Here is a 51,060-nt window from a genome sequence, read left to right on the forward strand (position 1 = left end):
TGTGATCTTGGTCAGTTGGGACAGTGGGCCTAGAAGTGGCAGATGGAGTTTTATTTGGATGAATGGGAGGTGTTGCATTTTGGTCGGATGATCAAGGGCAAGATTTGCACAATTAATGTTGGGGCTCTGGGTAGTGTTGTCAGTCAGAAAGCTAGGAGTTCAGATACATAGTTCTTTTGAAAGTTTTGCAAGAGGCAGAGAGGGTAGTGAAGGCATTTAGCACACTTGCCTTCATTGCTCAGACAACTATGTAAAGGAGTTGGGATGTCATGAGGTTGTACAGGACAGAGGGTCCCTTCTGCAATACTGTGTACAGTTCTGATTACCCTGCTGAAGGATCTTATTCAATTGGAGAAGGTTAAGAAGATTTACCAGGATACTGCCAGCCCTAGAGTTTGAGTTAAGGGCAGAGGGTGGGATTTCTCTCAATGGAACACTAGTTTGAGCAGTAACCTTAGGTTTATAAAAGCATGAAGGGCATAGATAAGGTGAGCAGGGAAAGATTTAAAAAGGGACTGGGGGGGGTGACTTTTTCCACACAGCATGGTACATTGCAAGAGGAAGTGGTAGCTACAGGTACAATTAAAACATTTAAAAGACATTTGGACAGGTACATGAATAGGAAAGGTTGAGGGATACAAACCAAATGCTGGTAAATGGAACTAGTTTGTTTGGGAAACTTGGTTGGCACAGACAAGTTGGACTAATAGTCTATTTCTGTTCTTATAATGACTGTTTGACTATGACTGCAAGTTCTCTCATTAATACTATGATGCATGAACCAAAATCAACTGGATTCCAACACTCTAGGATTCAGCATCTCAGGAACAGTAACATACACTGGGGCAGCACTGTAAATAGAGCAACACTAAAACAGTTGATGCAAGATGGGAGTTCAATTCAAAGGTAACATGGTCTGAGTTAAACAAAAGACATTCCAACTCCAGAAATCTCAAACATTTCTCCAATTGTAAAACATGGCCACGAAGATGACTGTTTAGCCCTAGTGGTGACATCTTGTTGTCCACCCTACACAGGCAAATGGAGAGAAGGGTTAACTCACCATTTTCTCACATGAACTGTCCAAACATTTCTTGGTGACTTAAGACCACCTGAACACAGGATCACAAGAGTGAAATGCTTCATTTTATTTACAAGATAAAGTAGAGGATCAAGACAGGTAAAGTTAATGGATCACAAACATGGCCTTGAATAAATAGATTCATTGTAAATATTTCACAAATAGCAGCCTGATACAGAGGGATAAACATTTTATTTTTTTCTTATCCAGGGATTATTTGTGAATGGAATGATATGCCCTTCACTCAGATCTAGCTGTTTGTTTCTTCCTGGAAACTGTCAAAAGATTCTGATGCTCCATGGATCCTGTCCAGGAGTGAAAATCAGTGCCTTAGTCTCTCAGCCAACAAACATAATTACACCATGAGTTATGCATTTGATTCTAAGTCTAATTTAGAGCAGCCTTCATACCCCACTGATGCTTTATACCCAACTCTCCACTCAAATTGGGAACGTGATATCACAATTCAAATGTATAACAGACTTCCAATGACATGAATCTTTGGAGAGAGATTTGTCTTACTCCAATGCAAGTTCTCACTCTTGAGGCAGTCATGTGGATAGACTGGAGAAATTGAGAATTCTCTTTGGAGAAGTTGTAATTGAGACAAATTGGGGGTGTTAAGATGAAAAATGTTTTGCAGGAAACAAAGACAAACATATCCCAATGGTTAAAGGGTGAATATCCAAAGAACAGTTTTATGGAGACTTGTGAAAGTCATATGACATAAGGAAACTTTTTTAAAAAGTTAGGATTTGCCATTTACTACATCAGAGACAGACTTAATAATAACCTTCAAAAGGCTATACAAGAATTTGAAAGATTTCCAAGGATCAGGAGAATAAAGTCGATAAAAGGACCCAACTGAATTACTCAATGGAAGGTCTCTAGACTCCTGCTATATGTCTAGTATATAATTCCTTTAAAAGTTTGTTCTAAACCAAAATAAAAATTAACTGGTAAACATTGCTGAAACCATTCCTTAATTGAAAACAAGTGTTAAACTGGTATTAGAACATTAAAATATACTCCCAAAAATAAGCACAAAGCCCCAAAAGTAAGTCAGTCAACAAGGCATATGGAATGGGAATAAAGTTCCAACAAATCATATGGGACAGCTCAGGAAAGGGAGGCCAGGAAGAAAAGAATTTACCGTAAGGATGAAAAAGGTATTTTCTCCCCATCAATACATCAGGAAGGAGTCTGGCCTTGCCACTAATTCACATATCCTGGGACCAAATTAAAGGCCAGTAGATGGAAATATACCCACTGAACTAAGAGTTAGTCCTCCAACCTGAGTCAAAATATAAACCCACCCTTGAACTGAAGGCCAGAGCAGACTCAGTGGGCTGAATGGCCAACTTCTGCTCCCACATCTTGTGTTCTTATGGTCCAACGAACTCTGTCCAGTGCTTTTACCAATGCCAACACATTCTGCAACAGAGTTAACACCAGATTTTCTTTTCAGTTCAAAAATTTGCCTGTCCTTTATCCTCCCAGTCACTAGCAGCCATCCTTATTCACGTGTTAGTGCAGACAAGTGCCAGTGGGGTAAGTGGCAGCAGGGAGCTCTGCAGAAACCCACACTTCTCTTAACTGGCATTTCCTACACATCAGGCCACTACCTAGTGATCAGAAGCAGAAGCTGTGGCCGATTTTCACTGTTCACATGCACTAAGGGAAAAGTTCAATTCAATCTACCCTGATTTAGATCAGCAGAGCCCCCAGGCCTTTCACTAAAGATCATCCTAGCTTGTTAGCACAACAAACTACCAGCAGTCTAAACAATATTCATTAATCTCAACACTTGATTGGACTTTGAATTATGTCAGTCTGTGGCTGAGAGTCAAAACATAGATACATGTGAAGTGGTCACGCAGCAATACTGAATGACTGTAAACGCATAGTATTTTTTAAAAAAGAAAAAACATTTAAAAATCAAGTACATGGTTTGAGAGTGATTCCCATCTGCAGCAAGTTAAGCGAATATTCTTTTCTGTTCAAAGTAGGCTTCCAGTCGGTATAGGGCATAATCCTGGAAACACAAAGATTTCATTTCAACACTTCACATTAAGAGTGTACAAACAGAATGACAGCAGTGGTGAGCTGTACTTACAGGTGGTCCACTAAAAATGTTGCCTTTGTTGTACTAAACTATATCATATGGCAATAATTGCCCTTCATTCAGAGAGAGAGAGAGAGAGAGAGAGAGAGAGAGAGAGAGAGAGAGAGAGAGAGAGGTATGCTCTCCATTATAGCACGAGAATATTACAGCTTTAATCTTCAGTCTGATCAGAGATAGGTATCTCAGTTGGGTTAAAAATATTGGTCATAACTGGCTTCAGTCATCCATGAGAAGGCAAACATTTGGGCAGAATAGATAGATCTGCGAGGACTTTTGCTTAAGATACAGCAAACCCTGCTCAAAATTATTTATCACATGCATGTACAGTAAAGGAGGAAGAAGAATATTCATTTGGTGTCAAAGACCTGTGCACACTTACCAGGAGAGCAGGAAACTGGAGAAATACTTCCCAATTCATTTAAAACTCAAGTTCTACAATTAGCTGACTACACTCCTCAAGGAATTAACTGTGAGGGTAGAACATACCGAGGTGGATTTGACTGTGGGGTCACTACAGGGGGCAAAATGTGTTCTTGGTAACTACTAATCTTGTGGCATGCTAAGAACTTAGTAGGCCGTTCAGCCCTTCAAGCCTGCTCACTGGGTAACACAGTCAGAAAATCAGGACAGTTTCAACACATCTCCCAGTGCCCAGAGCCCACTGCCATTTTAGGGCCAAGCAAAACATTCATTTGTCAGCAAACATCTGAAACAATCAAACATGAAGCATTGTGCTTGGTTCCAGACATGGCAACAGCACATTCAGTCTAACTGACTCAGCAAAGTCATCCTCACTGCCATGAGGATTTGTGCCAAATTTAGAACAGTTGTCCTACATACCAGGTAGTGAGCCAACAATAAGACATAACTATTCTCATAAAATCAACCTTTCAGACAATTATCCAGATGGTCCGTCACTGAGAATGTCTCAATACATTGGCAAACTGGACTCAAAACTTAGCGGTACAAAACCAGTCAGGAGAGAACAAGCACGCCCCTAGACAAGGTGTTTCAGTACAGCTACTGGAGGCATCTACCAAAGTTGAAAATTACCAAGCAAAGCCCCATCAACTGAAAGCAGGGCAAATCCATTCCAGCCAATCATTTCATCATTCTGCTCAATCAGCAAAGTGTTGAATGGTGTCGTCATTAGTGCTATCAAACAGCACTTAATATTCAGCTTAGCTTCTTCCAGAACCACTCCCAATCTCAGCACCAAACCTCACTCCAGTCAGGAATTGAAGTCCACAGGTGGGCCAACAGTAACAGCCCTTAACTGCAAGGCCACATTTGCCAATGAGGCATCATGGAACCTTTGCAAAATTTAAAGCAGTGGGGATTGAGCAAACACTGGTTGGCATCACACCTAGAACAAAAAAAAAGACTGTGGTTATTGCAGACCAGTCACCTTGGCACAGGGCCAATTATCTACAATTCCTTCAATGACCATCAGGCCAAAAGCCAAGATATTCACCGATGACTGCACAATCTTCAGTCCTGTCTGCAGCACCTCAGGTAATGCATGTTACATGGAACAAAAAAAAGCTTCTAACTGAAGAGTAACATTTATTCCACTTAAGTGGCAGGAAATGATCAACCACCACCTGTTAGCACTCACTGCCATTACCAGCACCAAACTGCCCACTATCACTAGAAACTTAAATGGACTAGCCACAGATTCTGCAGCTATAAAGCCTGATCAGAAGCTGGCAATCCTGCACATTAACTTCCCTCCCGACTCAGCCTTTCCATGTGCATTGGGCTTAAAGGTCTGACAAAACTCCATGTTTAGAAAAGTGCAGTTCCAAAAACAAATTGGACATCGGACAGGACTTCATTGATACCTCAATTTTCCAAAAGCATAGTGGCTAACATGCATGCTATATAGAAAACACACTGCAGCGATTAGTGAAGGTTTCTTCTACAGCCCTCTTTCAACCTACAGCCTCTACAACCTAAAAGAACAAAAGTCAGAGGTATATGGGAGCAGTCATTTGCTAATTTTGTTCTAATCCACACAAAAATACATCACTGTTGTTTCATATGCACTGGATCAAAATCTGGAACTCCCTACTCAAATATTTTGCATGTATGCATACTACAGATGGCAGCAGGTCAAGAATTCTTATCAGCATCTTGGCATGGGCAATAGAGATGGGAAATAAATGCTTGCTTTGATAGCAAAGTCTACACATTTTAAAAAAACAACAAATCTAGTACCAAGTTAGTGTGAAGCTAGAGGAACACAGCAAGCCAGGCAGCATTTGAACAGGGAAGTCAACATTTCAGGTCAGGACCCTTCATTAGGACTGGAATGAAGGGTTCTGACCAAAAATGCTGACTGTGCTACTCCTCTGATGCTGTCTGACCTGCTGTGTTCCTCAAACTCCGCACTGTGTTGAGACTGACTCTAGCATCTGCAGTTCTTGCTATCTTCTAGTCTGGTACCAAGCACAAAGTCAGGGGAGTGATATATACCAAAGTAAAGGCAACTCACCAAATAACCAAACTCAATAGTGGAAATCTTCGCCTGTAAAATGGCCCAGAGTGCCCACAGGTAGTGAGATGCCAGGGCATACCTTAGTAAAGTAAAGTCTAAGTTAGTCTCTATTTGAATAAAGCTGGGATGGAAGCAAAAACTCAGATGGTGGAATGAGAGTGAAGAGGGTGAGCTCAGAAACACGTAGTAAAATGAATGTGGAAAGAGACAAGAGGAGGAAGAGTGACAAAAGAAAAAAAATAGGAAACAAAAACAATTTCTTATTTCAGTTCAGTGAAATTAATATGGAAATTTCTTGCAGGCAGTACCTGGCCCATGAGTATCTCCAAGTAGTGTCTGAACATTGTTGCACCTTACTGGAGTACCCTATTCGAAGTAAAGCCCTATCATTCCCAGATTTGAGTACATAAGTTATGCTTTCTAAAAATCTTTAGTACACCATCTTTCAGACCCAGGTTAACAAAACATGGGCCAGGGGTTTCTGTATGTCACAAAAATGGCTATCACAAATAAGTAGATACTAACTACAGATGAATAACTATGAGCCACACACAAAACTCTACCAATTAAAACTAATTCCCTTACAAAACCCATCTACAACATGGAAGTAGACAAAAAGAAAAACGTGATGGACAGAGAGAAAGACTGGAGGCAATGATCTAGACGGTCCATCAGTGAGAATGTCTCAACACAGTGGCAAACTGGACCAAGTGGTCCCTGTCCTCAGGATTTGCCAAGGCGATCTTTTAACTGATCAGAATGCTGCTTCTTGATATTCCTTCTCCAGATACTCTGACCTGTTTGCAGGAGGCACAGAGTGACTGGTTACCACTTCTAAGTCTTTAACTTAGTCCTGTTTGTTATCTGTGGAAGGGCAAATGAATTGGCTTTCTTCTGCAGAGCAATAGCTCCTTCTCCACAGAACTGGCATGATTTCTGCCAGAAATGTTCACTCCTCAATGCTGCTCAGCTAGCTCAAAGTCAGTGGTTGCCAGGCATAGGCCTTCATCAATAACTGGTTTCTAGTCAACAGATCAGCTATTTGCTGCCAACCAAAGCTCCATTTATGCACACCCCTTGACTAGAGCTTGTCTGCAAACCAGGCTTCTATTACTGATTAAACAAGCAGATGTGTAAACAGAACTTACAATGACTGTCAGGTTACTTGCTTTTAAGTAGTGCAGCAAACTTTGAACAATCCTCACTTATCTCTCACTTATGGTTCGGACAACATTTCAGGAATCATAAGCATTAATTACAGTAAATTCACTATTTCATACTCAAAGTGTCTTCATCCAAACAGATCATGCCTGAACTTCCCCAATGTGCAAACTTTCCACCAGCATATAACCATTCGTTGGGCTATAAATGCCATTTTGGAGCCAGTTATATATATTTGTGCTAATGGATTGATGCCCTCTAGTAGAGTGCAACCTGTCCAGGCTCAGACTTTTCCAGACAGCGTATTCAGACTCCGAGTTACATTTGTACCTACGTAGAGCTAAATGTCCAATGTCCAAACTATCTTGTGTCCAACCTTCAGGTTTCTAGCAGATAAACTTTGCTTATTGCTCATTTTCTTTTACTCCTAACTCATCTTTCTAGTTAGACGACAGAAACATACCTGTTAATCTCAATGATCATCTCCTCTTCAATCTTTGATTGGTCCTCATGAATAGAATCTCCCTTATTGCCAGTATATTCAGACAGGTAGTGTCGGATAAAGTGTAGCTGTGGAGAAACAGTGCATAGTGAAAACTTTCTAGAATCTCTTGTTAAGATTACTTCTCTCAGTATCTGAGCCACTGATCCCTCAAACAAAAGCATTACGTAAAAAAGTGATCCAGCTTTTATCAGATTTAACTTTGCATTTGTGCTGTCTGTAAAGCACAAGACATCCTGAGGTTATGTTTAGGTCTCAATAAAAACAAGATTTTTCTGTGCTCTAGATGATCAGAGTGAAGAGCAACAATGAGGAATCACAGATCTGACTGGATCACAATATTTGCCCACAGAGACAAGTCATTTATAGTAGGAATCTACTGAATTCCAATCTCCAAACGGTATTCAGTTCAATCGCTGCAAGGTAATGGGCCCTCTGGGGAGCACAAAAAGATCTAAGTTGAGACCCTATGGTGTTGCTATGTGGGCAGAAATGAGGAAGATCAGAAAAACAGTAGCAAAAACAGATTCACTATTTCTGCAGCAAGTGTGTTTCAAGTTGCTTCCATGTTGCCAAAGTAAAGGCTGTTGCTGAGGGCACAATATTCTAAGTGAAGGAGTTAGTATTCAGAGATAGTGATCCATGCTGGTACCAATGAGAGGCCAAAATGGTGAAGTCTTGCAGATTTTCAGGAGCTAGGAAAGAAATTAACCTTTGAGGTCCTGTTGATCTCTAAATTAGACCCAGTGCCATACATTAGTAAGCATAGAAATAAAAAGGATGGATAGATGAAAACGATGGTTGAGGCGATCAAGCAGCAGTGGGGTGGAGTGTCTTAGCTTCTCAGGGGACGTGGATGTGTACAACTTGAATAAATCCAGAACCAATAATATCATGGAAAGGGTATCAGAGATAATGGGAACTGCAGATGCTGGAGATTCCAAGATAATAAAATGTGAGGCTGGATGAACACAGCAGGCCAAGCAGCATCTCAGGAGCACAAAAGCTGACGTTTCGGGCCTAGACCCTTCATCAGAGAGGGGGATGGGGGGAGGGAACTGGAATAAATAGGGAGAGAGGGGGAGGCGGACCGAAGATGGAGAGTAAAGAAGATAGGTGGAGAGAGTGTAGGTGGGGAGGTAGGGAGGGGATAGGTCAGTCCAGGGAAGACGGACAGGTCAAGGAGGTGGGATGAGGTTAGTAGGTAGCGGGGGGTGCGGCTTGGGGTGGGAGGAAGGGATGGGTGAGAGGAAGAACCGGTTAGGGAGGCAGAGACAGGTTGGACTGGTTTTGGGATGCAGTGGGTGGGGGGGAAGAGCTGGGCTGGTTGTGTGGTGCAGTGGGGGGAGGGGACGAACTGGGCTGGTTGAGGGATGCATTAGGGGAAGGGGAGATTTTGAAACTGGTGAAGTCCACATTGATACCATATGGCTGCAGGGTTCCCAGGCGGAATATGAGTTGCTGTTCCTGCAACCTTCGGGTGGCATCATTGTGGCACTGCAGGAGGCCCATGATGGACATGTCATCAAGAGAATGGGAGGGGGAGTGGAAATGGTTTGCGACTGGGAGGTGCAGTTATTTTTTGCGAACTGAGCGGAGGTGTTCTGCAAAGCGGTCCCCAAGCCTCCGCTTGGTTTCCCCAATGTAGAGGAAGCCGCACCGGGTACAGTGGATGCAGTATACCACATTGGCAGATGTGCAGGTGAACCTCTGCTTGATGTGGAATGTCATCTTGGGGCCTGGGATGGGGGAAACGCCCTTGACCGCGTCTCCCGCATTTCCCGTGACACATCCCTCACACCCCGCCCCCGCCACAACCGCCCCAAGAGGATCCCCCTCGTTCTCACACACCACCCTACCAACCTCCGGATACAACGCATTATCCTCCGACACTTCCGCCATTTACAATCCGACCCCACCACCCAAGACATTTTTCCATCCCCTCCCCTGTCTGCTTTCCGGAGAGACCACTCTCTCCGTGACTCCCTTGTTCGCTCCACACTGCCCTCCAACCCCACCACACCCGGCACCTTCCCCTGCAACCGCAGGAAATGCTACACTTGTCCCCACACCTCCTCCCTCACCCCCATCCCAGGCCAAGATGACATTCCACATCAAGCAGAGGTTCACCTGCACATCTGCCAATGTGGTATACTGCATCCACTGTACCCGGTGCGGCTTCCTCTACATTGGGGAAACCAAGCGGAGGCTTGGGGACCGCTTTGCAGAACACCTCCGCTCAGTTCGCAAAAAACAACTGCACCTCCCAGTCGCAAACCATTTCCACTCCCCCTCCCATTCTCTTGATGACATGTCCATCATGGGCCTCCTGCAGTGCCACAATGATGCCACCCGAAGGTTGCAGGAACAGCAACTCATATTCCGCCTGGGAACCCTGCAGCCATATGGTATCAATGTGGACTTCACCAGTTTCAAAATCTCCCCTTCCCCTAATGCATCCCTCAACCAGCCCAGTTCGTCCCCTCCCCCCACTGCACCACACAACCAGCACAGCTCTTCCCCCCCCACCCACTGCATCCCAAAACCAGTCCAACCTGTCTCTGCCTCCCTAACCGGTTCTTCCTCTCACCCATCCCTTCCTCCCACCCCAAGCCGCACCCCCCGCTACCTACTAACCTCATCCCACCTCCTTGACCTGTCCGTCTTCCCTGGACTGACCTATCCCCTCCCTACCTCCCCACCTACACTCTCTCCACCTATCTTCTTTACTCTCCATCTTCGGTCCGCCTCCCCCTCTCTCCCTATTTATTCCAGTTCCCTCCCCCCATCCCCCTCTCTGATGAAGGGTCTAGGCCCGAAACGTCAGCTTTTGTGCTCCTGAGATGCTGCTTGGCCTGCTGTGTTCATCCAGCCTCACATTTTAATATCATGGAAAGGGTTGCACGTCTTGCTGAAGATTTAAATTAGCAACAGGAGAGGAAGCCTGCACGTATGTAAGATGGCACAGAGGAATTGGGAAGAAAAAGGGTGGAGGGAGAGTTTAAAAAATGTTCAATCCATTTTTGTAGCGGTCATTTGTGTGTTCTGGGCTCATAGCTGTGGGCAGGAAAGTGGCCAGAGAATTGGAATATTTGGGAACAATCCCTTCAATGATTGAAGCATTCAATCCTGCTTAGGAACAAATACAGTGCTGTTTCAAGGTTTCAATTGGGCACTCAATAGAAGGGCTAATGAACAGCCAGTTTTGGCCAGTCAAGGTGGCAGAGTAGATGGTTGCTTCGGGCTTCTTGTCAGTTATGTGGGAGCAGGCGACAAGCAGCTCAATTTCTGAGAGCTATTAGTGCAGCTACATTTTGGTGTTAGGGCTCAACAAAAAACCCAAGAGCGGAAAGAATTTTGAAAGTACCTGTGGCCCATTAGTAGATAATTACAGCTGAATTGGGAAGTAAGGAAATCCACAAGCAGTAAATGCCTGCTCCAACTGATAAAGCCTGGCACACAAAAAACCCGAGGCATTGTTAACAGCGAAGCTACCTGGCAGTGGAACAGCTGAAACTATGCCTGTGAGAAGGTGGTAAGATTGCAGTTAAAATTCCATAGTGGCATAGCTCCAGGAAAGCACAATGAACTGCTAGAACATGTGCATTTATTCAGGCAATCCACAATGGAGCAGTTGAGGGGGATCCAAAGCTAGGTCTGAACTGAAATCTCTTCCAATGTACTAATGAGATTTGATGACATCAGTAAAACTCAGAATGCTGACAAGTAAAAGCATGGGATCTACTTTGCCCACATGTGCAAATTAATGTGTCTCGTGGTGCTCAGCCAATGATCTGCATTTCATGCACTCTGGGCAAAGTATCATAATATACACAAATATATTACTGTCTTCAATTTGTGTAGCAAAGTTAGTTTTGTTTGTTCCAAGTTGTGAAATTGATTAATCTGAGTAAATACCTCCTTCCTTGTGGTGGTGGTCAGGGCTGCAGGAATACTGTAAAGACTACTTATGCCAACAACATTGCAACAATAGTGCTGCTGACACGTCCAGAGTCAGCCACATTTCAATTTACGAGGAGTCTGCAAACAATTTTTTGAGGGTGGTAGGACAGGTCAGAAATCTGCAAGTCATTGCAAGCTGAGAATTTCTAAAGCTATTGAAACAATGTGTGAGACATATCCAAGGTTTAGTCATACCAGTCTTTACAACTTGGAGAGTCCATTCCTATAATTGGTACATACAGCTGCCCTCACACATCTGATCACAAATATTGAAACAATTCAAAACTAAGAAGAACAATGAACTACGAGTTCTTTATTACTGGAGAAACTCAGCAGGTCTGGCAGCATCCGAGGAGAGAAAGCAGTGTCAACATTTCGGGTCTGGTGCTGAAGAGGGTAAGTGGACTCAATACTGGAGTTTCTCCAGTAGTTTCTGTTTTTATTTCAAAGTTAGAAGATCCTGATGGCAGCACACACACAGTACAAATAGTGAGGGGGGAAAAATTAAGCGGTTTTGTGTATTTGAAATTAGATAAACCACCAAGCCATGGATCAAATACATCCCAGACTCTTTAAAAGGAAGGATGAAATAGACACTCTAGCCATCATTCCAGTTCTCCGATAATAGGTGCGGTACTGAATGATTGCTTACCCTGCAATTTAGAAGGAAATGGGCCAAATGCTGACAAATGGGACTAGATTATTTTAGGATATCTGGTCAGCATAGAACTGTTGGTCCAGAAGGGTCTGTTTCCGTGTTGTATGACTCTGACTATTTATCTTAACGGTGGTACAGGCAGAAAAGTTTACTGCTGGTAAGAAGCACCTGGACATGCCCTCGAAGTACTGTGGCCTACATGGCTATGGAACAAAATCTGGAAGGATCTTGTTGCCTAATAGAGACAGTGTGTTAGCTGGCATCCTTCTATGAAGAATTTGCACAATTCTCCATCTGATCGAGATGCAGGGATCCAGCTGTCTTCAGCATCTTATAAAAAAGCAATGATCTTTCACAGGTTATGGAACAGTTCCAACACTCAAATATATGTAGATTTGTAGATGTGTTAACATTCAGCACAGACAATACAGCATTCACCCACTCCCGGCACACAGATGGACATATGTCCTCATTTCAAACAGACATTATAAATTTCCTAGAGTTTTCTACCTGTTGTTGTCGGTTAGGGTATTTCTCCATACTGGCTTTGAAGAAAGGCCACTGATCATAAGTATAGTCGTACATCCACTCACAAAAATGGTTCCCAATATCAAAACCCCTGCAAACAGAAGCATAAGCATTTGGTTAAACCAACTGCCAATTCAAGGTGCCAACTGCAACTCTAACAGACTTTACACATCTTCAGCACAGCCCCTCCCTTTATCCCCAGCTGATCTGTCACTCTGACACTGGTCCTACCCCTCCATAATTCAATCTTAGCCAACATCAACTGTAAAAATAGACATCAACTGTTAAAAAGTGGTTGTGGACGAGATCACAGGACCAGCACGGACTCTAACCCTTTATGACAATGTGCTCAACTCTTGCAGCAGAAACTGGCTCTAGATAACAGCATGGCAAAGTCAAGGTACATTTGGTGATCAGAAGTGGTCACAATCTTGCAGTACTTCAAATTACAGTTGTAGAGTCTCTGGATGTGCTTAAGCAGACCATATGCTGTATTATGAATTCTGCATTTAAAAAGTTACCTACTCTGAATTTGTTAGTGCCAGATCCTAACACGGATCAGATATCTTTGACTTTAAAAGCAGCTTAAGCCATGGGCCTTCGTTACCTGTAGTTATAACTGCTGTACTCAAAATCAATCAGCATCAGTTTCTCCGTGGATGAGGGGTCTCTGTCTGCCAAAAGCAGAATGTTACCTGAAAAACAAGAGCTGATCAGACAAAACAAAGAAAATTCAACAGACAAAGGCAGACAGATGGGTGTGCGCTGAGACAGGGGCTAGGTGACCACAGCTGCAAATCTTTAATGACAGGGGGTAGCAGTAAGACAGCCAGTAAGCGAGTGGACTGGAACATGAACCTCTACATTCGAGGGGTATCGCGCCCAACTCTAATGGAGAACAGCAGCTGTTCAGAGATCAGTGGGAATGCTGTTGAATGCCAACTGATGATTTAGCTGGTAGACACTGCAGCTGCCCTAGTGTCTACACTAGAACTGAAATATTTCAGGTCATTGGCCAGAGTCACTGATCTTAACTACTCCAAAGCTGAATGACAAGTTTAAGATACCAGCAGATTGCTGTCTTGCCACTTGCTGCCAATAAGCTCTTCCAGAAGGTAACGAGGGTCCAGCCATACAGACTGCCTCTGCAGAGAGACTCCAGAAGAGGTTGGTCATGTCATGTCTCGTCAACCTTTGTAACTGACATTAGTCAACAACTGTCAGCCTACAGTCTCTGGATGGATGGCTTCAAAGCAAATGCACACCGAACATTAAGTACACTATTTAAATACAATGTAATTGTCTGCACAGTAGCTGTAGGAATCTCCAACAGCAGGACATAGAACTGAAAGATAATAGAACAATTCATGCATCTGTTGCAGTGTGAACTTCTGCAAAGCTCAACTTCAAATAAAACTGCTGCTAATTTCTTCTACCCTCTGCATCTGAATCCATCGTACAGTGACCACAAACAAATAACATATAGCATTTAAAGATGCAATGCAATTCACAGTACAGAAAGACACAGGGCAAGAGACAGAACATCCTCGTGATATGATGTAATAGCTTGTTAAGAAATCCGAGTGTGGGGAAACCTCCACCTGGATTCCAATATTAGTTACCCTTTTTGCCTAGTAACAGGAGTAGGATCATAGTTAGCTTTGTGTCACTGGCTCAATATAGTTGGGGCTCAGAAAACATTTGCTAACTTCTTGCATTTTTTTTTACTTTATATCAAATCACTGTTCTAACTGTGCAAAGTTAACAGTTGTTTATTGAAAACCTTGTGCCTTTATTCTCATATCCCTGCAAACTCACATTTTGATTACTTTTAATGTTATTTCAGTTCATAGCCAGATTGCAAGAAATCTGGCTTCTAAATCACGTTACTTTTCCTTGACTGGCTTGTATTCTTATCTATATCTCAATGTTATGTCTGAGCTCTCATCCTTTTGATCAACTATAGCCACCTTCCTCTATTTCAGCAGCATTCTATAACCTCCTTGGCTAAGATTAATGGAGGTAAACTGTGGATACCTCCACAACCCACTGGACAGTGGCCACAAATATGCTCATCTCTGCTGGTTAACACCAAAGCTATGGGTTTGTTTCCTTCATTTCTTCCTTACCTTCCTGGACATCATTGTGACAAAAAACTACAGGTGACCAAGTGGCTTCTAACAGTGCCCTAAAAGAGGGGAAAAAAAAACACCAAGTTGGTAATGAATGCAGATCCAAAGGGGTTAGAAATGAGGAACAGTGAAAGAAACAGAACACAGAATGTACCTTCTTCCTTTTCCAACATACAAAAAAGTTCCTGTCTATTAATCAGGCACTTTCAAGCTACACTTGTACATTATACAGTGTAATATCAAACTCTCAGAAGACACTCCAGTTCTGAAGAAAGGTCACCAGAACTGAAATGTTAACTTTTTTCTTCAGATGCTGTCACACCCGCTGAGCTTTTCCAGCAACCTCTGTTTTTGATCCTTGTTAGAAGAGACACTTGTTGAATCTCAGAATTATTACTTACAGTTCCAGAAGTGACATTATAGGAAGGACGTGAATGCATTGGAGCGCACGCAAAAGATGTTTGCAAGACTGGTCCCAGGAATGAGAAGCTTAGGTTACGATCATAAATTGAAGGTGGTGACAGCTCTCCTTAGTGAAGGTGGCTGTGATGAGATCTGATGAAAGATTAAAATCATGGGTGGGCTGGATAGAGTAGATTGGGAGAAACTGTTCCCGCCTATAAAAGAGGCAACAGTAAGATGACACAGATGTAATGAGATTTAAAAAAGCAAGAGTCATGAGAACTTTTCTTCACTCAACAAGTAGCTTGGTCTAGGATGCACTGTCTAGAAGTGTGGTCAGGGCAGGTTCAATTAAGGGCATTAGATCATTGTTTGGATAAAAGCCATGCACATCAGAATGGGGACAAGATAGGAGACTGGCACAGAGTAACAATGCTCATTTCAGAAACCACAGCAGACAGTCTAATGGCCTTCTGGACTGCAAGACTTCAGAGTTTGTAAATGTTCTATGGCAAGTGGTGACTCAATAGCCATTATTTTCTTACCTTAAATTTGCTAGCTCTGCTGGCAGGTTGAAGCTCTTCAGCTTGTTGAACTTTTTCACATGTGCTTCTCTGACAAAAGTCAGGCCCATTATCTGTTTGAGATACCTTCAGCAGAGGGAAGAGATGACCTTCTTTAAAACCACATCTATCAGATCATAAGAGCAGTGGCCCATTTCTGACTGCCACCGCCAACACCAACATTCATTTAGACATCAAATTCTCCTGATCAAGTAATATTGTAAACATCAAGCCTTTCAAGTAAGCAAAAATGTTTGTAGTGCTAATGCAGTGCTTAAAGATAGAAAGAAGCTGCTCAGTGGAGCAAGGAAAGGTTGAGAAACAAACAGTGATTGTAAGGGTAACCAGTGCACTTACACTAAGTGGATCATACCTGCTTACAAGATGACAGACAGAAGCTAAGCAAAACTAAGCTGCCCACTCACAGTGAAATACAATGTTATCTTTGAAGAGAACTGCTTGGAGGTCAGAAAAGGAATGCTTTACATTCCCATCCAAAACATTTCTGATAAAAGAATGCCTTAGGACAGATAAGTGTCCAATTCCAGCTTTGTTAATGAAAGGGTGATTGTCCCAGTAAATGAATAACATCAGGGACAACACAGTGGCTCAGCTGTCAGCACCGCTGCCGCACAGCACGAGGAGCCCAGATTCGATTCCACCCGAGCGACTGTCTGAGTGGAGCTTGCACATTTTCCCCTGCCTGCGTGGGTTTCCTCAGGGTGCTTCTGTTTCCTCCCACAGTCCAAAGGATGTGCAGGCAAGGTGAATTGGCCATGCTAAATTGCCCAGTGTACAGGGATGTGCAGATTATGTGGGTTACAGGAGATGGATCTGGGTGGGATGCTCGGAGGATCAGTATGGACTTGTTGGACTGAAGGGCCTTTTTCCACACTGTGGAGATTCTATGGAGGTGCTAAATTAGGTCCTCAAGCAACTTCAAGGATAACAGCTAAAACGTTTTGTAGTAAATAGTTGCTTCTTTGAAGCTACCAGCAATATTAAAATTTCGAGCTAAAAATGTTCTAGTCATAGAAGTTGGTTTCAATACATAACCTGCATATATTACAAGCCTTCAAAAACATTTACGATTAGATTCCCTACAGTGTGGAAACAGGCCCTTCGGCCCAACAAGTCCACACCGCCACTTGAAGCATCCCACCCAGACCCATCCCCCTATAACCCACATACCCCTGAACACTACAGGCAATTTAGCATGGCCAATCCACCTAGCCTGCACATCTTTGGACTGTGGGAGGAAACCAGAGCACCCAAAGGAAACCCACGCAGACACGGGGAGAATGTGCAAACTCCACACAGACAGTTACCCGAGGCGAGAATTGAAACCGGGTCCCTGGCGCTGAGGCTGCAGCGCTAACCACTGAGCCACCGTGCCGCTCAGATATAAAGATTAACTAGCCATATAAGGCACCTTCTCGTGTCCTGAGCCAGATTGATCACAACCCATAAGTTACAAAATGCCAACAGTAAAAGTAGTTGTGTAACGTTATACCAAATTAACTTTGGTAAGTTAACCGGTATAACAATTAGTTAAAAACGACTTTTCACATTATGCAATTAGGACAGTGGAAAGATAAAAGGAGTAACTGAATGTGATAAAAGCCAGCACCAAAACACAACGGGTAATAGAATTTGAACTGTCCTTACAGATAAAGAACCGAAGGAGTACAACCATTAAACTTTTGGAACGTGAATGGATAGGATGCACGGGAAGATCCCAAGGCCTAGAGATTATGACATCTGGCTAAAACCATAAGATGATGGGAACCTGGGGCTGTCCAAAGAACTGCCCATCACTGATTAGGTGTCCCACAGGATTGGGTGCTTGAATTAAGGGGAAGTGATTACTATGTTGCATTGTATTACCATAACAAAATGTATAAAAATGCTATGTTTCTTTGTAAAAGCAGACGGTGTCATTGAGCTATCTTCCAAAGACAGATTCAGAAAGATCCTTTGGGCCTCTCCCTGCACAAGCCAGTTTCTTCCTGAATAAATATCTTCCACTTGCCCGAATCCTGCCTGCTTCCTGAGACTTGTCCCAGGTCTGGAAAAATACTCCTACAGCGATTAGTAATGGTAAGTTGGATATTTAGCTGGAATGTTTAATTTGCGGGCAGATGAAGAGTTAGACTATCTTTTGGGTAGTCTCCCACTTGGGTAACTATTTCATAGCAGTGTCAATAGAGAGAAGTCAGTGGGTCAGAGTCAGGAGATCAAGCTGCACATAACAGGCGTGAATCAGTTTGAAGCTCTGCTGTCATAGTGAGGATTGACAGTAAGGGAGGATACGCTAGGCAAATGCTATCGGTTCACAATTCAGCTCTGCATTTCAGAATCAGTGAGAGGACATTTTTGTGACAAGGTTCAATTGGATAGCTCATGTCATTTTGACAAGATGTCCAACGTTCATCATGTTCCAGAAAATAAAATGCACATCCGAGAAGTGCTGTAGAAGTTGCAGCACTCAAATAAGCAAATTTACAATAACTAACGTACCACTTGGAGTCCCACTTAAGTTAACCAAACGCATTCATTCAAAAAAAAAGTCAAGTTCTTATGACAATACCATTTGAATGTTGTGATCGCTTGCACTTATTTGTAAAAAGTTGACTGCACCTCACTTTGCAGAAAGGACCAGGTTCTAAGTAACTTCTAAAGCAGTGCTGAATTAGATGACCAAGAGAAAGGAAATGCAAGTTACCAAAGAAAAATAATTTTTATAAAAAGGAATGGTTTTGGTAGGGATGGGGACTAATCACTTACTATTTCTACTGGTAAGTGCTGGGCAGAAACTGAATTAGTACTGGAAATAATAAAAAACAGAAAAGGAGGACTGTTCCATGCAAACTTGATTACGGATCGATTCCATAAAGAACTACATTACTGGAAATTTCCGAGAGGTATTAGAGGAACTTGAGAACATTAAGGATTGGGGTAGCTGCTGTATAGTGGGTCCCAAGAAGAGCCCTAGTGTAGACTAAGTACCAGTCCTGACTGGGCTGTATGGCCTCCCATTCTACTCTTAATTTAACTTAATGAATGTATTGCTTAAGTTAAATTAATTAAAACATTAATTCTGGTGGGGCAATATGACAAAAAAAAAGCAAATTTACAGAACTAGAATGGAAATTTACCAAAAAAAATCAAAAACATTATCCAAGGTGTCGTCGTACCCTGGCCCTTGGCAGTGCCTAAAAGTTCTTGGCCTCTCCTCCTTTGCTGGGATTTTGATTATGATTGGTACAGTTCTTAATGAAGACATAAGCAACTTATCCCATCATGAGCATAGTCAAAAATTATTTCCCTTCAGACAAGTAAATTTCCTTTGCAGTCAAATAGCTACAGTTCAACATTTTGCTGCAAATTTGTACTGCTCTAATACAAATTTCAACAGTAGAAAATAGTGGCAGAATTCTTGCCTTAATCAGGAGTGTTACACAAGAACCCTCAGTCTAGAGCAGTTAATCTGGGATGCCTGTTGAGATGGACCCCTTTGATCAGAGATGTATTTGTGGAAAAAGATGTAGTGAATTCAGGTAGTAACAAAAAGACCTTCACAGGAACACAACTATACTTTTGGAGTAGAATGACATGATTTACAAACACCTGGAAAACCCTGGAGATTATTTGGAGGGGAAGGCAGGGAAGTGGGATGTTGGGATGCAGGCAAAACAGCACTTGAGGAGATCATTTAAGGTCAACTGAAAGGGCTGCAGCCTCTAAATAAAAGAGTCGAGTGCAGCAGTGTGTACTTCCATCAAATAGGAAAGATGGAAAGTAAGTCTATACAGTCAAAACGCCACATTTAAGAAGATCACCCTGGTTTAATCTAACCAGACAGGATAGACAAGCTAGTGTCCACACGTGAAGCACTAAGTGCATAGCTTAACCTCCTGCGATGAAGGAGTTATACTCCTTTAGAGGATTCAACAGCACAAACCTAAATCTGTTCTACCCCCACCTCAGATTCTCTCTCTACTTTACCTGTCCATCGTTTCAAACAGCCACTTTGGTTCTTTGTTGAACGGCATTACCATTCCATGGAATCGAGACATCTTCACAGCAATCTCTGCGGAAAAATCCGGAAACGCCAACTCTTCAGTCAGCAGCCGACGGCTCTGGTCAGACACATTTGGAGGAAGATACTAATTAAACATCTGCAGCCTTTTAACATGTCCTTGCAGGAGCTCTCCTCCTCATTCCTATACTAACATTCCTTGGGATGTGTGTATCAATTTGGGCAGGCATTGGGTCAACAGCTGTGGCCGTTGGGGAGAAAGAGGGACAGCAAGACAAATTCTGACTTCAAGTTCAGTCAGACTGCCATTAGCAACAGACTTTGGGAGCTGATCTCATCTCCAGATTCACCGTAATGCTGGTTATCATTGTTCTATGATGCACAGGTTCAGCTGATGATATCTTAACAGTTCAATTTAGCAGAGAAAACCTTTGCATTTGTACAAAAGAAATAGATAATTTTAATTTGATTCAAAAACTAATTTCAACACTTCCACTAAACTAGCTAAAGCCAAGGACTCCTGGTGCCTTTGTGAGTCTTTGCAAATTTTTCCCAAGTGTAACAGCAGTTAGCTGGGCAAATCATCAAGTAGCACATCAGCCCGGCTACATTGCTGCATTGTAAATTAGAAAAACACAAAAGATGCTCAATTGGTTTCTACATGTGGGCTAAGGTAGCTGCAGGACACCTGTCATATCCCCATTTCAAATCACTATCCAGTAACGGAATAGCGCACAGGCGTTAAAGGTAGCAATGGGTTTGTCAGAAGATTTTCCCCTTCACAGGAAGTTACCAGTTGGTCATTAACCTGATACACTTGATCATAATATTAGGTGGTACTGTGGTTAATTGATTTGTGGCTCATAATAGCTCCTTCAGGGCAAGATCAGAAAATGTGATAGCAGGGTGGCAGGGACTTAGGTGAAAGAGAAAAAGTAGTCAAGTAATTATGCTGCCACATGCTAAATGTGGGAGAAATCTCAGTCAGAGTGGGATAGTAGTGCCTCTAACAAAGAGACACTAGTTGTGCAAAATTAATCTGGATGCATAATCAACATCTTGAAGATCAAGTATATCACCACATACTTTCCAAAAATATTTGGTAGAGACAGGAAACCACACATAGTTAGAGATCGTTTTAACCTACTATCCTGCAGCAGAGCTTTCTATCTCAGTGTGTTTCAAAGTGCACATTGGACAGAGTGGGCTAAGTTTATTCTGACTGGACACTGACCAGCATTAGGAGTGGAAAGAGGGAAGAAAACTAGTTCCACTGGCAGTGGAGCATGGTGTGGTGTGCTGAAACTGAGAGAGGGAGAAAACTGGTCGTAGGAGGGATACAAGAAAGGAAATGGGCACGCTTCAAAGGAAACTATCCAAACCTAATGGCACACATCTTCAACAAGTCTCATCTGATTACATCATTTAGATGGTGAAAGCCTCTAACAGAGGTATTGCTAAATGAGCTTAATGCATACAGAATTCATACACATGGTTGAGAGCTGGTTTCAAAGCCATAACAGATTCAGCCCAATGTGACATATAAGAAAAGTAAAGTTCATACTGGAATGTACTGCTCCAGGCGCCCCTGTGGAAATACTCCATATAATCTTGGTCCCAAGGCACGCTCTGCCAAAACAGCAAACATCACACTTTCCAATATCAGAGAATCCACACCCTGTAAAGAACGAACAAATCAGGTTAATGTTCACAACAATAACAAGTACCAGATTTTTTTGGTTATTCTAAGTGCTTTTCCAAAGCAGAGAGACATTCACTCTGGACAAAAGCTCACACTAACCATATCTGATCCGAGCATACAGTTGGACATTACATGCAGTTTCTGGAATCCTGGACTCAAATGAGAAAAAAAAACAGGCAGTACTTTCACTCACTGGTCACTGACTACCTAGCAATATATATTGATTGTATATCATGTGAAAAGGACTTTTTGGTATAGCACATCAACATTAATAGTCACTTTGATCAGCTCCTTAACATTATGGTGACTAGAACCTGCATTCAAACAAGCATCCACAGCTTTAAGGGACAAGCATTAATGCTCAAGCAAGGAACTCAATTGCACTGTCATTCTCATCTCACTATCCCTCAGGTCACAACAAAAAAAAACACACTTTCCAGTTACTAAGATGATCAATCAAAAACATCATCTATATTAGGTTAGAAACAAGTTCTACCAGCCTGGCTTCCCAAGAAATAATGCTGTTTGTGAAATCAAAACTTACTCAATAAATATGCAATAACTGGTTAACAGCTATTTAGAAGTATCTACAAAATACAAGCAAACACATTCACATCATCGCAGAGATTGGCTTTATGAAAAAAAGACTTATTCTTGAAGGCAAAAGGATAAAGCACAAACATGTTCCAAAGGCTGTTGATCTAATGTCTAGTATTTGTGGTGAAGTCACAAAGCATATACAGTTCTCTGAAGTGCTGCAGAGTTCTCTCTGGAAATACAATCCTTTTCCTATAACCATTCTTCTGAAAAGGTAAAGAAACCAAGTTTCACTCTAAACTCAAGGTGGTTTTCTTCATTTCTGAAACAGATGATCAACTGAACAATTTCTTCTTCACATACTATCCTACCAGAACCAGATTTTAAAAACTAGAATCTTCCCCACTGCTTCGAAACAAAACAGGGGCTGTCAGCAAAGCAAGGAATCAGATGTGCCAGTCAGGAAGTTTTGTTAAAAAAATTCTCCAATGCCCACAGTGAATTTTCAATATGATGTGTCTTTCCTCCCCACATTGAAATCACACACACTGACGGCTCAGCAGATTAGAAGAATGTACATCTTCCCAAAATATAAACAAGACAGAAACAGCAATGGTTAGCTGTGGAGTTACTATTTTCACACAAAGTATATGGAAGTATTTATTGTTTTTAATAAGGGAGGGGTAGTTGTGGAAGAGAAATAACTGAGCAAATGACCTCTTTTGCTGATAAAAGAACACATGTTTTTTGGACTTATCGTCAAAGAGTATTTAAGGTAATAAAAGTAACTAAAGGGCTCTAGAAAGCTGATCACAAAGCTATTGTGTTTTGCCACATGTTTAACATAAAACAGCACTGATTTGTTGTGTTTTGTCTCAACAGAATATGATAGCCCAGTCATATGTACAGTTTTTTTCAGAAAACTGATCTCCAGCATGTACTGTTATTTCAACAGAAGCTGAACTGTAAAATGGGACGGAATGGTGGGGGTGGGGTTAGGGGTGAGAAGATAGACACACTCTGTTCACTACACTATACTAATTCTGTTTACAAAAAAGTGACAAAAAACTTGGCAACAGAAAAAGAATCCTAAGATATCCCAACTTGAGATAAACGGTGTTGTCTAGTGCTAAGGCACAAAGCACAAATATCCTGTTAAAAGTGGGGAGTGGGACTAATTCAATATCAGTCTGTTCTGAATAGCCTCCAATTCTATAAGTCACAAGCTGAACACAGTGAACTGGCAATTCAACTGAGGTCCTTATTGCTAGCAAATTTAAGACTTCCATTGCAATCAGGTATCATTGCTGGTATTCATTTTGAGAGGTTTGTAAGTCAGTCATCAGAAACAATCCTGCACGGTCATGGGGGAAAAAAGTGCTCAGTAAGTTCAACTCTGCTACATTAACAGGCTGCCATTCGTTTCCAACTGTTTAAAATTTAGCCTAGAATAAATTTACAACACAAACTGCAAATACTAGAAGTGTGATATTTCAGTGTTACAATCCCAGAGCAGACCCCTGACTTTGGTTATAGCACAGTTAGGGACCAGCAAAGTAGATGAAGTTTGGGAATCCCAATTCCTAATAGATTAGTAATCAGATAAAGCCAAATCAAGTAAGTAGCTTGAAAGCCTGCCAGAGAAACATGAACCGAGTATTATCTATCTTGTGTACTAACAATCAAATTCAGCAGGATACAAGAAAAACTAAACTGTGCAGACCTGTATCATGCATAGCAGGTGGAAGATACTTCCAAAAAATCTCCATAGATATGGTAGCAAGTCACTCAGAAGCAAGTAATTACCAAGAGTCACAAAAGTCTAACTAAACCTTAGATCTTGCTCCAGAGGAATTTTATTCTTCACCAAGACTCCAATTGTCACTCCAATGTGGAATACCTTAACACTTACTCATCAATTGGTAGTGGTGTCTCCTCTCCTCCCAGTTCATGTAACTGGTGGTATCTCTGAACTCTTTGATCATTCTCATTACCCCTGGGTACTATTTCCAGGGGTTTTATTCCCCAGCTACCGTTTTCAGAACTAACGCATCTTCAGCTGCCTCCAATCACTTGTGGAACCAACTTTTCACACTATCCACCACCCTGAGGTACCCTACAGGGTCTTGGCTCCCCTTTTACAGCCACTGAGTAGTGACTCCTGGGATCGAAGCAGAGCAATATACATGCAATGACCTGGATGGTCCTGCCCTTTTAATGCTTAGAAAGGAATTAAAGCCCAGAACAGAGAACATCTGGCTGTAAATGCTGCCCTGAATCACTTATAGAACAAACCTCGCAAATCTGCAGTATGTTGGCAGTTTCTGGAAGTGAAATGTATGACCTATGGGATGAAAAACATACCTAGCAACATCAACTTTAAAACTGCATGGTAGCTGGCATCTTATTTGGTTTAATATCACTCACCTGCAAGATGGCTCCATAAACACGCAGTAGAACCTGGCGAGGTTCATCTCCAACACTTAGCACATGGTCCGGCAGTGCACAGAGGTACAAAAGGTTACTGAGGCCTCCACTAGAGGGGAAAAAGGAATCAGTTGCAAGGTAAAGAGACATAATGTTAAAATATTCAGAACAGCTTGAGGTTTGCTTAATGTGTCATATGCTTTCTATGGAGCTATCAATTTACTCGCTGTTAGATAAAGTACAATTGTTATGCTGCACTAACTATTCTGAATTACAAGATCAAATCCCACTGTAGCAGGTGGAAAACTTGAACTGTTAAGTCTGGAATAAAAATGTAGCAATTAGTGGCGACAGTGAAACCCTACATTACTCAGAATTTTCTGAAGCTTGCAAGTACTGGCTGGCTAAAGACAAACAACTTGTTGCACACTGAAAAAGTCAAAATAATTTTTCATACTGTATGCCAGTTATCAAAATGTACTGAACAACATCTAAAACATTAGACAATGATTCTGAACATTAATAATCTGAACAGTGCCAAACATTACACTGAAAACCAATTTATGATCTATCACCTTATTCATACATGCTATAAACTCAACATATTAACAAATCAATCCTATTTTAGATAGGCAAATGAAATTTGTTTTTATACCGTGTCCTTAATTTAAAGCCAATGGGAGAAAGGTATCAAAGAGCCTGTCAATGCAGCATCCCCTTAGCATCAGCCTGATCAACCGGAGTCTACTTATCGGTGTCATAACTAAGACCGACAGTTAATTGTTCCTGCTACTTCCCCCATACCAACGACAGGCATCCAATAGTACCCTCTTCTCATTTTGTATGACTTGGTGTCCCTTTGACATCTGTTCTTCTGCGCAAGCTCTGGAGCGCAACGTGAAAAGTTGACTTCTTGTTACTCCTTTAGGAATGGCCATCTAATCACAAGACCAACTTTGGGTCAGCACACTAAACCATATTAGAGTTTATTCCCACAGCAACGCTACGGTACTCAAATCTAAAACCACAACCAAACTGCATGAAGGCAAAATAGGTGAACAGTATGCTACAAATGGAAATAACAAGTCACACAACTAAAGAGTCACATCAAACTTGTTCACCACTGCCACAGTTACAAATACTTCTGGAGGATTAAAGTAGTAACAACAGAGGTTCAATCTCAACTTATTTTCAAAATGACTCAAGGACCTCCTTATACTATCAAGCTCCACCAGGTCACATTTACCTATTAAGTTAATTTGTGATTGCACCCACTCTGCAAGTTTAACGCGTGTACTTTATCACAGTAGGCCTCAATATTAATTACACTACTGATTTTGGTGTGCTCTGCTAGCTTTTCTATTAAGCGTATTCAAAACAGCAGTTAACACTGCTAACAATAGCCTTAACACAGTTCATTACTTCCTTAGTGCTGTACTGTCTCCATTTAGAATCGGAACAGAATCTGTCTTTGACACTAATGCAGTACTGTATGTGCTGCATAACACTGTCACAGCACTGCAATTCGCCTGCAGCTACCTGTAATATCCTCTCCCAAGCTAACAACTACTTCAAATCCCATAGAATGCATCATATGCAGGAATTATTATACAACTGTGAAAAAATCCTCTGCTATCTTTCAACTTATTTCAGAGGATGCAAGCGGAACAAATTCCCTTAATTTATTTGGTGAAATAATTCCTTTTCATTGCTTATTTCCATCAGCTATTCCATACCTAGAATCCAATGAGTAATAAATGTGCTGTCATCATGTCACATGGATACTAGCACAGCTCTCAGCAACAGATCCTGTAACTCCTATTTTTAAACTGCTAGCTGAAGGATATGGAAGCTCACCACAGATGGCTTCACCTATTTAAGAGTATCACCGTAGTAACCTTTAGTCTATCCGTATTGTCACGTTCCTTTGCAGTACCATTAATATTAAATATTTCTCATCATTTCGGTCCATGTAAAATAGTTTTTCTTCCGAGTGACTGATTTTAACTTTGCACAATTATTTGTCTGTTACTTTTAATGAAACCTTGCTTTGGCTGAATGACACCACATTTGCCTGAGTCAAGTAGTTCATGGTTCAAGCACTCAACAGAGGACTTGGGTTCAGGCTAACACTTGTGTATTACAGTATCACTGGAGAACTGGACTGAGAAAGTTATCTACGAATGGAACAATAGAGTGTGTCTCCTCTTAAGTGAATGCAAGAGATCCCAAGGTGCATGCAAAGTGGCTGTTGTATTAAAAATGGATGTTGCATTTCAAAGTGATAATCAAAATGCTGAAAAGTTTAATAATGTCTTGTCATGAAAAGCACTACTTAAATGCAAGTTATTTCTATTTCCATTAATATTGGAATTTTAAGTGCACAGGTTAGCATGGCAAGATTTGAATTAATGCTTTATCCTTTATTAATCCAGTACCTTTAAGACAATACTACATCCTTAAATGTTTGCGCAACATGGTGAATGATTATTAGAATCAATGCATATTTATTTACTAAGGTATTTAAAGTTTTGGTATCTTAATTGCCATTTCCTGCATGATAGCAGTGGGTATTCACCCTGCAAGCAGTGTTATTAAACAACACAAATTGGAAGGTTCCCACCTCCATGCCTGTTCTCTGCCAAGATGATGTGGCATCAATTACCAAATATTGTTCTAAGACTTCAAATGGAAGAATGCCATCTGGCAAGGAGCGCAGGTTGAGCTGGTGACAGTTGAACTGTATCCCAGTACAGTGTCAAGCTATTCCATTTAGAATTAAGGAAGGAGGCCAAGAAATGTCTCAGACTTTTTTTTTTACAAAGTCCTTTCAGGCAGGCAAGGCTTCATCTAATGGCAGAAACAGCAAAGTTAGCTAGCTCGATGCAAATCCGATCAAGCATCACACCCAGCAAAACCTCAATCATTTTGAGTGAAAATAAATGGTGCCTTTACTCAGGCAGCACTGTTTTTGTAACTGAGTCCAAAAACACTTAGAAGACCTGGGACATGATAGGCAGTTCTGGAATGGGTCTGTTTAAATAACTGCAAACTCAAGTCCCAACTCCAAACACATTCAGCACTGTAACCCAAAAAAAGGTGATTCAAGCAGAATCCATGTTTTTTTTTAATTCATTCATGGAATGAGGACAGCACAGACTAGGCCAGCAGTCAGTCCCCATCCCTAATTGCCCAGAGGGCAGTTACTAGTCAACCACATTGCTGTGGGTCTGGAGTCACAAGGCCAGACCAGATAATGATGATGGACATTAGTGAACCAAATGGGTTTTTCGTGGTCATCATTAGATCCTCAATTTCAGTTATTTATTGAATTCCAATTCCACCAGCTGCTGTGGTAGGATTTGAACCCAGGTCTCCAGATCAACAGTCCAGCAAAAATACCTCCAGGCCATTGCTTCCCCTGCAGCAGTACACTTTGTAAAATCTTTCAAATGCATATAAACTTTGTGCAACAGACTAACAACATTTAGCACTAAATATCACCTCCCAGTTCTCCTTCCTTAACTACTGCATTTCAAAAGACAGTATGCAGGAGAGTGCCACAATGTACGTGAACAGTATAAGAAGGTGCATGTCCCCAGTGTCCCTCTGACTGGAAACTTTGTGATAGCAACAGGGAATGGAATTATTTTTGTTCAAATACAAGTATATACTTGGCATTCTGAACAGTCTCCCAATGCATAGCTGCAGTAAAATAGTGAAGGCTAGGTAGGACAACAAGCAAGTCCACGTGTTGCCTCTCAGTAACATCATCCAACAACATGTCAAGCTTTGATGTGTATGCTGACACTACCTACATCTTCAACATTCTCCCCCAATCGCTTTAACATCTGATATGAAATACGATATGGGATAAGCAGATGTTTGTTCTGATTAAATAGTACGACTGAAGCTTTATCCTGACATGCCTGTATCCAGCTGCCTGTTTCAATGCAGATTACACAGTACAGCACAGATAACAGTGGCCTTTCAGTCTATCTCTCGTTTTTCCACAGCAACTCAAGATCCCCGTCCAACTTCTAGGTAGGCTTTGGAAAAATTTCAGAGGTTTTGCCACCACCCATGTACAGAAACTATTCCAGACTTCGTTTGAATGAGTGCTTCCTGGCATCAGCCTATAAATTGTTTAATAGCTTGTGCCCACATTTTCTAGTCCTGGTGGTTTAACTTCAGATTGAAGCCAGGGTTAAGCTTTTCTTCTGACTTAAGGAAAAAGGATTTATGTGAAGGATTTTATGACATAAGCAAACAAACTGTTTCACAGCCAGTAAAGGTCACAACTGCTAAAGTGGACTTGCTGCTTCCGCACAAGGTCCTTTAAACAGTACAGTATTGTTTTCACGTAGTTTACCAGCTGGGACAGCTGCTGGCTAGGACTTGAATGCCTCTTCAACCAGTAATGTTTACACCCAAACAAGAACAGACAGGGCCTTGTCTCAAGTATAAGGCTGCACCCAGAACAGATTGAGTTTTGCTCAAGTCTCTGGTGAAGCTTAAATCCATGATCTCCTACTCGGATGAAAGAGATTGGTCTTAACTTGGTGGGAACAATCACATCTTGTACCATCCAAGGTCCCCACTTTCTGGATTTATTTCGATTTTGAACAGGTAGAATCTGTGTCTTCATAACCCAGTGTTCTAATATTCTGGTGTACCCTAAAAGCTTCTCCCCATATTTAGTAGGCCCCGAATGTTGAAGAGCTGCAATGATGCATTCTGGGAGCTCAGTTATTTACAGTCAACGCATGTCTTTTCACCAAAATCATAAACAATGTGACCGGGCAGCAAAACGGCAGAAGGATAATGTCAGAAATACATTGTTACTCACCAGAGTTGAGAGAACAGAAAAGCAGAACAATGCAAAGTTTAGCTCGTCAACACTGGTGTTCAGTGAAACTCAGTCATGATCAGAGAACGAACATTAAAATTAATATGCAGATATAGCAAACAATTCAGAAGCTAGATACAAGCAAATTAGAAGTAAGCCATTTAATAAATACATAGAATGGCTGAGACAGACTTTTGGAGTCTCTTGGAATCAAGAAATTGGGTAGGAGAGTAGAGTTTAAGCCCCAGATCAACTGTTCAAATTAAATAGGGACAGCAGGCTCAGTGGACACGTGATCTATTTATGCCCCTATGTCTTCATGAAATCATCTTGAATTCAGCTGCTTTGATTCTGCTATGCCATTTTGACAAGATCACGACTTTTGCCTACATGATGGTAGTGTCCATATCTCAACCAGGACAGCTAGGTTCAAGACACACTTTCCCCAGAGGTATGCAACATCAGATTAGAAAATATCAGTAAGATCACTAATCCAACAGGGACTCCACTCTACTTTCCCAATGATCCAGATAGCCTTTGACTCCCTATTAGTCAAAAATCCAACTACTTCTGTATTAAAAATTTCATTTGGTGATGAAAAGTATTCCAAAGACACACGACCTTCAAAAATATATCATATTCCATTCTCTTTTACAGGGGGAAAATAGCACACTGGCTTTATTGCAAGGGATTAACAGTACACCAATAAAGTAGTATTGTTACACAGTCACACAGGGCTCAGGCAAGTCAAAGCCTAGAATACATTCTGTAGCTTGTCTCCATATTCATGAATATAATTGCAATGGAAGCAGTACAGCAAAGATTGGCAGGATTGGACCCTGGAACAAAACTGCTGTCCTATGACGATAGGGTTTGGAAACTGACCTAGAGTTTTTATGGGAGTTTAGAAGAATTACGTGAACTCATTGAAACAATTCTAAAAAAGCCTGGCAAGAATAAGGTTCACAACTATTGGTGAGAAAATCCAAACAGGCACTGTCACAACTTAAGGAGACTGGACAGAGATCAGTGAAACTTGTTCCTAATGCAGTGAGCCTATGCAACTCTCCAAACCAGAGGATTGTGGACACTCCATCACTGAATAAATGCAAGATCAAGATGGAATTATAGTTTCTCAGAGGAACAGAGAATGGGGAACAGGCAGGTAAGGAGTTACATCCAAAAATCAGCCATGATCATAATGAACAGCAAGACAAGCTTGGCAATGTTACTTCCAAATCATGAATTCATGATGATTGGACATCTCACTGCTGCGCAATCAACTGCGCATACTGTTGTGATATATCTACTTTGTACACTGAGGCCCCAGAAACAGCACTGCGATAAACATCAAGCACCTATTACGGCATTGTCCGGGGAATACGTATTGGCCATTTCGCTGACGAAAACATGTCTTCAAAATAGGGCCAACTTTAACATCTCATCTAAGAGAACACTTCCAGCAGTGCAGCACTCTAAATACTGCACCAGAATAGCAGTCTTGATTTCTGGGCTCAATTTGAACTTTTGAATCAGGACCTGTGACTCAGGCACCTACTAACTGAGTCACAGCTGGCATTAGTGAAGTCAGCCTCTATAGGGCTTAAGCAAGCAAGGAAGCCACACAAAACAGAAGCTTCCAGTTCTCATCCAGTAGAGGCCAGACTACAATTTGGTCACCATTAACAGGTGATGAGGTGAGCGACAGCCCCTGATGTCAAGGCTGAATTCGACCAAATGTGGCATCAAGGAGCCCTGGCAAAACTGAAATCAATGGGAATCAGGGGCAAATGCTCCGGTGATTGGAGTCATGCCTGACGCAAAGGAAGATGGGCATGGCTGTGGGAGGTCAATCATCTCAGCCCCAGGACATCTCTGCAGGAGTTCGTCAGGGTAGTGTCCTAGGCCCAAAGATCTTCAGCTGCTTCAAATGACCTTCCCTCCATCGTAATGTCAGAAGTGGGGATGTTTGCCAATGATTCCACAGCATTCAGCACCATTCATGACTCCTCAGATACTGAAGCAGTCCATGTTGACATGTAACAAGATCTGGACAATATCAAGGCTTGGGCTGACAATGACAAGTGACATTCGCGCCATACAAATGCCAGGCTATGGCCATCACCAATAAGAGAATCTAAGCACTGCCCCTTGACATTTAATGGTGTTATCATCACTGAACGCCCCCACTGTCAACATCCTGGGGGTTACCATTGACCAGAAACTCAACTGGACTCACCACCTTAAGAGTGGCTACATGAGCAGGCCAGAAGCTGGGAATACTGCAGCAAGTAACTCACCTCCTGACTCCTCAAAACCAGTCTACCATCTACAAGGCACAAGTCAGGAGCGTGATGGAATATTCCCCACTTGCCTGGATGAGTGCAGCTCCAACACTCAAGAAGCTTGACACCATCCAGGACAAAGCAGCCCGCTCAACTGGCACATCTACAAGCATTCATTCCCTCCACCACTGACACTCAATAGCAGCATTAGGCACTATCTACAAGATGCACTGCAGAAATTCACTAAAGCTCCTCAGACAGCACCTTCCAAATTCACAACCACTTCCATGCAGAAGGACAAGGGTAGCAGATATCTGGGAACACCACAGCCTCCAAGTCACTCACCATCCTGACTTTAAAATATAGCACCATTCCTTCATTGTCACTGTCAAAATCCTGGAATTCCTTCCCTAATAGCGCAGCTGGAGGAAAACAGCAGTTCAAAAAGGCAGCTCACCACCACCTTCAAGGGCAACTAGGGGATGGGCAAGAAATGCTGGCCAGCCAGCAACTCCCACATCTGACAAGTGAATTTAAAAAAGGGTTAACCTGAAATTCCTGCGTAAGAATTCTATCCTCTGAATAATTACACGTTACCAGAGAGAAAGAAAACAAAACTAGTGGGATAGTGGAATTCAGTTATATTTTGCCTAATGATGTGGACGGAAGCAAATTCACTTTGGGGCAAAAAAATGAGAATTGTTTAATTTAAATACAAGGTACAAAAAGGCAAAACTGAATGCTCAGCAGTTGGCAAATTGAAAATCATTCCTTGTGGCCTGCGTTTGAGTTGCTCCAAGTTCGTGTCTCAAGTCTTAAGCTACTTATTAGGAAAAAGTAATTAGCTGGATAATCTGAGTTCTGAGGAAGGGTCACCATACCCAAAACGTTACCTGTTTTCTCCTTCACAGATGCGACCAGACCTGCTGAGCTTTTCCAGCAACTTCTGTTTTTGCAGCTGGATTATCTGATATTCTAGAATGGGGTGCAACTGAGACAAAGGACTCCAAATTATGTTCATAATGAGGAAGCCCTAGCCACAGTCACTTAGTCCAAGTACTCTCACTGGGCATTAGCCAGTGTTTACATCATCTTATGCTCCACTCAGAAGGACTGTAATCACAGTAAGCCAAGTGGAAAAGACAAATACACAGCTCAGAAAGACATTAATCTTTTTTGCCAGATATTTTCTGGTTTCAGAATCCCAATAACTACAATGCTCAAACAAAAGCAAATGGCTGGAAAAACTCAATAGGTCAGGCAGCATCCATGGGGGAAAGCCAGGGTCATCATTTCAGGTCCAGTGACCATGCCTCCGTGCTCAAATGTTTGTTTGAAAGATGTTGGGGTCAACTACAGTACCTTAAACAGTGTACGACTCAACAAAAGTTAGAAACAAGATTCAAACCAGCTCAAGATGATCCCTACATCAAGGATATGACAGCAAGAAGCCGTTTCACTCAATGTCATGTCAGAATTGGAAGCTGATGTGCTGAAAATTTTGTCAAACATTAAGATTGACAAGTCGCCAGGACTGGACCAGATTTGTCCTCGGCTGCTTTGGGAAGCGAGAAATGCAATTGCTTCGCCACTTGCGAGGATCTTTGCATCCTCGCTCTCCACTGGAGTCATTTCTGAGGACTGGAGAGAGGCAAATGTAACTCCTCTCTTCAAGAAAGGAAATAGGGAAATCCCCGGCAGTTACAGACTAGTAAGTCTCACGTCTGTTGTCTGCAAGGTGTTAGAAAGGATTCTGAGGGATAGGATTTATGACCATCTGGAAGAGCATGGCTTGATCAAATGCAGTCAACACGGCTTTGAGGGGGGCTGGTCATGCCTCACTAACCTTATCGAGTTCTTTGAGGATGTGACTAGAAAAGTTGATGAGGGTCGAGCTGTGGATGTGGTGTATATGGACTTCAGTAAGGCATTTGATAAGGTTCCCCATGGTAGGCTCATTCAGAAGGTCGGAGGAATGGGATACAGGGGAACTTAGCTGTCTGGATACAGAATTGGCTGGCCAATAGAAGACAGTGAGTGGTAGTAGAAGGAAAATATTCTGCCTGGAAGTCAGTGGTGAGTGGGGTTCCACAGGGCTCTGTCCTTGGGCCTCTACTGTTTGTAATTTTTATTACTGACTGGGATGAGGGGATTGAAGGATGGGTCCGCAAGTTTGCAGACGACACAAAGGTTGGAGGTGTCGTTGACAGTATAGAGGGCTGTTATAGGCTGCGGCGGGACATTGACAGGATGCAGAGATGGGCTGAGAGGTGGCAGATGGAGTTCAACCTGGATAAATGCGAGGTGATGCATTTTGGAAGGTCGAATTTGAAAGCTGAGTACAGGATTAAGGATAGGATTCTTGGCAGTGTGGAGGAACAGGGGGATCTTGGTGTGCAGATACATAGATCCCTTAAAATGGCCACCCAAGTGGACAGGGTTATTAAGAAAGCATATGGTGTTTTGGCTTTCATTAACAGGGGGATTGAGTTTAAGAGTCGTGAGATCTTGCTGCAGCTCTATAAAACTTTGGTTAGACCGCACTTGGAATACTGCGTCCAGTTCTGGTCACCCTATTATAGGAAAGATGTGGATGCTTTGGACAGGGTTCAGAGGTGGTTTACCAGGATGCTGCCTGGACTGGAGGGCTTGTCTTATGAAGAGAGCTTGACTGAGGTCAGACTTTTTTCATTGGAGAAAAGGAGGAGGAGAGGGGACCTAATTGAAGTATACAAGATAATGAGAGGCATAGATAGAGTTGATAGCCAGAGACTATTTCCCAGGGCAGAAATGGCTAACACGAGGGGTCATAGTTTTAAGCTGGTTGGAGGAAAGTATAGAGGGGATGTCAGAGGCGGGTTCTTTACAGAGAGAGTTGAGAGAGCTTGGAATGCGTTGCCAGCAGCAGTTGTGGAAGCAAGGTCATTGGGGTCATTTAAGAGACTGCTGGACATGTATATGGTCACAGAAATTTGAGGGTGCATACATGAGGATCAATGGTCGGCACAACATCGTGGGCTGAACGGCCTGTTCTGTGCTGTACTGTTCTATGTTCTATAACTGAGAGCGTTTATTGGGGCGCAATGGAGGGCGTTTTACTGTGCCCAAACAGGCTCTGGAAGCATTTCCTCGAGCACTGTACGCGATATTACACGTACTCATTCCAGCCCCGAAGGAGTGAATGGATCTCCTGTCTTATTCCCTTCTCCGTTGTTTCAATCACACGCACTTCTAAAACGTCTTGGGATCTTCACGATAGCTAAACCAGTGCAAAAAGAAAAAAGAAAAAAGAAAAACAAAAAGTTGGGACTCGGCTGAGTGGACAAAGGTCACATTCTCACCTGATCACAGAGATCTGGAACTCCTCCACCGTAATCAACTTCCAGGATCCAGCCAAGAACTCCTTGCACCAGGTATAGGACTGCAGCTTGATTTCCCACGCCACCTCCTCACTCCGGCCATCCCGATACTGCTCGGCCTCGGAGTCCTCGTACTCCTCCTCTTCCTCCTCGTCCCCGTTGGTACCGGGCTCCTCCCCTCTGGGGCTGGGGTTTGTCGAGCGGTCTCTGGCCCCGATGGTGCGCAGCCGGCGAGGCTCCGGGGTCACCGCATTGCAAGCGCCATCTCCCTTACACAGACCCTCCGCCTCCATGTTGTCGGTGTCGCCGGCAGCAACGATGAGGTGGGATGCGGATGGGCGAAGGCACAAAAAGGGGTCACTGACAATTCTGGAATCACAGAAACCCAATGGGTCCCAGTGCTGCTGAAATCGATGATTCTCACCGGCGGCGCTAGCCAACGTGCCACTAAACTACTGTCGGCTCAAACGTTAAAAGTCGGCCGATAAAAATCATCCCAACGACCCACCTCCTTTAAGAGGTCCGCAACCTACTCCTTCAAGCCGGGCATCGAATGGGTGCTGAGGGAAGAAGGCCCAAAAGCCTGAGGCCAGGCACAGCGTTCTGCACTGCGACAGCGGTTACACCCACCCAAGCGAAACGTGCGGGATGGTACTCGCGATGAAAGAACAACCGCAAACCCCGACACCATCCCCCACGCCCTCGCCGTTCACTAAGCACCAGGCCCCGCCTCCGCGGCAACAAAATAAGGCCGGACGGCAAGGGGGCGGAGAGGGACGCTGATTGACAGCGATTCTGCACCAATCGGCTGCCGTCCTTCCCCAGACGTTGGCCACCGTCCTCAATGATTGGATGATCTCGCCCCGGCCGCCCCGATTGATTGGCTGAATTGCTGGCGTCACTCACGGGCGGCGTGGACAATGCACCTGAAGGGGCGGGGAGAGCTTTGCTGGACCAATGGGAACGCCAAGTCAGACGGCGCCGTCTCGTTAGCTGAGCAACAACAAGGAGTTTGAATGACAGTGACATTGACCAATCAACAGTGCGCAATCGCGGGAGAAGCTGGAATCGCTCATTGACAATCACAACAGAAAGACGTCAGCCGGAGCCTGGACGGTAAAATGTTATGATCTCTGATTGGCGATCCTGCTGCTGAATGGCAGTTGCTCTGACAAATGGCAAGCAAGAGTGAAAAGGGCGCGAAGCTGTGCGGCACTGTGAGTGGGTTAGTTCGGGCTGAATGGGCAGAAGGTCGATGCCTCTTTGCAGAGAGGCTCCGAGGTAAGTATAGAGTGCGACAGTGTGCAAAGCCTGATGCTACCTCTTTTAGAATTGTGATTGACAGGTTGTTGTAGAAACCGTGAAGTACTTCCCGGTCATAACTAACAGGCCCGCACGTACCTGCTGAGCTGTGATAGGGCTCCACTGCCGGAAGGTTCAACATTTCAGGGGGACACCGGTTTAAACCTAATGGTGAAAAGAACCAAACCCTCACAATGGGAAGGGATAATGGAGAAGTTCTGATGTGGAGCAGGCCGCCGTTAGCGGTTATACAAACAGGTTCATAAAACGGGTACGTCGCAGAAAAGGCCGTTCGGCCCATCGTATCGGTGCTGGCTGTTCTCAGAAGCAATCGCATAAGTTTTTTCTAAAAAAAGGGACTTAGATGAAATGTTTGAAAATGGAAATGATTAGCTACAGGATAATCGGGAAAGAACAGCAAAGTGGCATTAACGGGACAGACCTTTCCTAGGGTCAGCAAAGGCACAATGGGCAGCATGGTCTTCGATTCTGTGTAAAAGGATTAAATGGGTCGGTAGAATTAATGAGAGGTTCGTCCCTTAGAGAAATTTATGAGGTTGGAGCTTTTTTTTTCATTTAATGATCAGTGTTCCTATTTCAATTGATGCAATTTTGTTATGTCATCCATATAAGCCATTCCAAATGTAAAAATCTGGACGGTGATGTGAGGAACTTAGATGGGTCAATTGAGGCTACATTTCCCTTCAATCTGAAATTGTATACGACAATGAAGAGACACTGAGCTGTAGAAACGATTCAGTACCAGGATAACAAAGTGTGGAGCTGGATGAACACCGCAGGCCAAGCAGCATCCGATGAAGGGGCTAGGCCTGAAATGTCAGCTTTTGTGCTCCTAAGATGCTGCTTGGCCTGCTGTGTTCATCCAGCTCCACACTTTGTTATCTTGGATTCTCCAGCATCTGCAGTTCCCATTATCTCTGAAACGATTCTGTACCAGGGGTGTTTACTGTTGTTAATGTTTCGGGTCCAGAGAGGAAGGGTCACCAGACCCAAAAAGTTAACTCTGTTTTCTCCTTCACATATGCTGCCAAACCTGCTAAACTTTTCCAGCAACTTTATTTTTGTTCCTGATTTACAGCATCCACAGTTCTTTTGGTTTTTATGTTTACTGTCATGTTAATTTTTCACCAAACAAAAATTTCCCTGCCAGTTCTCAACCTGACACTTGTGATTCTTCTTTCACTTGAAAATGCCTCGTAATGTGGAGATCAAAGCAGCAGTCCGTGACTGGGATCGGCTGATAGAAACTGCTAAAAGATTAAGCAAATCAGAGGGAGTTTTAATCGTGCAAGAAGATACCTTCTTCAGTGTCTCAAAAGGACGCCTTAAACTGCGCAATCTGAAGGTGAGTAAAACTGGCATCCATTTGGTAACAGGTAAGAGTGTGAAGTTTCACACAGACCATTCAGCAAATATAACCAAGATATTGTCAATTGTGTCAGACTGAGTGATCAGAACTGCTTCTGATTAATCTAATTAGAGTTGCAATCTTTAGATGTATTGACCACACTTGTCCACTTTTGCTCCTGGCTGCTTTTTGGTTGTATTTTATAGCCCTTGCAGATTATTGAATTACCACTTTTCCTGGATTTGTGTAAATCTTTTCTATGAGCTTTACATTATCTTGAGCTCATTTGTTAACCATGGTCGCCTAACTACACAGACTCTTAATTTATCAGTCGTATGTGTTAATGTTGCGTGGTATCAGATACTGTCAATAATCTGACTGTCCAGGTTTATCCATTAAGTGTTCAACTGTGGTTATAGAGATAAATTTTTATCATTATTTTGATGCTTTCTTTACTTAATTTTATTTCATTATTTCCCCTCAAGCCTAACATCTAATTCAATCTTAGTCTGTTTAATTACATACAAAATGCTCACTCACTGTCAGAATGTTAATTATGGGTTTTACTCATCACCACGTCTGGTATGGTTGGCTCCCTGGTCAGATTAAAAGAGCTTTGAATATATTCTAGAAACTTCACGTTTTTATTGCAATGTCATGCTTCCTTGATTTCTACATTTATGCATCCTTCCACTACATCACTACCATCGAGAGGATTATATTTTAATTTGATTTTCCAGTTATGGACATTACTAGCAAGTTTGACAGTGATTACATTTCCGAAAGTGGTAGAGAGGTGCTCTCTGAACCATTGAAGTCCATGCAAAGGTACTGTAAGATCAGGAATTGAAGAGATTTTAACCTAGTAATGATGAAAGAGGGGTGATGTATGTGCAAGATTAGGAGGTGAAGTTCCTACGTACCTGCTTCCTTTGCGATAGGTGGTGGAAATTGGAATTTTAAAAGAGGCTGTCAAAAGGTTCAGGCATTGTGGCAGTGCATCCAATGAGTAGTAGATGTGCTGTCATGACTTCAAGGACCATCATTTTCATTTCACCTGAAACTCAGATCCATTGTTGGACCAACATTGCTGCAGTCCCTCAACATCAAAACAATTCATTGTGTATGAAATTTTTCAAATGTTTATGTTACCTCTACATTTTTATGTATTTGTTTCTCTCTTGTCTCATCTCTTCTGTTTTCTGTCTCTTGTTTTCTCAGTCTGTGCATCATGTTTACAACTTTTTTTTTCCAGGATGGTGGTGGCCAGCTTATATTCTATCAGCGTGCTGATATGGATGGACCCAAGCTTTCTGATTATTCGCTGTCACCCACAGCTGATCCAGATGGTCTTACAGTGAGTATTGGAACCTTTTGAATAATTCTACACTTGGAAAGCTGAGATTATTCAATCTGTGTCCTTTGTCATCGTTGTGAATTCTATGTGCTGGGAATTGCGCCAAGCCAAAACGAGTTGTGGGGTCTGATATTGTAGTGTTAATGTCACTGGACAATCAATCCAGGTTATTGTTCAAGTGACAGCGGTTTGAATTCCATCATGACAGCTGGTGGAATGTGACTTCAATAAAACTATGCAATTTTGAAATGTTTTGACCGTCAGCCACTTTAAACAATCACTCCTTCTACCACCAACAAATACTGACAGCATTGTGTACCATTTACAAGATGTATTGCAACAATTTGCCAGTGATCCTTCAATACCACATTCCAAATTTGTGATGTCTGCCAGCTGAAAGTGCAAAGGTAACAACGTTGAAACACTACTGCTGGCATGTTTCCCTCCAAAGTCCCACAACATCTTGATTTGGGCTTGTTACCTTTTCCTCACTGTTGCAGGGTCGAAATCCTCATGTCTTAGCATTATTAGCTTGCACGGTTCAAGAAGATAATTCACCATCATCTTTTAAAGGACCGGTTGGGACAGGCAATAAATGCTGAAACGGGCAGCAATGCTTGCATCCCATTATTTTTTCTAAGTTGGTGATTAACATTTTGGAACACATCCATTCAGTCTGCAATTGTAATTTTGATCTTTCACTTTCTGTCACTTTAATTCTCTTATGCACTGCCATTCTGACCTCTCTGTTCTGATGATGCTTAATGTAAGCAAGATAAACAATACTTCATTTTTGGATTAAGAACATTACTGTCTGTTGGGTTCAATACTGAGTTGAAAAAAAATGTCAGCTTATAACCACTACTTTTTTAAAGAGATAGCAGCTTTTTGGTAATGGTTCTGCAATTACTACATATATCTCCTGTGAACCCATCTTTGTGGTGTCTTGTTACATTATCATCAAGTTTTGTCTGCGCCAGTTTCTGTTTTGCAAGTTAATCTCCCCTGCATTCCATTATAGCGCAGACCTTTATTTTTGTTCTTGTCTTCCCCTATCTGGCTCCATACTTGTTTGCAACCTTTTGTACTTTTCCTTCCATTTGTGTTGAAGGAGCATTACACAAAAACATGATTTCTTTCTGCTGCATAGGTGATGAATGTATCCAGTATTTTGTTTTTATTTTAGATCTCCATTTATTTCATATTTCTTTACCAATTATTTTCTCTCTCTTTAGAAAGTATTGTCTGATGCTCTAGGAGTCAAGGGTGTTGTGAAGAAAGAGCGCTGGTTATACATGGTTGGGCAAACACGAGTTCATGTGGATCAAGTGGAAGGATTGGGAAACTTCATGGAGTTGGAAGTGAGATATTCACCCTACATTAATTTAAATCCGTGATGCTTTCCCTGTTTCCTCCCTCTGGTGAAAGCATTGACTGATTGGAAGTGTATTACATGTAAGCCTGGATGGAGTCAAGAGAATTTAACTGTTAACGGTATCACTTTAACCCTAACTGACTCTAGTCCATTGTCTAACCAAATTTTGCAGCAGGGCTGTCTTTCTGAAGTCAGAACCTTCCCTCATGATTTTCCTCAGACTTACTGAAACCTGACTGAGATTAGCTAATCATACTTGGATTTTGTGGGTCTGTGTGGCTGAGTCTTGCAGCTGGAAATGTACATGTATCTGGGATGTTCCAAACAATATATTAGCTCTAATGCACAGAATTTGTTGGTGTTCTTTTGTGTTTAGTTCATGTTTAATTACCAAAGTTATTTAAAAAGAACCAGTGTGTGTGTGTTTACCATAGAATGAGTTCTTCTCAAATATTTGAACAAAATACCAGCCTGGGACATGAGATGTTGTGACACATATAGTGTATTATGGGGTGACCATTTACAGCAAGAATGAAACTGATTAAAAGTGAATTGTTCTGTAAGAGCTATCTCCAACAGAATGAATGAGAAGTTATTCATTAGATTACATTATTTTCAGTAGTACGAATGGGATGGGGTTATTATCCATTGGGATTGGAATCAATGCTGTGACTGAATGCGATCTGACCATTGGGATTGTTTTTTAATTGGAAAAACTTTGATCTGTTAGAACATGTATTTGTGTACTGATAGCTTGATTTTATTTATGAAACATTGCATTGATTTTGTATTTAATTGACAGTTGATCTGATTTCTCCAAGGTGGTTCTTGGTGAAGACCAAAGCCTGGAAGAAGGAGAAGCTATAGCTCAGAAGCTGATGGGTGAGCTGGGGATAAAGAAGGAAGACCTTGTGACTGGGGCCTATGTGGACTTGATTTTAGCTGACAAGTAATTTCATGAAAGATGGTTCAACATTCACAGGCTCGCCATTGAGGCTTAGATAGTGCAACAACCAGTGTGGACACTATTCTAGAAGAGTAGAAGATAGCATAAAGAACAATTACTGCTTCCTGAAAACCAAGTTTAAAAAGTGGATGGGCCACAATTCTTCAATTCATGAAGTGGCCCAAGCTATTAAATATTTATTTTGTCAGTATTTTAAAGAGACACTGCATATTTGTATTAAACCTGATGAAACCAAATTTGGAATCTTCTATCTTCAATTACTTTGAGTAATGACCTTATAATTTACTCTGAATCCTTAATTAGTGAAAGAGTAGAGAGGCTATTCTGCTTTTCCTTCTGGAAAGAATGAATGCCTGCCATGCTTGTAATACCTACCAGTGTCAGTATCCTGCTGGCATTCAAGGTGGTGCTCATGGGTGAAAACTGTGCACCTAGAAGAGGTGCCTGGAGGCCTCTTGATGAGTGAGTCCCTACCTCAAGACAGATTGGATAAATTTGCAAATAAATATGATAAAGACTGAAAGAACAGTGGATGTTGTAAATCAGAAACAAAAATAGAAATTGCTGGAAAAGCTCAGCAGATCTGAGGAAGGGTCACTTGACTCAAAACGTTAACTCGATTTCTCTCCATAGATGCTCCACAGACTTGCCTAGCTTTTCCAGCAATTTCTATTTTTGTTTACTTAAATATAATGTGTATGTGTTCATAGATAATGATACACTTTCTTATATCAGATTGTTTTCTGACTACCTTATAATGAGAGGCAAGATGTTTCCTAGTGCATACAGAATTCTTGGTAAGAGAATAGTCTCTGTTCGTTCACTGAACATTAGAGAAGGCCTAATCAAGCCTCAATCATTATTTTGCTGCTGAACTCAACCATGTTAGAAAGAACAGATGTCTCAATGTGATCTTTAATTGAATAAACGAAAATATGGTAGTAACTGGCCACTAGGCTCATCATCTCTTCCATTGGTGACTCTATCTCCAACTAGAAGGACAAAGGCAGCAGATTTGTAAGAACATCTCCACCAAGCTACCACATTGCTAACTTGGAAATATAACTTCACTCCTTCACTGTCACTGGTTCAAAATCCTTTAACTCCCTCTATAATTATGAATAGATCAATGCCAAATTGATTGCAGCAGTTCAAGCAGATGACTGGCCTTAGTCATACAGCACAGAAACAGACCCTTCAGTCCAACTTGTCCATGCTGACCAGGTTTCCGAAACTGAACGAGTCCTATTTGCCAGCATCTGGCCCATTTGTCTCTATCCATGTATCTGACCAAATGTCTTTTAAATGTTGTAATTGTTTTTGCCTCTACCACTTCCTCTGGCATCTCATTCTGTATACACATGTGTGAAAAAGGTTGCCCTTCTGGTCCCTTTTAAATCTTTCCCCTCTCACCTATGCCTTCTAGTTTTGGACTCCCCTGCTCTGGGAAAAAGTCCTTGGCTGTTCACCTTATTGATGTGCATCATAATCTTCTAGAGGTTTATAAGATCATCCCTTAGCCTCCAACACTCCAGGGGAGAAAGTATCAGCCCATCCAACCTCTCTTTAGAAAATCAAACTTTCCAGTCTCGGTAACATGCTTGTAAACTTTTTTTTTGCATCATTTCCAGTTTAAAAACATCGTTCCTGGAGCAGGGCAACCAGAATTGTACGCAATACTCTACCTGTGGCCTTACCAATATCTTGTATAGCCATAACATGATGTCCCAACTCTGGTACTTAATGCTCTGACTGAAGGCAAACGTATCAAACTTCACTACTCTGTCGACTCGTGACACTGTTTTCCAGGGACTATGTACTTGCAACCTCAGATCTGTCTGTTCAACAATACTCACCAGGGTCCTACTATTAAGTGTGTAAGCCCTGCCCTGGTTTGTCTTCACAAAATGCAACACCACTACTCCAATTTTCAAGATCCCGTTGTTCTACTAGATAAACTTTATAGTCCACTATAACTACCAATTTTGGTGTCATCACAGACTTACTAACCGTGCCTCTTATATTCTTATCCAAATCATTAAAATAAATGGCAGACAACAGTGGACCCAGCACTAATCATTGCACCACACTGCTCCTACAGGCCTCCAATCTGAACAATGGCCCTCTACCACCACCCTCTGGCTCCTACTGTTGATCCAATTTTGCATCTGATGGGCTAACTCTCCCTGGATCCCATATGATCTCACATTACTGACCAATCTACTATGCGGAACCATGTTGAAGGCCTTGCTAAAGTCCTTGTCGACAATATCTACCAATCTGCCTTCTTCAAAATTCTTGGCCACCTCTTCAAAAAAGTTCAAATATTTGAGACATGATTCCCTGTGCTAAAAGGCACATTTGCTATCCCTAACCAGGCCTTTCCTTTCCGAATACATGTAGATCTTGTCTCAAAATTCCCTCCAATAACTAATGCATCATTGACATCGGGCTCACCAGTCTGTAGTTCCCTGGCTTTCCCTTGCAGTTTTTCTTAATTAATGGCACAGCATTAGCTACCCTCCAGTCCTTAGGCACCTCACTTGTGGTTGTTGATGATATAAGTTACTTTGCTAGGGGCCCTGTAATTTTTTTCCCTTGCTTCCCACAATGCCCTGGTATAAACTTGAACAGGTCTTGGGGATATATCCACCTTTGTGCATTTTAATACCTCTAGCATCTGCTGCTCAATAATGTGGACTCTTTTTAAGACATTGCTATTTCTCCAAGTTCTTCAGCTTCCATTATCCTCCACAGTAAATACTGATGCAAAATATTTGTATATGGCCTCATTGATCTTTAAGTGATTGTATTCTCTCCCTAATTACTCTTTTGCCCTTAATATACTTATTAACCTCTTTGGATTCTCCTTAACCTTACCACCAAAGCCATCTCGTCTCCCATTTTTGCCCTTTGATTTCCCTCTTAAGTGTAGAACCTACAACCTCTATACTCGTCAAGGGATTCACTTGATCCCAGCTGTCTGTACCTGACATGCGCCTTTTTGTTTTGACCAGAACCTCAATATCTCTAGTCATCCAGTGTTCCCTCCTCCGGCCAGCCTTACCCATCACGCTAATAGGAACATGTTGTTTCCCAACTCTCGTTATCTCACTCTTGAAAGTTTCCCTCTTGCCAGATGCCCCTTTACCTGTGAACAGCCTCCCTCCATTAACTTCTGAACATTCCTGTTTAATACCAACAAAATTTGCCTTGCTCCAGTTTAGAACTTTAGTTTTTATGCAAGACCTATCCTTTCTCATAACTGTTTTAAAGCTAATAGAATTTTGGCCACTTGCCCTGCCTTGTTTCCCATGAGGAGGTTGAATTTTGCCCCTTCTCTTTTTTAAAAAATAATTCACAAGTTGAGGGCTTCACTGGCTAGGCTGTGGTTATTACCCATCCCAGAGAACGGTTAAGAGTCAACCACGTTGCTGTGGGTTTGAATCCGCATGTAGTCCAGACAGGTAAGAATGGCAGTTTCCTTCCTAAGTGGCTTTATTGCACTTAGATGGGATTTTTCACACAATCAACAATGATTTCTTGGCCATCAACAGACTCTTAGTTCTAGATTTTTATTGAATTCAAATTCCGTTATCTGCCATGGCAGGATGGGAACCGGCTTCCCAGAAGATTACCTGGCGCTCTGGGTTAACAGTCTAATAAAAGTGCCACTAGGCTTTTTTCTCCTGATAACTATATATTGATTGAGAAAGTTTTCGTGAACACACTTAACAAATTCCTTCCCATCTTAAGCGTTTAATAATATGCCAGCTCCAGTCTATGGAAAGTTAGTATCCCCAACTATTACATCCCTATTATTCATACAACTAACTGCGATCTCCTGACATATTTGCTCCTCAGTTTCCAGCTGATTTTTGGGCATATAGAACAGTCCAATCAAAATGATCACCCCTTTCTTATTTCTCAGTTTCATTCATGTAGCTTCACTGATGATCCCCCAGGAGTATCCTCTAAATATTGCTGTGATGTTTTCCCTAATCATAAACACCACTCCTCTCTATTACCTCTATCTTTCTATCCTTCCAATAGCATCTGTACCCTGGAACATTGAGCTGCTAGTCCTGTCCTTCCTACAGCCCATGTTTCTGTAATATCTATAATATCCCAATCCCATGTTCCCATCCAAAGACTCAAAGTTAGTTATGGATGGACAACATATGCTGGCCTAGCCAATGAACCCTGCACCATTGACAGTTTGACTTAAGTGTTATACCAGAGCAGTGAATAGCCTGGATTAACCTCAGTTGCGAGGCAAAAGGATGGAGTTGGTGGCTGTCATGTTCTAGTAGGTCCAGAAGACAGTTTCTTCACCAGCTTTTGCTCATCTGGTACTGCATGTTAGATTTGCAGTCTGATCATTCAGAAATACTGGAGGAGGTGAGGGAGGTGATGGTGGAGGGTTTTGTAGTAAAATCTTTAGTTTCTTGGAGCCTGAAAATACAAAGGCAGAATGCAAGGTTAGTAGTTCAAACTATATAACAGGGTGTGGAGCTGGAGGAGCACAGCAGGCCAGGTAGCATCATAGGAGCAGGAAAGCTGATGTTTTGGGTCTGGACCCTTGTTCAGAAAATTTTCTGATGTTCTGTGAAGTGGTTACCTAGTCTATACCTTGTTTCGCCAAAGTAGAGGAGACCACATTGTGAGCAGTGAATGCAGTAGACTAGATTGTGAGAAATGTAGGTAAAGTGCTGCTTCACCTGGCAGGTATGTTTGGGCCCTTGGATACTGGGGAGGGAAGAGGTAAATGGATGGGTGTTACACCTTTGGCAGTTGCAGGGAAAGGTGTCGCGGGGCTGTGGGGTGTTGTTGGGAGTGAAGGAAGAGTGGACCAGGGTGTCCCAGAGGGACAAGGAAGGGGGGGGGCTGCGGAATATGTGTGGTGATGGTGTCTCGTTGGAGATGGCAGAAATTGTGGCTGATGATCTAGATGTGGATGCTGGTGGAAGGGTAGGTAAGCACAAAGGGAGCCATATTGTTGTTGTGGGAGGGAAGAGAATGGGTTAGGGTGGAAGTGCAGGAGATGGGTTGGACTCAGTTGAGGGCCCTGTCGACAATGGTGCTGGGGAATCTTTGGTTGGGGAAGAAAGGAGACATTTCAGAGGCTCCCTTGTCGAAGTTGACCTCATCAGAACACAAGACCAAGATGGAGGAACGGGGAGAATAGGATGGATTTTTTACAGGAAGCAGGGTGTGAGGATGTATAGTCCATGTAGTGGTGGGAGTCAGTGGATACTAGTGGCCAGGCAATCCCCAGAAATGGTAACAAAGTTGTTAAGGAAGGAGAGGGAGAAGTCACAGATAGACCAGGTGAAAGTGAGGGCAGTATGGAAATTGGAAGCAAAATCAATGAACTTTTCCAATTCCAGACAAGAGAAGAAAGCAGCACTGATGATATTGATATATCAGAGAGAGTTGTGGTTGGGGGTCAGAATAAGTTTGAACAAAGAATGTTCCACGTACCCATGAAGAGACAGATGTAACTAGGGCCCTTGTCCACCAGTCTGACCTGAAGAAAATGCTAGGAGTTAAAAGAGAAGTTGAGGGTGAGGATGAACTCGGTCTAGCAGAGGAGGGTGTTTAGGCCTTCAGGAAGAAGTGGAGAGCCCCAAGTAAAGCGGAGGCGGCTGCCTGCAAACTGGAAATTCTGAAACTGGTGTTACATGTCAGAGGAATTATGGGTGTACATGCACAGGTACTGGACCAGGGAGAAAAGACTGAGTGAAAGCAGAAAGAGATGAGCTCTGTGGGGCAGGACCAGACTGAAACAATGCGTCTACCCAGGCAATCCTGTTTGTGGATTTTTGGGAGGAGGTAGAAGTGAACTGTGTGGGGCTGGGAGACTATCAGCTTAGAAGCAGTGGGGGCAAGATACTCAGCTGAAATGAGATCAGCGACCATAGTAGATACAGTAGCCTGATGTGCCATAGTGGAGTCATGGTCTAGGGGAAGATATGAGGGGGCACCTGAGAGCTGGTGCTCAGCCTCTACAATGTAAAGGTCAGCACCCAGACTACAACAGCACCACCCTTATCAGCAGGCTTAATAACAAAGTCAGGGTTGGATCTAAGTGCATCCCTGGAAGAGGCTTCGCAGTGAGGTTATCCAGGGTTGGATCCCTGGAAGAGGCTTCGCAGTGAGGTTATCCAGGGATGCCTAACCTGAAGAAGTTACCCTCCTCCCTCCGGATCAACCTCAGGGAATCTCTCTCCCACTGCCCTCTTCACCTATCTTCTTTTCTCTCCATCTTTGGTCCACCTCCCCCTCTCTCCCTATTTATCCCAGAACCCTCACCCCATCCTCCTCACTGATGAAGGGTCTAGGCCCGAAAAGTCAGCTTTTGTGCTCCTGAGATGCTGCTTGGCCTGCTGTGTTCATCCAGCTTCACACTTTATTATCTTGGATTCTCCAGCATCTGCAGTTCCCGTTATCACCATTGTTTTTTTTCTGGGTTTGGTTACTCTTGTCATCATGTAGGAATATAATTAACAGCTTCTAGAAGCTTGAGACATCCAAAGTCTGAACACAAACTATTAACGTTAATTATTAAAAAAATTATATAAACAAGGTCGACTGGGACTTTGCTGGTGCTTTCAGACCCATATAATCTGACATCACTATGACATAACTCGTTATGCGTATGGTATGTATCTATTGTTAGAGCATTGGTATCGTTTACCCTTTCCAACTTTATCAAGTCTTTATTCCCATCTACTATTTACAAATACTTGTTCATGTGTAACTAGGTAACATGGAAGCTGATGTTTACAGATCATGTCTCTAAGCAGCAGTATTTCAGCTTTGCCCATTTTAATTGAGGTTGCAACAATGTTAGTTGATTACCTTTCTCATTTTCCCCCGTCAGTCACCTCTCCTTCCAGTCCTACTGTGTATAAATCTAACGCTACTGCATGTTCCCATCTGATCTAGGGCCTTCCTATCTACTGTCCGTATTCAACATTCAACTCACTACACGTCCTCTCACGTTCTGCAACAGATATTCACAATATTTCACTTCCTTTTCAGATGCTTTCTTTGATGGGAACAAGCATTCATTGAATAGTTTCAACTTAACCAATTATGAGGAAATATGAAGAAATTTTGCTGTCTCTTCTGCTGAATGTTTATAGTGCTTTGTCGTATTTCTGATTTCCAGCAGCTTTTTTGCCTCTTGCTCATGAATATAGCAAGAAACAGAACTTTCACCTGTGGTTTACAAAGTGCAGCATCACAAGTTATTAACAAGTTACATACCACAGTGCTTCCTATGCTTGAGTCTGTATTCTCATGTGCGGCCTCATAAATACTGATGCTATAAAGAGCATGAATAACATAACTCCTGTGTTCCCAGAGTCTATCCACTCTATCAAGTCAGGAGTATGATGGAATACTTTTTGCTTACTTGAATAAGTGCAGTTCCAAAAGATTTACAAAACTATCCAGAACAAAGCAGCCTACTTAACTGACATCCTATCCAACACCTCAAACATCCACAACTACACTGACACATATTGGTATTAGTGCACAACATCTGCAAGGTGCATTGCAGCAACTTGCTAAACCTGTTTCAATGAAATTTTCCAAACCTCTGCCATCTAGAAGGAAAAGGATAGCAGATACCTCCACTAGCAAATTCCCCACTAAGCGACTTACAATTCTGACATGGAACTATACCTCTGTACTTCACTGTCACTGATTCAAAATCCTGGAACTTCCTAGCAGGTCTCTGGGTACCCTTCATTAAATGGCCTGTGGTAGTTTAAGGAGGCAGCTTACCATCTTCTTTTGAAATACAATTAAGGATGGACAAGAGTCACCCATATCCATTAGCCTTTTAAAAAAAAAAGGTATTTCAACACTTGCAGGATAATGTGAGCCATTAGGCGTCTATTGACATATGTTCCAATATAAAATTGATTATAGGAATGTATATAAGGAATAGAAAAATAAGAACAGAATCTACAATTTGAAAAGGAGGGGATGAATGCTACTCACTCAGAGATAGTAAGAACTACCGATGCTGGAGTCAGAGATAACACAATGTGGACCTGGAGGAACACAGCAAGCCAGGCAGCATCGGTGGAGCAGGAAAACTGATGTTTCAGGTCGGGACCATTCTTCAGAAATGAATTATACTGTTTGCCCACTGATGATTCCTTTCCTTACCAAATCTGTTTTATCTTCAAAATTGATTCTGTCGTGCTATTTTATGAGAAATCAGTTTGTATGGTAAAGAAAATTAAAGACCAAAACAAAGACTTTGTAACAAAGTTAAATATTCCTTCCTTAACGTTGTATCTTTTGAAACTTCCTGAAAGACTGTATCTGATCAGAAGTTCCTTTATTTCTCAGACTTTTGATGTGAATCTTGTGGTTAACTTGTTCTCTCTGCTATCTGGCCTATTGATATTATTTTAATAATAGCATGTCAAATCCCTGGAACTTTCTCCCTAAAGCATTGTAGGTTTACCAACAGCCCATGGACTGTAGCGTATCAAGAAGGCAGCTCAGCACCACCTTCTTGAGGGCAGCTAAGGATGAACAACAAGTGCAGGCCAAGACAGAAACATCCACATACAATGAATAAATTTTTAAAAAATGTTACCACTAGGACAGGAGGAATGCACTGATAGTCAAATTCCCTTATTGCATGAGTCACACCGCTAGTATTCAAACATCCAAATTGGCCAGTTGTTTCCTTTTTGGTACCACTATCCAAAATAAATGTTCTGAAGGAATCATTAGATTCAAAACATTAACTCAGTTTTCTCTGCACAAATGCTATCAGATCTGTCGGGTTTCCCAATGCATTTTCTGTGTTTGTGTAAAAGAGACTTTCACTGGGTTTCTTTTATGAACTAATAATTAATCTATGTATTACAAATCAATATTCATTAATAATAAGTGGCAAAACTAATTAGCATCTAAACGATAATGTTTCAGCCTCTTGCTTAAGAGCCTATCCACCTCTGCCTTAAAGATATTCAAGGATTCAGCTTGCACTTTTTAGAGACCGTTCCAAAGACTTGTGAACCTCCAAGAGAAAATATATCACCTATACTCTGTTTTAAATTAGTGATTCCTGATTGTTGAACAGTGACCCTGGTTCTAGAATCCCTCATAAGTGGAATAATCCTCCCCACAACCACCCTGTCAAAACCTTCAGGATTTTGTTTCCCTTATGTCACCTTTTACTCATCTGATATTCAGCGGACACAAGCATGGCCTGTCAAACCTTTCCTAATAAGACAACCTGCCCATTCCAAGTATTAATCCAGTAAATCTTCTGTAAACTGCTTTCAATCAATTCACATCATTTCATACAATGCAATAGACAAACTGCAGATATGCTATGTTGAAAAGGGCAAAATTATTGGCCAATGTAAGAACGTAGCATTAGAATTTAATGCATTCTCACAGTCTACTGAGTTTCTTGATGCCAAATATGAATTCCTGATAGCTGATCTTCCAAGCAACTTTGGATGGAAATAAGTCTGGTTCCAAATCTTTGGAAAGTGATCATTGTTCTGTTTCTCTGGGTGTACAAAGTAGTCAAAATACTGAGATGCGGAAACTTTATTGCGTTCCACATTATTTCAACCAAAAGGGAGGCGAGACATGCCTTTGCTGGAAGCTTTCTTCCTTCTGACTCCATTTTTTAAAAATATAAACAGTCAAGGCCAGAAAGAGTTGTCAGGCAACCAACAACACAGAATTCCACATCTCATTTTCTCTTTCAAAACCAGGTTTTCCAGCAATTAACAGCAACAAAGTCTGTCTCGTATCTCCCTAGAGGGTTCTGAACAAGAGTCACTTGACCTAAAACATTAACTCTGCTTTCTCTCCACAGATG

The 51,060-nt window shown here is 42.1% G+C and overlaps 1 protein-coding gene across 2 annotated transcripts; it reads right to left on the minus strand.

The window, feature by feature from the left end:
* Positions 1–1,124: 1,124 nt before the first annotated feature.
* On the minus strand, positions 1,125–35,546 carry chkb (choline kinase beta). 2 transcript variants are annotated; one of them, XM_048553852.1, is made up of 12 exons: positions 34,799–35,546; positions 24,324–24,432; positions 21,222–21,335; positions 19,624–19,757; positions 15,598–15,702; positions 14,648–14,706; positions 13,126–13,213; positions 12,501–12,609; positions 7,331–7,437; positions 5,704–5,785; positions 3,028–3,116; positions 1,125–1,386 (listed from the first exon to the last, which is right to left on the minus strand). In XM_048553852.1, exons 1-11 carry the CDS (start codon positions 35,107–35,109, stop codon positions 3,060–3,062), a joined length of 1,275 nt encoding a protein of 424 aa, XP_048409809.1. In that variant the 5' UTR covers positions 35,110–35,546; the 3' UTR covers positions 1,125–1,386; positions 3,028–3,059. The 2 variants fall into 2 exon arrangements, with proteins under 2 accessions (XP_048409809.1, XP_048409808.1); XM_048553851.1 differs by having other exon boundaries at positions 1,125–3,116.
* Between the last annotated feature and the right edge of the window lie 15,514 nt (positions 35,547–51,060).

The sequence above is a fragment of the Stegostoma tigrinum genome, chromosome 25 (genome assembly GCF_030684315.1).
Source record: "Stegostoma tigrinum isolate sSteTig4 chromosome 25, sSteTig4.hap1, whole genome shotgun sequence".
Classification (NCBI taxonomy): domain Eukaryota; kingdom Metazoa; phylum Chordata; class Chondrichthyes; order Orectolobiformes; family Stegostomatidae; genus Stegostoma; species Stegostoma tigrinum.

Excerpts from the sequence above, each read along its gene's own strand:
- chkb (XM_048553852.1), bottom strand. The coding sequence starts at position 35,109 with ATGGAGGCGGAGGGTCTGTGTAAGGGAGATGGCGCTTGCAATGCGGTG. Across the intron at positions 19,758-21,221 it reads GCCTGGAGCAGTACATTCCA|AGCCGTCGGCTGCTGACTGA; the intron begins GTATGAACTTTA and ends GTGTCTGACCAG. Across the intron at positions 12,610-13,125 it reads TACAGCAGTTATAACTACAG|GGGTTTTGATATTGGGAACC; the intron begins GTAACGAAGGCC and ends TTCTGTTTGCAG.